This window comes from Schistocerca piceifrons, chromosome 8 (assembly GCF_021461385.2).
Source record: "Schistocerca piceifrons isolate TAMUIC-IGC-003096 chromosome 8, iqSchPice1.1, whole genome shotgun sequence".
NCBI classification, from domain to species: domain Eukaryota; kingdom Metazoa; phylum Arthropoda; class Insecta; order Orthoptera; family Acrididae; genus Schistocerca; species Schistocerca piceifrons.
In genome coordinates this window covers 47,096,409-47,168,497 of record NC_060145.1, presented here as the reverse complement: position 1 = coordinate 47,168,497, position 72,089 = coordinate 47,096,409, and positions in this window count along the sequence as shown.

Sequence of the window (72,089 nt, the reverse complement as noted above, 5' to 3'; positions counted from 1 at the left end):
TTGCCTTCAGTGAGGAGTCGAACTGAGCCCCAGTGACCGATGAAGACGAGTCTGAGGACACCCAGACAGTGGCGGGATACCAACCTATCGTCTGCCATAGGAGGCCCGACAACCAGGACTGATGGTCTGCGCTGCCATTCCTTGTCACAGCAGGACTCCTTTGGTTGTCATCAGCGGCACCCTTATAGCGCACCGGTGCGTCGACGACATTCTACGCGCCGATTTGTTGCCCTTCATGGCAAGTCAACCTGGGCTTACATTTCAGCAAAACAATGCCCTCCCTCACTTGGCTATAGTTTGTACTGCTTATCTTAGTGCTCACCAAATTTTGTTAGGCACCAAGGTCACTGGATCTCTCCCCAATTGAGAACGTTTGGAGCATTATGGGAACGGCCCTCCAACCGACTCAGGATTTTGACGAACTGACGTTCCAATTGGACACAATTTAGTTCTATATGCCAACAACGCTGTCAATCAACGCCAAACTGAATAACTGCTTGCATAATGGCCAGAGGTGGACCAACACATTAGTGACTTAGAAAAAAAAGTGTAGCCCTTTCTTTGAGTAAATTATTTTTTCTGAAATTCTAATCATTTTTTTTCTGTACAATGCGCAACTACATCACATCCACCGATTGCCGCCCCATTCGAACGATTCCTCCGTTGCGCTTCCTTTTTTTTCCATATTTCTCAGTGTCTATTTCGACAGCATCAAACACAACTGATAAAAATACTGTTAACCATAGCTATACAGGGTGGTCCATTGATAGTGACCGGGCCAAATATGTCATGAAATAAGGATCAAACGAAAAAACTACAGAGAAAGAAACTCGTCTATCTTGAAGGGGAAAACCAGATGGCGCTATGGTTGGCCCGCTAGATGGCGCTGCAATAGGTCAAACGGATATCAACTATGTTCTTTAAAATATGAAACCCCCATTTCATTACATATTGGTGTAGTACGTAAAGAAATATGAATGTTTTAGTTGGACCACTTTCATCGCTTTGTGATAGATGGCGCTGTAATAGTCACAAACGTATAAGTACGTGGCATCACGTAACATTCCGCCAGTGCGGACGGTATTTGCTTCGTGATACATTACCCGTGTTAAAATGGATCGTTTACCAATTGCGAAAAAGGTCGATATCGTGTTGATGTATGGCTATTGTGATCAAAATGCCCAACGGGCGTGTGCTATGTATGCTGCTCGGTATCCTGGACGATATCATCCAAGTGTCCGGACCGTTCGCCGGATAGTTACGTTATTTTAGGAAACAGGAAGTGTTCAGGCACATGCGAAACGTCAACCACGACCAGCAACAAATGATGATACCCAAGTAGGTGTTTTAGCTGCCGTCGCGGCTAATCCGCACATCAGTAGCAGACAAAGTGCTCGAGAATCGGGAATCTCAAAAACGTCGATCTTGAGAATGCTACATCAACATCTACTGCACTCGTCCCATATTTCTATGCACAAGGAATTGCATGGCGACGACTTTGAACGTCGTGTACAGTTCTGCCACTGGGCACAAGAGAAATTACGGGACGATGACAGATTTTTTGCACACGTTCTATTTAGCGACGAAGCGTCATTCACCAACAGCGGTAACGTAAACCGGCATAATATGCACTGTTGGGCAACGGAAAATCCACGATGGTTGCTACAAATGGAACATCAGCGACTTTGGAAGGTTAATGTAGTGTGCGCCATTATGAGAGGAAGGATAATTGGCTCCCATTTTATCGATGGCAATCTAAATGGTGCAATGTATGCTGATTTCCTACGTAATGTTCCACCGATGTTACTACAAGATGTTTCACTGCATGACAGAATGGCGATGTACTTCCAACATGATGGATGTCCGGCACATATCTCGCGTGCGGTTGAAGCGGTATTGAATAGCAAATTTCATGACAGGTGTATTGGTCGTCGAAGTACCATACCATGGCCCGCACGTTCATCGAATCTGACGTCTCCGGATTTCTTTCAGTGGGGAAAGCTGAAGGATATTTGCTATCGTGATCCACCGACAACGCTTGACAACATGCGTCAGCGCATTGTCAATGCATGTGCGAACATTACGGAATGCGAACTACTCGCTGTTGAAGGGAATGTCGTTACACGTATTGCCAAATATATTGAGGTTGACGGACATTATTTTGAGCATTTATTGTATTAATGTGGTATTTACAGGTAATCACGCTGTAACAGCATGCGTTCTCAGAAATGATAAGTTCACAAAGATACATGAATTACATTGGAACAACCGAAATAAAATGTTCAAACGTACCTAAGTTCTGTATTTTAATTTAAGAAACCTACCTGTTACCAACTGTTCGTCTAAAATTGTGAGCCATATGTTTGTGACTATTACAGCGCCATCTATCACAAAGCGAAAAAAGTGGTCCAACTAAAACATCGTATTTCTTTACGTACTACACGAATATGTAATAAAAAATGGGGGTTCGTATTTAAAAAAAACTAAGTTGATATCCGTTTGACCTATAGTAGCGCCATCTAGCGGGCCAACCGTAGCGTCATCTGGTTTCTCCCTTCAAGATAGACGAGTTTCGTTCTTGGTAGTTTTTTCGTTTGACGCTTATTTCGTGAGATATTTGGCCCGGTCACGATCAATGGACCAATATTATTCAAAAGGCAGTTACTGCCTATCTGGCCATTGATCTACGTGGTGATTGCTGTGTGAACTAATATTAGTTTCTACATATTTCTCTTTCGAAACGTAAACAAATAACAAAAAAATGTAGATAGATTATTAGAACGGTGGTGACATTAACAATTCATCAAATATTTAACAACATTTTACGATGTAACAAGTGTTGTACTCCGGATCTTGTGGGACTCTCGCAGTCAAAAGGCTGTATTTTGACGACGACATGTACTCATGTCAGTCTTATATTCTGACAGAATGTAACTTTTGCAGTGCCACCTGAAGATGGCCCTAAGGCCGAAATTGCAGTCGCAATATTAAATATTCCATACAGTCAACGGCGACTATGATGTCTTTTAAGAAGCATTATATGACTGTGAATCCCATCCATGAGAAGTCAATCAAAAAAACATAAATTTACTCTTGCCTACAGGAGAGCTATTCCTGTAACTTTATAGGGATAAAAGTGTATTGAACACTATTTATTAAAAAACAGTTGGCTTCCATATGGAATAAAACTTGCTTGTTTCTAGATCGAGCGAAGATTAAGTAGGGACTTCAGAAAGCAATATTAAAGATTAATAAACAAAATTTTTGTCTTAAAATGTGTTGTAGAACACTAATGAGTACTGTTGAATTCTACACAATCTGTACCAGTGTTTTACGAGTAATCCGCGACCATGTCGCAGACTTTGACAGTGTGTTAGCCCTGCCACTCATAATACAAGTTTTACTCAGTCTACTTAAATCTACGTCTACATATATACTCCGCTAGCCACCAAGTGGTGTTTGGCGGAGGGCAGAATTAGCGCCAAAGTCATATTCCCCCCTCCCCCCCCCCCCCTGTTCCACTCGCGGATCGCACGAGGGAAAAACGACTGTCTGAACGCCTCAGTACGAGCTCTTATTTACCTTATCTTTGAATGATGATCATTACGCTATTTGAAAGTTGGTGGTAATAATATATGCTCTACATCCTCGGTGAAGATTGGATTTCGGAATTTAGTGAGCAGCCCTTTCTGTTTAGCGCGTCGTCTATCTGCAAGTGTGTCCAACTTCAAACTTTCTATGAGATTTGTAACCCTCTCGCGATGGCTAAATGTATCAGTCAGGAATCTTGCCGCCCTTCTTTGGATCTTCTCAATTTCTTGAATCAGACCCAACTGGTAAGCGTCCCATACAGGCGAACAATACTCTAAGACTGGACGAACTAACGTATTGCAAGCTATTTCCTTTGTTGAAGGACTGTATCGCTTCAGGATTCTACCAGTAAACCGCAATATAGAGTTCGCCTTACCCGTTACTTGTGTAATCTGATCATTCCATTTGAGATCATTTCGAATAGTCACACCCAGATACTTGACTGATGTTACCGCTTCCAAAGACTGATCATTTATTTTGTAGTCATACATTTATGGGGATTTTCGCCTTGTTATACGCAGTAGGTTACACTTACTAATATTCAGAGATAACTGCCATTCATTACACCACGCATTTATTTTCTGCAAGTCCTCATTGATTTGTTCACAACTTTCGTGTGATGCTACTTTCCTGTAGACTACAGCATCATCAGAAAACAGTCTAGGTCCGCTGTCAATACCATCAACCAAATCGTTTATGTAAATCGTAAAAAGCAGAGGACCTATTACGCTGCCCTGGGGCACACCTGAAGTTACTCTTGTTTCTGTTGAAGTTACCCCGTTCAGGACGACATACTGCTCCCTGTCTGTCAGAAAACTTTCTATCCAACCGCATATGTCTTTGGATAGACCGTAAGCGCGCACTTTTTGTAGCAACCGACAGTGCGGAACTGAGTCGAACGCCTTTCGAAAGTCGAGAAATATGGCATCAACCTGGGAGTCGGTATCTAGAGGGTGTTGTATATCATGCACAAAGGGGGCCAGCTGTGTCTCGCATGACCACTGTTTTCCTAAAACCGTGCTGGTTTCTGCAGATGAGCTTCTCAGTGTCTAGAAAGGTCATTATGTCTGAACACAAAACATGTTCCTTGATGTCAGTGAAATTGGCCGGTAATTATGTGCATCCGATTTTCTACCCTTCATATAGACTGCTATGACCGGGGCCTTCTTCCAGTCCCGTGGAACTTTCCGCCGTTCCAGTGATCTCTGATATATGACGGATAAGAATGGTGCTATACTTGTAGCACAGTCAACATAAAATCTTACGGGGATACCGTCTGGGCCAGATGCCTTTCTGGCGTCTAAGGATGTTATCTGTCTTACAATCCCAGATACACTAAACACTATGTCAGCCATCCTTTCGTTTGTTCGATAATTGAAAGGGGGAATGGTGCTGCAGTCCTCTATCGTAAACGAGTTTTTGAAAGCTAGGTTTAGAATTTCGGCCTACTGTTCATCATTATCAGTTACATTACCCGTACTGTCAGCAAGAGGAGGTATTGAATTATTTGTAGCGTTCATAGATTTTACGTACGACCAAAATTTTTTGGTGTTATTTTTAGAATCTGCAGATAAAATATTGCTTTCAAATTCGTTAAAAGAGTCTCTCATTGTCCTTCTGACAGCGGCTTTCATTTCGCATAATTTCTGTTTGTCAGTGGGGCAGTGACTACGTTTAAAACGACTGTGCAAGATTCTCTCCTTACTCAGCAGCTTTGTTGTACCAAGGTGGGACCCTATACTTTCGCTAGGCACATATTTTTCTAGCACATGGTGAACAATACCTTTAAATTCAGACTAAAGATATTCAATACCTTTCTGTGCCGCGGTGAATGCTTGGAGCTACTTAAAGTCGGTCCAGACGCGTACTGCCGAGTGATTTACTGGTCTCCCTGTCCCAGTGACGGATCACCACTAGTATAATGAAACAGTATTGTATTGTATTGTTTGTTTATCGGGGGCCTAGAAACGACGGAAAGTCTCCGTCCCCGCCACAGCCTCAGTGGTCCACAACCCCACGACGACTACCGCAGTCCACTTCACCCCTCCGCCACCCCACACCGAACCACTCTTTCAGGATTATTGTGCGGTACGGCCCCCGGTGGACCCCCCCCCCCCCCCCCCTCCCCAAGGGAACATCTCACACCAGACGAGAGTAATCCCTATGTTTGCGTGGTAGACTAATGGTGGTGTACGCGTACGTGGAGAACTTGTTTGCGCAGCACTCGCCGACATAGTGTAGCTGAGCCGGAATAAGGGGAACCACCCCGCATTCGCTGAGGCAGATGGAAAACCGCCTAAAAACCATCCACAGTCTGGCCGGCTCACCGGACCCCGGCACAAGTCCGCCGGGCGGATTCGTACGGGGGACCAAGCGCAACTTCCCAATACGGAAAGTAGTTCGTTAGACCGCACGGCTAACCGGACGTGCAATGAAACAGTAGTGTGTCTTAAGGGGCTCCGGAACGCCCTATACTTGCAATGTTAAAATAACGCTTATAAATTACATCTTTCCTCACAAAGTATTTGAGGTAGGAAGTTGAACTTTCCACAGATTATTTATTGGAATATGGGCTACAACTTAACACAGGTATTTTACAAAATTTTAGTTCAGTTATTAAAGATGATTTTTTTCAATTGTAATGAAAATTCACAACATTTTTTTGCGATTTTTTATTTATATATTCAAAAATATACCGGTTTTTGGAAAAAGGCTGTGTTAAATTATGCAGAAGGTACTGTGTAACATTTACAAATATGTTTGGAAGATCCTTAGAAAACATGTAATTAGTATGAGAAAATAAAAGTTTTGGGAATCGAGCGACAAAGATTGGATTAACTTTTTAGTGCATTCCAAGTCCATAGGATGGATTATCTTCATCCTCTGCAAACTCCTCCTCCAGTTTCCTCTTGTTCCTCCTCCTGTTTACTCTTGCTTGTATTTCTAGACTCTTTACAGCCCTGTCTGCAGCCCGAAGGCGTTCCTTGTCTAATGCAAACATCGCTCGTTGTTGTGTTCGTAGATTTTGCTACCATTTTCTTCAGTTGCAGTTACTGCAACACTGTTCCAAAAGGTGGTCATGTATGAACACTTATCACATTTCAGTTGCATTTCACTAGCAAGTCCTACGTGCTTTATTATGGAGAGTTCCAGACCAACTTCACTACAATGAGTACATCTTACACAGTTTGAAAAAATTCCTTTGAGAACCGACATATCAAATATTTCATTCACACCCGATTCGCCCATAAAACATTCATAGTTTTCACTCATTGAACCAAGCTTCTTCTGTGAAGTATTTTCTTTCCCACTTTGTCTGCTATGGGCAGGTGTACTTGAGAGGTTAGGTTCACTCACTTGGTTATCGTCTTTATTGTTTACAGTAACAACACATACCTTTGGCTTTCCAAAATTTCTCCTTTTCTTAAAAGCCTTCAGAGGATTTCTAATAACTTTACTTTTACTCATTATTGTACTTCAACAAAACAGAGACTCAAGAAACAGAATTAATTACGAATATTTTCGAGATAACGACAGAGTAAATAAACATGAAACAATCGACAATCACACCAGCGATATATATTGAACCATCACAGGTTAGCCGCAACACATACTTTATCTCACATCACTAAAATGTACCTGATGAACACGGACGTTAATAATAACACCATTTGACAGCAGTTTAACAGCGCCACAGTGGGTCACGCCCATGTAGAACACATTTCAAAAAAAATTTAAAAATAGTTGTAGTCTTCGGAATTGAATAAATTATATATCTATTAAAAGGTAATAGTCTGCAGATTCAGAAAACGCAAAAAAGTAAAAATTGAACTTTTCATGATTTTGTGCCTTTCCGGAGCCCCTTAAGGACTAATACGATAATGGCAAAATATAATAAATACAAAGGCGGCATGGCCCTAAATGACATCTTCTTTGTGCTCTGCCACGCTTCTCGCTGTAAACTGCAGACGAGTAACCCCGAAAATTCCATTTTACTCCCACTTTCCGTGTGTTCTTGCTAGTAGAACCACCGTGAATACGTAATGCACAAGTACTGTACTTTACGATGCTATGAAACGGGAGAGTGCCCATAAACAGGAAACTACGTCCGCTGTACAGCCTTAGGCGGTACCAACCGTCTTGTACACGTCACCTGCGCAGTGTACTCCAACATACGGGAAGCTTCCAGCTTACTAACTTCGGAATTACCCTTCCCACGCAAGTCTGGTGAGCGATACATCACCATCTCCGCAGAGGAACAATATTCCCGCCAAGAACAGGTATGGTGTGACGCAGACGTTGAGAGACGAGACTGGGTGGGATCCTTTCATCTCCCTCACGCCGGAAATTAAGCTCCAGCATAACACGGGACAGGCGCTGCGGTTGGTAACGCAGTCACTTTGCAGTTCACAGCATCAACTCTCGAGTTTCCGAGCTGCTGCAAGGTGCCTACGACGAGACTCTGTTGCTGTGCGTCATACGTTTGACTGTTACTACTGTGTGTGTGAAGGTGCTGTCATTCACACGCATTGTATCTAATAATAAGGTTAATTAGGTAGGATCGTTTTCCAAATAATTTAATGGAATGCAGCCGGGTTACGTCGTTCACAACCCCCGATTACTTACTTTTTCTCCAATGACTAGTAGTACGAAGAGACAGATGGAGTTGCGACGGGAATACTACGGGAAACGTGCCTTTGAGTCGGCGGCTTTAACACAAGCGTTGTTTTCCAGATATGTAGACGATACTTTCGTTGTTTTTGCCGCGTGACAGTAAGAATTTGAACGACTTTTTAGAACTCGTGAGTTCAAACCACACGAATGAAGGTGGGAAAGAATGGCTGTCTTCCCTTCCTTGATGTTTTGGTCAGGAGGAAGGTTGATGGTAAGTTGGGAAATGGCGTTGATAGGAACCCTACTCACACTGACTTGTATCTGCAGGCTGATAGTTGGAACCATCCGGCTCAAGGCGAAGGGCACTTCGTATCTTGGTTCAAGGGCTTATGTCACCTCGGACCCTGGCAGCCCATCTCGAAGCCACGTTTCAGATGATGATCAGATGTGTGTGAAAGCTTATGGGACTTAACTGCTAAGGTCATCAGTCCCTAAGCTTACACACTACCTAACCTAAATTAGCCTAAAGACAAACACACACCCATGCCGAGGGAGGACTCGAACCGGGACCAGCCGTATAGTCCACGAATGCAGAAGCCACGTTTCGTCAGACTGGTTATAGTGAAAGACAAATGAGAGGTACGTTGCACTATCAACCAACTGTGCGCAGGATCAGTGATGGTAATACCAAGGTGGCCCTACCCAGGGAGCATTTCGAAAAGAATGTCAAGTCAAAACACCCTTGAGCCGTCTATCTTTCCAAATTGTTACTTTACTGAGCAACCAGTTTGAGCGGTATATTACGCCATCGTCAGGCCCCTGACCGACGTGTAGGAAGATTCCTACCTCTTGTATAATCAAAATAGGGACCAGCATTCAATGACTGGTGGCTACTTGGCGTAGCTACCACTTCGATCAGTATCTGTCGGCAGGTGACTGAAGTGGTCGCTGTGTCAAGCAACAATATAGAGATACCAGTATTGACTACTGGCTCCTATTTTGATTAGACAAGAGGTGGGAATCGTATTACAAGTCGATCAAAGGACCTGAAGATGGCTTAATACAACGCCGAAACCGGTTGCTCAATGAAGTAACAATTTGGAAATTTAGGTGGCTGGAAGGTGTTTTTATTTGACATTCTATTCAAATGCTCCCTGCGTAAGGCAAGAATGCCATAGGCTTAGGTGCCGCTTTGGCATTATCATAACTCAGCCGGTGCACAGTTGGTTGATAGCGCAACACACGTCCAGTCTTTCATTATAACCAGTCTGGCAAACGCTGGCTTCCATCACCACCTGTCGACAGGTGAGGATTGAAGAGATGGCAGTGTCAAGTAGCCATTTACGGATACTAGTCATCAAGTGCTAGTCCCTATTTTGACTAGACAAGAGGTGGCTACGTTCCTACTCGTCAGTGAGGAGACCTTAAGGTGGAGTAATATTTCGCGGAAAGTGGTTGCTCAGTAAAATATCAATTTGGAAATTTAGACGCCTGAAGTGTTTTAATCTGACATTCTGTTCTGAATAGCCGAGGTCCCTCTACCATCTGTGTAAAGATGGACATATAGAAATTTGAAACAGGATTGGTCTTACATTTTGGAAATATCATGCTAAACGTGTTTTTCGACCACCATCTAAGATCAGGGTCGTTTATGTTCCTTGCAGTTGTGGCATGCCATATATTGGTAAGACCATAAGGATTGTGGAGGACCGGTGTACTGAGCATAAGTGTCATTCACGTTCACAACAGCTGAGCAAATCCGCCATTGCAGGACACTGTCTTGGCACCCGTCGTCCTAAGGAATATAACAACACGTAGATTATGGCGAATTTCCAGCAATTGTGATAGTGTTATTAAGAAAGCAGTTAAAATACAATTAGCAAGTAACCTTATAAATGGAGATGATGGTTTATGTTTAAATTCTTTATGGAGTTAATTTTCACTGATCCCTTGATTATTAAGATCGCTATCGATAACTTCTGACGTCGCTCCCACTGGGAGCCGAACCGCACAGTAACCCTGGGCTCGGTGTGGGGCGGCGGTGAGGTGAGTGGACTGCTGTAGTCTGTTGTGGGGTTGTGTACCACGGGCTGCGGCGGGGACGAAGCCTCTCCGTCGTACTAAGTCCCCAGTTCAATACAATACAATACAATCCAGTGATAAATTAACATAATGATCTTGGCAAAAAAGTTAATCGTTTTCGTAAGAAGACTACAGTACGTTGTGTTTCTAATATATTTTATTTCTTACTTTCAGGCACCCCTATTCACAAAACATTTGACAGCTTCTTTTCAGTTCTTTTGTTTCACAACAGGACCATAGAATGAGGTGAAGTTACCTCATTCTACGCTCCCTGAACTCTAACACTTTCTTCATTTTCCGAAATAAACGTGACACTAGCGTTATCCTATTTACAACGAGTAGAAGACGTAAAGATCGATAAATGGACAAAGAAGACGCAAGAGGTGGGTCCGAAACCTGACGTACGTAATGATATTAAGGAGCAAACAGCACCAGCTCGACTTCATATTTTGAGGGAAAAACACACACGTCCCAGCAATCTATCGCGCCCGAAAATTTGGGTCATAGTTCTGACAGTACACAGTTATGACCTCACACCTTTTTAATTTCGCGTGCACCGGTTTCTTTTTTTGTTTATTTATTTTTTTATTTTTTTTCCCCACTCTCTCCGATCTGTTGCAGATGCTTAATACCAGAGAGCGAATGAGTAAGTGGTTTATGAATTACTATTTTGGCATTAGTAACATGCTTTTTCTTTACTTCAAAGTGTGTGGTTTCTAACCTGTCGCCTATGCCAGTGATCTTTTTACTTTGAATATTTTTATGTTGTGATTCACAAATGCAGAGTAAACGAATGAAACGAATGCATATGTCATTACAGTAACAGCGGAGATCTACTTCGTTATTAACACAACTGTTATGTGTCACTTTCTTTGGATTTTAAAGCTGACAATGTTATGTGAAGTACGAGTGCAGGAGACGCGCTATGCCACAACCTAATTGGCACTATGAAACTGTAAATCGAAAATGTTTAACGTCATTTCATTTGAAGTTCATACACAGCTCCATAAGGTCAATATGAGAATATTGTTACATAATAACTTTCGTATATGTTCGTGAGGTTGATATATTACGTACAGTATTCTCATTACTTACCTGTTTCTCGCTTAGAACACTACGTGTTCTTCAACAAAATTTTGTAACACATTTGGCAAATGCAGTCACCTCTGGCATTACGGAGCTGCAGTGGGGCGAACTGAGTGATTAACAGCCGCTGCGTGCAAAATTTAAAAGCTGTGCATTCAGGAGGTCGTGTAAGTAGGGTGTTTAGGTTTTTATGTTGGTAACGCCACGTAGCGCTCTGTATGAAAATCACTGACTGTGCTGTGTGCAGTCTGTGGCTGGTTGGCATTGTTGCAATATTCGCTATTGTAGTGTTTGGCAGTTGGATGTGAACAGCACTTAGGGTTGCGCAGTTGGAGGTGAGCCGCCAGCAGTGGTGGATGTAGGGAGAGAGATGGCAGAGTTTTGAGAGCGGACGATCTGGACGTGTGTCCGTCAGAAAAAGGAAATTTGTAAGACTGGATGGTATGAACTGATATATATATTATGACTTTTGAACACTATTGAGGTCAATACATTATTTGTTCTCCATCAAAATCTTTCATTTGCTAACTATGCCTATCAGTAGTTAGTGCCTCCAGTAGTTAGAATCTTTTATTTAGCTAACAGTAATGGCGCTCGCTGTATTGCAGTAGTTAGAGTAACAAAGATTTTTGTGAGGTAAGTGATTGATGAAAGGTATAGGTTATTGTTAGTCAGGGCCATTCTTTTGTAGGGATTATTGAAAGACAGATAGCGTTGCGCTAAAAATATTGTGTCAGTTTAGTGTTGATCAGAATAAGTAAAGAAAGAAATGTTTGGGTACGTTCAGTTTTGCTCAGCTGTTTGAAAATCAAATAACGTAGAGGTTTTCCAGCACTGTCATTCTTATAACTTTCTAAAGGAAAGTTTCAGTCGTAGGTGCGTACTGTCAGAATCATGGCTCAAATTTTCGAAAAGGATCGATTGCTGGTGCTGATATCCTGCAAGCGCACTTTTTTCTCCTTAAAATACACTATCAGACTAAAAAACGAACTACCACAGATGAATCACAAGATGTGATGTACATGTACAGTCAAACAAATGATTACAATTTCAGAAAATATGGATGATTTATTCAAGACAAAAACCTTCACGAGTCGAGCGAGTCAATAACGCGATGGTCCACCTCTCGCCCTTGTGCAAGCAGTCATTCGGCCTGACATTAATTGGTAGAGTTGCTGGACGTCCTTCTGAGGGATATCGTGTCAAATTGTGTCCAATTGTCACGATAGATCGTCAAAATCCCTAAATGACTGATGAGGTTTGCCCACAATGCTCCAAACGTTGTGAAATGAAGAGAAATCTGGCGACACTGCTGGCCAAGGTAGGTTTTGTCAAGAAGAAGACAAGCAATAAGACAAGTAGCAGAAACTCTCACCGTGTGCGGGCGGGCAATATCTTGTCGAAATGTAAGCCCAGGATGGCTGCCAAGAAGGGTAACAAAGAGAGAGTATAATAACGTATACCCAACGCTGTGCTGTAAGTGCATCGTGGATAACAACCAAAAGGGTACTGCAATCGAAAGAAGTGTTGCCCCAGACCATAATTTCTTGCCATCGGATCGTATGGTGGATGACGTCGGGTCGACAACCCACCGCTGTCCTGGTCGTCTCCAGATATGTCTTCGCTGGGCCGGCCGGAGTGGCGGAGCGGTTCTAGGCGCTACAGTCTGGAACCGCGCGACCGCTACGGTCGCAGGTTCGAATCCTGCCTCTGGCATGGATGTGTGTGATGTCATTAGGTTAGTTAGGTTTAAGTAGTTCTCAGTTTTAGGGGACTGATGACCTCAGAAGTTGAGACCCATAGTGCTCAGAGCCATTCGAACCATCTTCGCTGGTCGATGGGGCTCAGTTCGAAGCGGGACTCATCAATGAAGACAGTTCGACACCAGTCAAACAGATCACAGGCCGAAGAACTGTCTGGAGACACCGTGGACAGTGGTGGTATACCAACATACCAACCTGACTGTCGAGCGCCATACGGTTCGAAAACCAGGAGTGATGGTCTAGGATGCCATTTGTTTTCATGCCAGTACATTTCAGCAAGATAATAGCCGCTCCTACACTGCGAGAATTTCTACTGCTTGTCAAGTTCAAGAACGCCAGATCTCTCCCCAATTGTGAATATTTGCTGCATTATGGATAGGGTACTCCAACCATCTCAGGATTTTGACGACCTAACCTACCAATTGTACAGAATTTGACAAGATATTCCGGTATGGTACACCCAACAACTCTGTCAATTAATACACTAATGGCCATTAAAATTGCTACACCAAGAAGAAATGCAGATGATAAACGGGTAGTCATTGGACAAATATATTATACTAGAACTGACATGTGATTACATTTTCACGCAATTTGGGTGCATAGATTCTGAGTACCAAGAACGACCACCTCTGGCTGTAATAACGGCCTTGATACGCCTGGGAATTGAGTCAAACAGACCTTGGATGGCATGTACAGGTACAGCTGCCCATGCAGCTTCAACACGATACCACAGTTCATCAAGAGTAGTGACTGGCGTATTGTGACGAGCCTGTTGCTCGGCCACCATTGACCAGACGTCTTCAGTTGGTGAGAGATCTTGAGAATGTACTGGCCAGGGCAGCAGTCGAACAATTTCTGTATCCAGAAAGACCGGTACAGGACTTGCAATATGCGGTCGTGCATTATCCTGCTGAAATGTAGGGTTTCGCAGGGATCGAATGAAGGGTAGAGCCACGGGTCGTAACACATCTGAAATGTAACGTCCACTGTTCAAAGTGCCGTCAATGTGAACAAGAGGTGACCGAGACGTGTAGGCAATGGCACGCTTTACCATCACGCCGGATGGTACGCCAGTATGGCGAGGACGAATACACGCTTCCAACGTGCGGTCACCGCGATATCGCCAAACACGGATGCGACCATCATGATACTGTAAACAGAACCTGGATTCATCCGAAAAAATGACTTTTTGCCATTCGTGCATCCAGGTTCGTCGTTGAGTACACCATCGCAGGAGCTCCTGTCTGTGATGCAGCGGCAATGGTAACCGGAGCCATGGTCTCCGAGCTGATAGTCCTTGCTGCTGCAAACGACGTCGAACTGTTTGTGCAGATGGTTGCTGTCTTGCAAACGTCCCCATCTGTTGACTCAGGGATCGAGACGTGGCTGCACGATCCTTTAAGGCCATGCGGTTAAGATGCTTGTCATCTCGACTGCTAGTGATAAGAGGCCTTCGGGATCAAGCGGGGGGTTCCGTATTACCCTCCTGAACCCACCGATTACATACTCTGCCAACAGTCATTGGATCTCGACCAACGCGAGCAGCAATGTCGCGATACGATAAACCGCAATCGCGATAGGCTACAATCCGACCTTTGTCAAAGTCGGAAACGTGATGGTACGCATTTCCCCTCCTTACACGAGGCATCACAACAACGTTTCACCAGGCAACGCCGGTCAACTGCTGTTTTTGTATGAGAAATCGGTTGGAAACTTTCCTCATGTCAGCACGTTATAGGTGTCGCTACCGGCGCCAACCTTGTGTGAATGCTATGAAAAGCTCATCAATTGCATGTCATAGCATCTTCTTCCTGTCGGTTAAATTTCGCGTCTGTTGCACGTCATCTTCGTGGTGTAGCAATTTTAATGGCCAGTAGTGTACCAAACCGAATAATTGCTTGCATAAGGGCCAGAGGAGGACCAACGCGTTACAGACTTGCTCAGTTTGTGAAGCTCTTTCTCTTGATTAAATCATCCATTTTTTCAGAAATTTTAATCTTTTGTTTGTCTGTACATTTACAGCACATCTATGGAGTCGAGGTGGTGATGTTTTGTTTTAAAAGAAAGAAGGAAGTTAGTGTTTAACGTCCCATCGACATCGAGGTCATTAATGACGTAGCACAAGATCGGATTTTACCAAGGATGGGGGAAGAAATTGCCGTGCACCATCCGGGCGTTTGCAGGGGGGATTTAGGGAAATTGCGAGATTATATATGTGGATAGCCGTAAGCATATTTGAACCGTCGTCCTTCCGAATGCGAGTCCACTGTGTTAACAACTGATATAAGGACATATTATAGGTACGCGCTGGCGCGTTAGCGTTTAAATTCTTGAATGCAACTAAAATATTACTAAGTGCTTAAACTGGTTTTTTAAACTGTTACAAATCCTAGGACTGGAATCGCTAAAAGTGGCAGCTAAGTTTCCGTGTCCAAAAGGAATGCCTCCCTCCTTTCACATCCCTCCCACTTTCCGTCGTTACGTACTGCCCTCGGTCGCCGGGCTGCGCCTTCTCTCATTTTTCCTTTATCGCATGCTTGTTTGCAAGGAATACTCCAGAATGCACTTTGCATCTCAATTTCACTCCTTTCCTCCGTTCTTGTTAGGGCGATAGCTCCATAAATTTCCCGAAGGCATCTCGCAACTTTGTTCATAGTCCGCTGGTTGTCTTCGGTGCGAATATATATGCGCCGCTGTTTTTTTTATAGACTGCTTTTAAGTTTCCAGGTACGGCATTCTTTTTTCCCTGCAGAACAGAACTGAAACTTTATTCAGTTGTTGTCAATACGCACATAGCTGCACTTGAAATTACTTTGGCTCCAGTTTTGAGAGATTAAAAAATCGGAGGAAATAGTTTTATAAGAAAAACATCTTGGCTAGAGCGGTGTATAACACATATCGATGGTGCAGCAATACAGGTGATGTAATTGTTTATTGTAGCACAATTTTTTACTAACAACTGTAAGATCGCAGCGCTGTCGCAAGTGTACAGATTTCAACTGCTTTTTGGGTAAGTCACGCTACGTTATGTGATCCCCAGATAGTAATGTATTAATGAGATTTGTAACTGCCGAACGGTATTTGGCGGGGTGTATTTTAAGAACAGTATAATTTTTTGTAGGTCGTGCAGCGATCTTTGACATTGAGGGCGTAAATCGGGGCAAGATGTTTGAAAACCTCAGAAAAAGGCGGGTAAAACGTATTACGTATAACAAAATAGCGATACACTAAATAACTGAGGACGTCGGGTGTAAGTGTTGCTACTCAATAAAAAGTTGTCATTCGTTTATGAAGTTTGTTTTCAACAGTACATTGTTTTCCACCGGGTGGCAAATGCTTTAAAATTGGCACTTCATACGTCGTCGTATTAATGATACTGTCTACCTGCACATAGAATTCAAACATATAAGGCGGATATGGCGTGCTTACTGAGCAATGTAATATATCTTTCATGTGAAATGTGGTTATAATGTTAGTTGCACGCCAGATTTTATTCCAAAATTCACCAACACTTGTTCAGAATACATCAGGAAGAATGGAAACAAATTCCACCATCATTACAGCAGAAAGCGTAACTCGGATACTAAACGCTGTAACATTAACAAACTGAAGATTCGCGCCACCATCAATGACATGGTTGACGCTCCCAAACGATAAATGATACTCGTCTAGAAAAGTATGGCCACATAATACATTATATCTACCTCCAAGTACGTACTCCGTATGCCACCATAGAGGGTCTGGTGAAGGGTACCCTGCACCAATAATAGTTGTTTCCTTTCCTGTTATTCACAAATAGAGCGAGGGTAAAACGACTGTCTATAATCCTCCGTATGAGCCCTAATTTCTCGTATCTTATCTTCGTGGTCATTACGCGAAATGTATGCTGGCGTAGAAGAACCGTTCTTCAGTCACCTTCAAATGGTGGTTCTCTAAATTTTCTCAGAACTGTTCCTCGAAAAGAACGTCACCTTTCCTCCAGGGCCTCCTATTTCAGTTCCCGAAGCATCTACGTAATACCTGAGTGTTGTTCGACACTCCCGGTAACAAATGCAGCAGCCCGCTTCTGAATTACTTCGATGTCTTTCTTTAATCCGACTTGGTGCGGATCCAAACCAACCGAGCAGTACTCAAGAATAAGTCACACTAGTCTCCTACGTACGGTTGCCTTTACGGATGAACCACGCTTTTCCAAAACTCTCCCAATGAACCGAAGCTGTCGATTCGCCGTCCCTAGCACAGTCCTCACACACTTGTTCCATTTCATATCGCTTTGCAACGTTACGTCTAGATATTAAAACAATGTTACTGTATTCGAAGTCAGAATCAGCACTTATTCGCAGCCGGCCGAAGTGGCCGAGCGGTTCTGACGCTGCAGTCTGGAACCGCGAGACCGCTACGGTCGCAGGTTCGAATCCTGCCTCAGGCATGGATGTGTGTGATGTCCTTAGGTTAGTTAGGTTTAACTAGTCTAGGGGACTAATGACCTCAGCAGTTGAGTCCCATAGTGCTCAAAGCCATTTTTTGAACTTATTCGCAGTAAGAGAAAGTGTTTTGTGGCTGATACCTTCTATCAACTAATCCTGCATCTCGTGAATTGTGTACGCGCTCAGCTTAATTTAGAGACTTTTTTTAGAAAACACTTCTGATGTAATATGTGTTTTTCAGTCGAACTACGGCGTTAAAATTCCTCGATTTTGATATCTACGAAGGCTGATTAACAAAGAATGAGACTGATTTTTTCCTTGAGCTTCCGTTGATAGTTTCCTACCTGTACCATGGACATTAGGTAAGAACGAGTGTTTATGTACACACATCAAAAAAAGTTTTGCATCACCCCGGTCCTCAGAACCCCTGAAGATAGACGTTGACAGTGGATATTGTATCACAGACACAGACCCTTTGACTGTTCAGAGATGTCACTAAAGCCGCCGAAAGATGTAAACAACCATGCATGAGCAGCGCCTATTAGACGGAGGGGTCCGACAGCCGATCACTTCAGTCATTCCACCAGGAAGGAGGTACACGGCTCGTGTTGTCTGCAGTTCAGCCATGCCTAGACGGTCAGGGCCACGGTTCGGTAGTGTCCGGATTCTTTCTTTGTGCCAGGAAGGGCTCTCAACAAGGGAAATGTCCAGGCGTCTCGGAGTGAACCAAAGATGACATGCCTCGCTCAGGCCGCCCAAGGGCTACTACTGCAGTGGATGACCGTTACCTACGGATTATGGCTCGGAGAAACCCTGACAGCAACGCCACCACGTTGAATAATGTTTTTAGTGCAGACACAGGACGTGTGTTACGACTCAAACTGTGCGCAATAGTCTGCATGATGCGTAACTTCACTACCGACGTCCATGGCGAGGTCCATCTTTGCAACCACGACACCATGCAGCGCGGTACTGATGGACCCAACAACATGCCGAATGTACCGCTCAGGATTGGCATCACGTTCTCTTCACCGATGAGTGTGGCATATGCCTTCAGCCAGACAATCGTCGGAGACGGGTTTGGAGGTAACCCGGTCAGGCTGAACGCCGTAGACACACTGTACAGCGAGGGTAGCATGGTGGAGGTTCCCTGCTGTTTTTGGGTGGCATTATGTGGGGTCGACGTACGCCGCTGGTGGTCATGGAAAGCGCCGTAACGACTGTACGATACGTGAATGCCATCCTCCAATCATAGTGCAACCATGTCGGCAGCATATTGGCGAGGCAATCGCCTTCATGGACGACAATTCGCACCCCCATCGTGCACATCTTGTGAATGTCTTCCTTCAGGATAACGACATCGCTCGACTACAGTGGCCAGCATGTTCTCCAGACATGAACCCTATCGAACAGGCCTATGATAGATTGAAAACGGCTGTTTACGGACTACGTGACCCACCAACCACTCTGAGGGGTTTAGGCCGAATCGCCGTTGAGGAGTTGGACAATCTGGACCAACAGTGCCTTGATGAACTTGTGGATAGTGTGCCACGACGAATACAGGCATGCATCAATGTAAGCGGAGGTGCTACAGGGTATTAGAGGTGTATACAGCAATCCGGACCACCACCTCCGAAGGTGTCGCTGTATGGTGGTACAACATGCAATGTGTGGTTTTCAAGAGCAATAATAAGGGCGGAAATGATGTTTATGTCAATGTCTATTCTAATTTTCTGTACAGGTTCCGAAATCCTCGGAACCGTTGTGATGCAAAACTTTTTTGATGTGTGTATAATGTCCATAGGCGGAAGTACTGTCGTATCGGTAGGTTGGTAGTAATGCTCTACTTTGCAGACGCTCTTTGCACTTCTTGTACCGCAAGCCGTGAGGTGCTGCGTCTCTTTTCTGCTGGAGGGAATGCGTTTCTGGAATCGATTACCACCGGTGATGGCCGGCCGGAGTGGACGTGCGGTTCTAGGCGCTACAGTCTTGAACCGAGCGACCGCTACGGTGCCAGGTTCGAATCCTGCCTCGGGCATGGATGTGTGTGATGCCCTTAGGTTAGTTAGGTTTAATTAGTTCTAAGTTCTAGGCGACTGATGACCTCAGAAGTTAAGTCGCATAGTGCTCAGAGCCATTTGAACCATTTTTGAACCACCGGTGATGAATCATGGCTGCAGCATTATGAAGCTGAATGAAAACGACCTAGCACAGTGTCGAAATCGCCAGATTCTCCAACACCAAAAAAGGCGAAAATTGTTCCATCTGCAAGGAAAGTGATAGTGAACACATTTTTTGAGTGTCATGCAATGATTTACCAGCATGCAGTTCCCCCTGTTACTAATTTTACAGCAGCATACTACACGTCAGCATTGGCTAAACTGAGGAAGCACACTGCAAGGAAAGGCCCAGAACTTTCTCGTTCTGGGTGGCGATTTCATTATGACAATGCGTGGCCTCGCGCCGCAAATCAAATCACGCAATTTCTGTCTAATTCAACATCACCTGTGTAAAGCATCCGCTTTATAGACCAGACCTTTCACCTCGTTACATTTTTGTTCCCATCATTAAAGCCAAAGCTACGAGGTATTCGATTTAGGAACTCTGAAGCTGTGCTCAAGAAAAATGAGACAGTTCTCAAAGACCTGACAAAGAATGGATTGTACCACAAGTTCGAGGACTGGCAGAGATGCTATAAAAAGTGGATTTAAGTAGGATGGGTATCTTTTGAAAGAATCGTGCAATCATTGAAATGAAGCAATAAACATCTGTCAAAAATATCAATCCCAGTCTTTGTTGATCAGCCCTCGTGGTTACACTTTTATGTTACTACTGCTTACTTAAACCATATGTCACGTTTGTACCACTTTGCCTACATGAAATCCAGTTTCAGTTACAGATTCATCGCAATGAATGCATCACGATAACGTTCTGCGTGATCTTTGTTTTGATATTTTTCTAAATGTTTGAGCGGAGAGAAAACAAGACAACTTATGAATGATATAATGGCTTTTTTCTGAGTTTCCACCGCCACATGAAAAGTGGGAAATGGAGAAGTGTTCTTTGAACTTGGCAGGGGCGAGATTTGGTTAAAAAAGTTTAATTGCTCCAAACTAATCAGGACAGTTAAGAACAATGTAATTAATGATTTGACGGAGAATTTCCGTCCGAATTATCACAGGCAGACGAAGAGTTGCAGATGGGGTGTCAAGGTGACCAGCGTGAGACCTCCTGTTGTAGAAAAAATACTTCATTGCTTGAACGTAATCAGTGTCCATTAATTATTTGAGGGAAAATTTTTCTCCAAATTTTGATAGAGAGTGAAAAACAGGAAGATGGAATATTAAACTGAAGAGAGTCTGGTCTGCCGCTGGAAAAAATGATTTACTTGCTTTGGCTGAAATATTTGACCCGCTTCAAAAGGTGCACAGTATCAGATTCTGAAGAAAACGTAAAAATAAAAGTGTTCATATGTTTTGCTAAAAAATTGTCAAAAAAACTAAGAAATAAAATAGGTTAGGAAAACATTTCACGTATCTTCGAATGATGTCCCAAATCTAGTATAGCAAATAAGTGCCGCTGAGACTTTACAGATCTACATTTAAACATATTGCTGTCGTGCTTTCTGAATAAAATTTTAAAAAATTAAAAAAGTCTAATTTTTTTGTGAAATTATGTGTCTAAAAGGAAGTAATAAAACAAATCACAAAAACATCTGACGTACCTCTGAGTTACACTCGAAATCATGGATGTAGATGTAGATGTAGAAATCTTGTACAGTAAACGTGGTGCCGATCGAAAATTTAAAGTTCAGCTTTCGACTTGGGATTTTGAAGTGTAATATTTCATATTTCACCGCTCGAGTTTACATAGCAATAGTGCCTCAAAGCCACACAACAGCAGACTGGACGGTCTGGATAATCCACGAGGCATTGAACTTTGTATTTCCAGTCGATACTTCATTTGCTACGCATGATTTCGAGCGTAATTCGAAGACGCGTTATATGTTTCTTCAGTCTACACTGACGGAAAAAAAATAGATATGCCCTTCTAGAGGTTTCCAAGTCATTCAAGATTTATTGTTGCAACAGTGCACATGAAGTACATGAAATGATTACATTTACAGATCAACAGCGCAAGGAATTCTGAGGTACCAGGTATTGACCCATGCTGAAACACCCTTATTAGTACGTTGTGTAGCCCGCACAGGAGGCATTGCAGGCACTGATCTGGAATCCAGTCAATCGTGCAGATGACGAATACTGTCCTGGGATGCGTTATGTCCTACCAACTCGACTTGTTCGCGTAATTCTGTATAAGTTGTTTTGACGAATCGGACAAGCCACTTCTCATGCCATCATATCCCACATGTGTTCGATTGGAAAAGAGTCCAGAGATCGCGCTTGCCAGGGGAATTGCCGGCCGGCGTGGCCGAGCGGTTCTAGGCGCTACAGTCTGGAACCGCGCGACCGCTACGGTCGCAGATTCGAGTCCTGCCTCGGGCATGGATGTTTGTGCTGTCCTTAGGTTAGTTAGGTTTAAGTAGTTCTAAGTTCTAGGGGACTGATGACCTCAGAAGTTAACTCCCATATTGCTCAGAGCCATTTGGACCAGGGGAATTGCTGCACGCCTTGCAGAGTTTGTTGAGTTTCACGGGCAGTATAGGGGCGACGATGACCCTGTTGGAACAACACATTGCCTTCGCATTGCTAAACGGCAAAAGAAAGCGTCTAACAACATTCTGCACACGAGAGTTGTAGCCTATCGCACCCCGGACCATAAGGCTCGGGGTGGGACCAGTGTGGCCGGCCGCAGCGGCCGAGCGGTTCTAGGTTCTACAGTCTGGAACCGCACGACCGCTACAGTCGCAGGTTCGAATCCTGCCTCGGGCATGGGTGTGTGTGATGTCCTTAGGTTAGTTAGACTTAAGTAGTTCTAACTTCTAGGGGACTGATGACCTCAGAAGTGAAGTCCCATAGCGCTCAGAGCCATTTGGACCATTTTTTGGGACCAGTGTGTCTTGGACGAATACGCACTACGAGACAGCATTAGCCAGGTTTACATCCTACGCACAAACGACCATCACTCGTATGAAGGCAGTATCTGATTTCAGCGGGGAAGACCACGGGGCGCCATTCCATCTTCCAAGAGATTCTTCTGACGGCAGTGGTCTGGCCTTGCACGACGATGCTGTGGCGTGGGTGGAATACAGGCTAGAGGTGAGCGTTCCCCTACAAGCACAGCTGATAATGGTTTCGCAACTGTTCGTGTTGACACGTCTGATCTCACAAACCCTCTTATCTGTGCTGTGGTAGCTGTACGATCCGCCACTGCTGCCCTTACAATACGACGACTGTGGCGGGCGTCTGCGCTGCGTGGACGACCAGAACCTCGTCTACAGGTGTGAGAATGTTCACGTGACCACTGATGCCGGAATCGCTGTATAAATGACGCAGCACGTCCAGCTTGTGTGGAAAGTCTCCGGAAGAACCGTTCCGCCACTCGGAAGGCCACAGTGTGACCCTTTTCGAACTCGCTCAGTGGGTTGTAGGAAGGACGAGGGCGTCGCCGTGAGGTGGTTGCCGGCCTGCTTGCTTCACACTTTTTCACCACTCTGCGCTTTCTGGCTGTGAGCTTTCCCTGTCAAAAGTAAACACAGGTGGCGCACTGGTAACCACGCCTCTACGGCATCTGTTGGCGGACAACGTTGAAACCAATATCACACTGTTGTTCTTTTGTTATTTCAGAAAGCTTTTATAACTTAAAATCGCATTAAACTTGATTCATAAGAAACGTGGTAATTTTGATGTAGGGGTTGTTTGACCCCATTAGATTGACGACAGAAACCGCTAGAATAGGTGCAACAGTGTCAGCAGAAACTGGACGCTCTGGCACTTGTGGAGACAGTCTTGACACTAGCACACGCTTTGACTGCTACAGATGTGCGTTGTTGTTGTGGTCTTCAGTCCTGAGACTGGTTTGAAGCAGCACTCCATGTTACTCTATCCTGTGCAAGCTTCTTCATCTCCCAGTACCTACTGCAACCTACATCCTTCTGAATCTGCTTAGTGTATTCATCTCTTGGTCTCCCTCTACGATTTTTACCCTCCACGTTGCCCTCCAATACTAAATTTGTGATCTCTTGATGCCTCAGAACATGTCCTACCAACCGATCCCTTCTTCTAGTCAAGTTGTGCCACAAACTCCTCCCCATTCCTATTCAGTATCTCCTCATTCGTTATGTGATCTACCCATCTAATCTTCAGCATTCTTCTGTAGCACCACATTTCGAAAGCTTCTATTCTCTTCTTGTCCAAACTATTTATCGTCCATTTTTCCCTTCCATACATTGCTACACTCCATACAAATACTTTTAGAAACGACTTCTTGACACTTAAATCTATACTTGATGTTAACAAATTTTTCTTCTTCAGAAACGCTTTGCTTTCCATTTCCAGTCTACATTTTATATCCTCTCTACTTCAACCATCATCAGTTATTTTGCTCCCCAAATAGCGAAACTCATTTACTACTTTAAGTGTCTCATTTCCTAATCTAATTCCCTGCATCACCCTACTTAATTCGACTACATTCCATTATCCTCGTTTTGCTTTTGTTGATGTTCATCTTATACCCTCCTTTCAAAACACTGTCCATTCCGTTCAGCTGCTCTTCCAAGTCCTTTGCTGTTTCTGACAGAATTACAATGTCATCGGCGAACCTCAAAGTTTTTATTTCTTCTCCATGGATTTTAATACCTACTCCGAATTTTTCTTTTGTTTCCTTCACTGCTTGCGCAATATACAGATTGAATAACATCTGGGATAGGCTACAACCCTGTCTCACTCCCTTCCCAACCACAGCTTCCCTTTCATGTCCCTCGACTCTTATAACTGTTATCTGGTTTCTGTACAAATTGTAAATAGCCTTTCGCTCCCTGTATTTTACCCCTGCCACCTTCAGAATTTGAAAGAATATCTGGAAGAGAGTATTCCAGTCAAATATTGTAAAGTATCTTGATCAATTTCTGCTATTTTTTTATTTTTTAAAAAAGGAATATTTCTAAGCCTCCTGGGGCTCTGTATAATGATCTTGGACTTGTGTAATACTTAAAAATTTCAACACAATTTCCAAGTCTTCTGGTGCTTGGTGATTGATTTTGATCTTGTTACAATTTTTTGAGAGAGATAAATTTCAAAACAAAGTTTTAACACCCTCTGGAGCTCTGTGATTATTGGTTATTATGACCTGGCTTTTCGCTTCATTCCATTGTAAAGGAAATTTTTAAAAGTTTTGACAAAATAATCTAGATGTTGTCAGCCACAAGTGATGCTGAACCTGGGACATGGCCCTTCCATTTTCACTGTGAACCTGCAGCCCTGGACAACCAACAACCACAAGACATCCACAGGAGCTGTGTATTTGAGAATCTGCTGATGGGGCTTGTCTTATGTAAACTGAACGATAAATTATCAGTAGTGTCAAAACAGGAAGAGCCGGGTTCCGTGCTCCAGGTGTACAGCTTTAGCACTTCGGTCTGATATTGATTTTTATACCAATAGGACTGATTTGCTACAGAATTTTTTTCGCTTATATGCATCTACTTCTGATATCTTCCTTCCTTTTCCTTTCCTGTGTAATCTTGATTTTTTTATAGAACAATTCTTTCTCATCCAAAAAAAGCTTTCCATTCCATTTAACAAGTCAAAGGCATCATTACATTCGCCGGTACCACTACGACGTCTCCAACCAACCTTTGCATTGGAATCGTCGGGTACAGAGCGTTCGACCATTATCTTTCGCTGCCACGCTTGCCTACAGATTGAAGATTTGATTTCAGAAACCACTTCAGATGGCAGAAAGTAAAACAGAACAACAAAAACGACATAATCCTTTAATAATAAATCAACGCTAATAATACCATTACGTACCGCATATTTCATGAGGAAATTATACAAATAAGATGCCACTTATTAACTTTATTATACACTTTCTCTGTACATTAAGTGTGTATCCTGCACTACCAAACTGTGTCGATGACGCATTGCCTGAATATACGTTGTAACGGCTCCACATTCCGTATAACTGTGAACAGATGACAGCGCATTCATCTTAATAAAAATGCTGCAGGATTTGCCCATCTGCGTTGTTGTTCAAGTACATATACGATCATAGGGTTTAAAATAACTTTCTGCTCTTCTGTTAACAGATACATCGCGAAATTATTTAAAAAGAAAATTCATGTAATCCTTCGAGGACACTTAGCAGGTTTGCCATGAAAAATGTTCCAGTATCATAACTTTTTACTTTTCTCTCTCTTCTGTTGCAGGTAAGGACCAGTTCTTCACCGTGCGGGAAGAAGAAAATTCACCACTCTCGGTATTCTCCACTCCAGGTATTTAATATGACAACTGACAATTCTGTAGTACGTGTTTCCTAAATATGCAATTACAACTTACTATATTATACCTGTTTTATTACATGTATTAAATTATCGTTTCTTGTTGCCATACAAAACTCTGGTTCTATTCCTGGTATTTTCAAAAAAATTCCATTGCGAGAGGACTGTAACGACTTAGAGAAAGAATAAGCTGTTGTCTTACTTAACCTTTTATTCAACATTAACTTTTCTGACGTTTGTTTTGTTCCGCATGAAAAATCAGCTGACTATTTTCTAATTTCCTTAACATCGAAATAACATCGTTGTTTATTCACTAATAAATTAAAACTCTTCACATACATTGTAACTGTCATATACTTATGATTTTCCTTTCTCGCATGCCTCCATATCTATGGCTAAATAAAAGGATCTGGACACTACGTTAATAATTACAATGTGACCACCTATTATCTTTGGAATGTTTACGAAGGAAGAGTCGCGGTCTCACTAGTGGCGGTCTGTCCCTTACAATGAAATTTAAACTGACTGCCACAGATATACATAATCAGCAAAATCATCTGTTAGCTGGATTAAAAGTTGTGGCGTATAAATAATGTCAACCAACTATGTTATTGTGAATGATGTAATCCAAAAAAGTGATTAACGATCAAAGATTGAAACTATTTATTAATAAATTCCACACATTCATCCATGGACTGTTGAAGACCTCTACTTGCTGTCGTTATTTCGACTTAAAAGTGACTTCAGCAGCTATGTAGTGGTTATAAGATCGCTATAGATTTTAGTAAATAGTGGTTGTATTTTTTTGTAGCTATGACCATTTGTTCACAGAGGCGAAAGTTTCGTAAACTTCCATATCGTGTGGCTGAATCGCTGTGCAGAGTGACATATGTATTGCCTCTTGCAATACCGGGTGATCAAAATGTCAGTATAAATTTGAAAACTGAATAAATCACGGAATAATGTAGATAGAGAGGTACTAATTGACACACATGTTGGAATGACATGGGGTTTTATTAGAACCAAAAAAAAAAAAAATACAAAAGTTCAAAAAATGTCCAATGTCCGACAGATGGCGCTTCATCTGATCAGAATATCAATAATTAGCATAACAAAGTAAGACAAAGCAAAGGTGATGTTCTTTACAGGAAATGCTCGATATGTCCACCATCATTCCTCAACAATAGCTGTAGTCGAGGAGTAATGTTCTGAACAGCACTGTAAAGCATGTCCTGAGATATGGTGAGGCATTGGCGTCGGATGTTGACTTTCAGCATCCCTAGAGATGTCGGTCGATCACGATACACTTGCGACTTCAGGTAATCCCTAAGCCAATAATCGCACGGACTGAGGTCTGGGGACCTGGGAGGCCAAGGATGACGAAAGTGACGGCTGAGCACACGATCATCACCATATGACGTGCGCAAGAGATCTTTCACGCGTCTAGCCATATGGGGTGGATCGCCATCCTGCATAAACAACGTACGTTCCAGCAGGTGTTTATCAGCCAGGCTGGGGATGATGCGATTCTGTAACATATCGGCGTACCCCTCACCCGTCACGGTAGCAGTTACAAAATCAGAATCACGCATTTCCTCGAAGAAAAAAGGCCCGATAACGGTAGACGTGGTAAATCCAACCCATACCGTGACTTTCTCGTCGTGCAATGGAGTTTCCACGACGGTTCTAGGATTTTCGGTAGCCCAAATTCTGCAGTTGTGGGCGTTGACAGACCCTCGGAGCGTGAAATGAGCTTCGTCGGTCCACAGCACGTTACTCAACCAATCGTCATCTTCCGCCATCTTTTGAAACGCCTACACCGTAAATGCCCTCCGCTTCACTAAATCGCCAGGTAACAGTTCATGATGCCGATGGATTTTGTACGGATACCATCGGAGGGTACGCCTCAGTGCCTACCAAACAGTTGTGTATGGAATGCCGGTGCGAAGTGCGACTGCGCGGGCGCTGACTTCCCCGTGCATAGACGAATCCGCTAGTCTCCCTTTTTTCCTGAACTGTCTCAGCAGCATTACGCCTTGTGGTCGGTCGGCTACTACGGGGTCTATCGTCTAAACAACCCGTGGCTTCGAACTTCGAAGTCATTCTCGCCACAGCAGCATTTGACAACGGAGCTTTACCCGTTCGAATCCCCTTCCTATGGCGATAGGATCGTAACGCTGAACTAGCACATTCCCCATTCTGATAATACAACTTCACTAAAAGCGCCTTTTCAGGTAACGTCAACATGCTACGACTGCTGGCGCATCTGATTCTCTCTCTCATTACAGCTCCTTTTATACACGATTGTCATGCGCAGTCACTGACGTTTTGCTGTCCAGCGCCATCTGTCGGACATTTTGTGAACTTTGTTTTTTTTTGTTCTAATAAAACCCCATGTCATTCAAAGCATGTGTGTCAATTTTTACCTATCTATCTACATTATTGTTTATTAAGTTTTCAAATTTATACTGACTTTTTGATCACCCGGTACATCCAGCTGACTGACCAAAGACTGCCCCTTTGATACGCGACGGCGACGAGAAAATAGTAAGATCATTCACCAGTCCGAATTAAAACTTTTTATCCTTACATATTCGAACCGGAGGTAACAAATTCTTTGCACTGAAACGTTGATTAAAATGATATATCATGTTGTTGTTGTTGTGGTCTTCAGTCCTGAGACTGGTTTGAAGCACCACTCTATGTTACTCTATCCTGTGCAAGCTTCTTCATCTCCCAGTACCTACTGCAACCTACATCCTTCTGAATCTGCTTAGTGCATTCATCTCTTGGTCTCCCTCTACGATTTTTACCCTCCACGTTGCCCTCCAATACTAAATTTGTGATCCCTTGATGCCTCAACACATGTCCTACCAACCGATCCCTTCTTCTAGTCAAGTTGTGCCACAAATTCCTCCCCAATCCTATTCAGTATCTCTTCATTCGTTATGTGATCTACCCATCTAATCTTCAGCATTCTTCTGTAGCACCACATTTCGAAAGCTTCTATTCTCTTCTTGTCCAAACTATTTATCGTCCATTTTTCCCATCCATACATGGCTACACTCCATACATTTACTTTCAGAAACGACTTCCTGACACTTAAATCTATACTCGATGTTAACAAATTTCTCTTCTTCAGAAACGCTTTCCTTGCCATTGCCAATCTACATTTTATATCCTCTCTACTTCAACCATCATCAGTTATTTTGCTCCCCAAATAGCGAAACTCATTTACTACTTTAAGTGTCTCATTTCGTAATCTAATTCCATCAGTATCACCCGACTTAATTCGACTACATTCCATTATCCTCGTTTTGCTTTTGTTGATGTTCATCTTATATCCTCCTTTCAAGACAATGTCCATTCCATTCAACTACTCTTCCAAGTCCTTTGCTGTCTCTGACAGAATTACAATGTCATCGGCGAACCTCAAAGTTTTTATTTCTTCTCCATGGATTTTAATACCTACTCCAAATTTTTCTTTTGTTTCCTTTACTGCTTGCTCAGTATACAGATTGAATAACATCGGAGAGAGGGTACAATCCTGCCCCACTCCCTTCCCAACCACTGCTTCCCTTTCATGTCCCTCGACTCTTATAACTGCCATCTGGTTTCTGTACAAATTGTAAATAGCCTTTCGCTCCCTGTATTTTACTCCTGCCACCTTCAGAATTTGAAAGAGAGTATTCCAGTCAACATTGTCAAAAGCTTTAAGTCTACAAATGCTACTCGTAGAAACGTAGGTTTGCCTTTTCTTAATCTAGCTTCTAAAATAAGTCGTAGGGACAGTATTGCCTCACGTGTTCCCATATTTCTACGGAATCCAAACTGATCTTCCCCAAGGTCGGCTTCTACCAGTTTTTCCATTCGTCTGTAAAGAATTCGCGTTAGTATTTTGAAGCCGTTACTTATTAAACTGATAGTTCGGTAATTTTCACATCTGTCAACGCCTGCCTTCTTTGGGATTGGAATTATTATATTCTTCTTGAAATCTGAGGGTATTTCGCCTGTCTCATACATTTTGCTCACCAGATGGTAGACTTTTGTCAGGACTGGCTCTCCCAAGGCTGTCAGTAGTTCTAATGGAATATTGCTACTCCCAGGGCCTTGTTTCGACTCAGGTCTTTCAGTGCTCTGTCAAACTCTTCACGCAGTATCGTATCTCCCATTTCATCTTCATCTACATCCTCTTCCATTTCCATAATGTTGTCCTCAAGTACATCGCCCTTGTATAGACCCTCTATATTCTCTTTCCACCTTTCTGCTTTCCCTTCTTTGCTTTGAACTGGGTTTCCATCTGAGCTCTTGATATTCAAACAAGTCGTTCTCTTTTCTCCAAAGGTCTCTTTAATTTTCCTGTAGGCAATATCTATCTTACCTCTAGTGAGATAAGCCTCTACATCCTTACATTTGTCCTCTAGCCATCCCTGCTTAGCCATTTTGCACTTCCTGTCGATCTCATTTTTGAGACGTTTGTTTTCCTTTTTGCCTGCTTCATTTACTGCATTTTTATATTTTCTCCTTTCGTCAATTAAATTCAAGATTTGTTCTGTCACCCAAGGATTTCTACTAGCCCTCGTCGTTTTACCTACTTGATCCTCTGCTGCTTTCATTATTTCATCCCTCAAAGCTACCCATTCCTCTTTTACTGTATTACTTTCCCCCATTCTCGTCAATTGTTCCCTTATGTTCTCCCTGAAACTCTGTACAACCTCTGGTTCTTTCAGTTTATCCGGGTCCCATCTCCTTAAATTTTTGCAGTTTCTTCAGTTTTAATCTACACTTCATAACCAATAGATTGTGGTCAGAGTCCACATCTGCCCCTGGAAATGTCTTACAATTTAAAACCTGGTTCCTAAATCTCTTACCATTATATAATCTATCTGATATCTTTTAGTATCTCCAGGGTTCTGCCATGTATACAACCTTCTTTGATGATTCTTGAACCAAGTGTTAGCTATGATTAAGTTATGCTCTGCGCAAAATTCTACCAGGCGGCTTCCTCTTTCATTTCTTACCCCCAATCCATATTCACCTACTACGTTTTTCTCTCCCTTTTCCTACTACCGAATTCCACTCACCCATGACTATTAAATTTTCGTCTCCCTTCACTATCTGAATAATTTCTTTTATTTCATCATACATTTCTTCAATTTCTTCTTCATCTGCAGAGCTAGTTGGCATATAGACTTGTACTACTGTCGCAGGCGTGGGCTTCGTGTCTATCTTGGCCACAACAATGCGTTCGCTATGCTGTTTGTAGTAGCTTACCCGAATTCCTATTGTTTTATTCATTATTAAGCCTACTCCTGCATTATCCCTATTTGACTTTGTATTTATAACCCTGTATTCACCTGACCAAAAGTCTAGTTCCTCCTGCCACCGAACTTCACTATTTCCCACTATATCCAACTTTAACCTATCCATTTCCCATTTTAAATTTTCTAACCTACCTACCCGATTAAGGGATCTGACATCGCACGCTCCGATCCGTAGAACGCCAGTTTTCTTTCTCCTGATAACGACGTCCTCTTGAGTAGTCCCCGCCCGGAGATCCAAATGGGGGACTATTTTACTTCCGGAATATTTTACCCAAGAGGGCGCTATCATCATTTATCCATACAGTGACGCTGCATGCCCTCGCGAAAAATTACGGCCGTAGTTTCCCCTTGCTTTCAGCCGTTCGCAGTACCAGCACAGCAAGGCCGTTTTGGTTAGCGTTGCAAGGCCAGATCAGTCAATCATCCAGACTGTTGCCTGTGCAACTACTGAAAAGGCTGCTGCCCCTCTTCAGGAACCACACGTCTGTCTGGCCTCACAACAGATACCTCTCCGTTGTGGTTGCATCTACGGTACGGCTATCTGTATCGCTGAGGCACGCAAGCCTCCCCACCAACGGCAAGGTCTATGGTTCATAGGGGGGGGGGGGGGGATATATCATAATAACTGCTTATAAATATTTGGCCTGTGATCTTAACTAAATTGAAACAAGTTTTAACATTATAAGAACAATTTTTAGTCTTAGTTAATCGGCCCTTCAGCATTTACAGAATACATTTAAGTGACACATGAGTCTTACAGGAAATGAGCTGCTCTTTCTGCTGGTGTCATCCAGATTTACGTAGCTTTGAGAGGCTATGAAAGAATGCAATTAATTAATCAAAAATGGCAATTAAACATTGAAATCTTCCAATTTAAATGTTGTTCATAATGTCCAATTACATTTCCCAACAGTTGCTGAAATGCAATTTGTGTGACTGATTTGTATAATTAGTCGTCCTGACTTTGATTAATTAGTTATTTCAGACAGTTCCATATTGTTAATTAAGTGGGTGAATAAACATGTGAGTAACTTATTTGATCTGCCTCAATGAGCGCTTTCAGATGGTTTGTCGATCTTCTATATGGCTTAATTAGTATTAATGTTATTACAGCTAGTGTAAAAAGTCCTACATATTATTAGCCACTCAATAACTAATTAAATGCTTCTTTCCTACAGTCAGTTTGTACACACCAAAACAATCGTCTCACTGAGCTCTTTAAATCAATGTATCGTGCTCTGCTATACGTTTAGCCATTTACCCTTCATTTGCTCGAATATATATCTTGATACTTTCTTTGTGTAAACTGCCAACGATACTCGTGATTTCAGGTCCAGATACTGGTAGACCATCTTCCCACCCCCCCCCCCCCCCGGTCACCCCTACACACACACACACACACACACACACACACACACACACACACACACACACACACGCACGCACGCACGCCGGTCAATCGTTCGAGCACCGCGCAGATGGCCGGCTGTGTGCTAAACCCAAAACCTCAGACCTCTCTTTTGTCTTGTGTGTCACTGACCTTATGAAAGTTCGTACTGCGGGAATCGCTTTGTCGTTTTTCATCCTTAATGTTGAACATTCGTAATAGTTTTTTCCCCTCTAGGCTGCGCTGAATCTGTTTACGGTAGGTAGATACGGTTCATTTGTGTTGTGAGTTGTCCGTGGCAGTTATTAACGACAGTAGAAAAAGATCCTCCGCCACAGTATCATTTTATTTATAATGCTACCAATTTCAAAGGCTTAATTCTCTATATTTAGGTATTTTAACATATTCAGTTACGGTCATATGACAGAGGATAAGCTACTAGCCTAATTTCAGGCAGGTATAGTTATTGGGAAGCCGTACCGAGGTGATAGTGCATCTCTGGCGGAACTGCCATATTTATGCCCCACGGCCCTCCCTGCTATAAAACACAGACCTTGCAAATTTTATAAAATTTTAATAAAGTATAAGAATGACATATTACTGAAAAATATTACTTACATGAACTGGTTTGATGAAAAATATTGCACAGCAAGGAATCCTTGTAGTAATTAAATTACAAATTGTATAAACTTTCAGAAGTAAACTGAAAGCAGTACTAAATCCGTAGAACATTACAAACGACTATGTGGTCGGGGGATCCACAACTGCGGTAGTATATAGTGTAGCAAGAAATCTACAAACAGCTCTATTTTGGACCCATTTTGTTAAGAGGCTTACGGTTTCGTGGTTTGTTACCACATCGTTAGGTCCAAAAAGGTTGGGCCTTCTGCATTCTTCACCATATTATTTACCATGTTTTAATATTTATATGCACCTGATGACGCGACTACAAGACACGAAACTTGTAGCGCCTTAATAAAATTGGTCCAAAATGCTGCTATTTGCGGAGTTCTTGCTACAGAGAAAACTATATAGTATTGGTCATGGTGGCTACTGTGATTTGGTTTTAATATGACGCATTACAAATAACAGATTTTATTTTCACTTCATAGATTATTAATCGTACATAAATTATTAATTACAAATAAAACAAAAGGGAATATAATGAACCAGATCGCAAAATATGTATTTACAGGACTGTGTTTTATTTATAATTTTACTTCATATTCTCTACTTTTGAATGATTCAAACTCAATAATTACGGAGCTCAACTTCAGTAGCTGTTTCTTATTGTATTGTGAAGATAGCTAAATACTAGATCTGAAGTAGTTTTATATCTTTAATCTGCTGAATCTGCGTTCATATCATGGTGCTATCCCAGACATTGTCATAAATAAGCTCTAAGCTATTTGAATATACCTCTCTGAACCCATACCTTGAAGAAATATCCAAGTATCCAAATGGGAAACCCTGTCAGCGCTCGTCACTTGCTATTTCACACGTAACTGGATAGCAGCTATTTCGTTAACTACCTGCCACTGTGTCAATATCTCAGCTTCTTTGCGTCCTTCACCGTTGCGTCTCTCTCTAGTCCTCAGTCGGAAGAAATTGGCAAAATACGGAAACCTTCGGTTAACTAGCATACTTGCTTCAGTACCGCCCGTCGATGTTTAGGATACTACAATTCCACAGGGAATTAGCAGCAAGAACGACATTCTTGAAAATAAGCGGCAGCTGTGAGAATAAACCATGTTAGCACAGATATCTGTTCGGTAATACTCGATTCTTTGGTATGTTACTTGAGCGAAACAGTACTGCGGAAGTAACACGATGATGATACTGTGCATTTACAGGTGCGAGAGAGGCAGACGATCGGAAAATAGGGGTAGAAGAACTTATTTACCTCTCCCTTGAATTGTCTTTAACACTTTTCGGTCAGTTTTTACGCCCCATCCGTCATCGTGCACTTGGCAGGAACGTATCTCGGTACCCCCTCGGTAGTTCTGGGAAAGCTATAAATAGACATGTTTTGTAGCATGCTCGGAACACTGATGCAACCTTGTGGTTTCATAACCCAAATGAGAAGGATGGTGACTTATCCTATGCCAGCTGAATGGAATGACGCCGTTAAAATTCCTGCAGTGCCATTGACAAGTGATTTCGTGTGAACTGTAAGATTTTTTTTGTTATTATTTGGATGAAATACCAATGAATATAAAATGTCGGATTAATGTAGACGGTAAATGAAGCAGAGCAAACGTGGGCGAGTGGAAGAATATTAACTAGTAATGCAGACGGAAAGACGGTAATAAGCTGTTAGTAAAGTAGCAGTGTTGAGATTTAAAGTGGTCAACTAGTTAAAGCCATCAGTCGCTTGCGAATAATGAGAAACAGTAATTTTCATAGAGGGTGTTTAAAAAAGCGTCGCCTATTCCTACAGGAAGTAGTATGAGCCAAAACTGGAAGTAAAGTTCCTGTAATGGCATGTCCGGAAGTAAATATTTAATCTTCTCTCATGCCCACCTGTCTGTTACGTAGAGGTAGACACTACAGGCAGTGCTGAATGTGATTACCACGCATCAGGGCACAACCTTCAGCCCTTTTTCGCAGTGAATTACGCACTCTGTCAAATACACACGGCTCCATTCGGTGTGTGCCACATGAATTGTTCACACTCTCCAGGAGCGTCTTCGTATTTTCACTGCCAATGTATTTAAATGCCCCCATAGCCAGAAACCCCAAAGGCCATGCCGCAGTGGCTCCACCGGTTCCCGTGAGATCACCGAAGTTAAGCGCTGTCGGGCGTGGCCGGCACTTGGATGGGTGACCATCCGGGCCGCCATGCGCTGTTGCCATTTTTCGGGTTGCACTCAGTCTCGTGATGCCAATTGAGGAGCTACTCGATCGAATCGTAGGGGCTCCGGTCAAAGAAAACCATCGTAACGACCGGGAGAGCGGTGTGCTGACCACACGCTCCTCCTATCCACATCCTCTCCTGAGGGTGACACGGCGGTCGGATGGTCCCGATGGGCCACTTGTGGCCTGAAGAGGGAGTGTGCTACAGCCAGAAACCCAACGGATTCAGGTCCGATGAACGGAGAGGCCATGCTACCACACCTTCTCGACAAGTCCACTACTCATGGATCGTTGTGCTGAGGTACTGCCATACGGTGCTTAGAAAGCAGTGTGCCGCCCTGTAGTGCGTAGAGCACAATCGTCATCTTTCTTCGAGCGTAACGTTCTCCAGTAGCGCTGGAAATTCGCCGCACAGATATTGGTGATACACAGTACCTGTTAATCTGCTTTTATATGTATGGCCCTTTGGGCCTGTCACCGACAGTTCCTGCCCATACATTACTACCGAAGCAGTCCCGATGCCTCATCTCCATGACTGCTCGAAGATTTACATCTGCCTACACGCGTGCGTTGTGCTACTTTGCCATCTCTTGTAAATTCTGCCTCAGCTGTGAATAAACTGCGGCTGTGAACTGTAGACTTTCACCATTCTGTTGTGGAAGCCATTTGCAGAATTGTAATCAGACACGGTGGTCTGCTTGACGAAGAGCTTGTACACTTTGCCTACGGTGCTCGTGAGGAACTCCCCGCGGAAGAGTATAGCTGATACTTACAGCAACTTCTTCGCACACTTGCAGTTGCACTCACAACCATTTGACTTTCGCGTAGTCATAACACCTGCTCCATTCATCACCACAGCCTACCACATCGTATGAGGTCTTGAGATGGTCAAAAATTTACCGAAACTGATTACCACAAAATAATTCTTTCTGTTGTCGAGACTGCTTGTGTCTATTTTAAAGTAGTACAAAAACCGCTATTCTACACGAGAAATGTCAAAAATTTGAAAATTGAAACTTTTGGGGGCTATACAAAAAAAAGATTGAGAATTTATGCAAAATCTAGTTTACTGACATTTATCTTCCCAAAAACAAATACTGACATAATTTATGGAAAACACGGCACTGACTTCACCCCGTCTTGAGCCAATCCGAGGGTTTTAGAGGCGCTAAATCTCCCCTCCTAGACGACAGCACAACCTCATGTCGAACCAGCGCAGGGGTTAAGAAACCTGCATCTCTGGAAAAAAAAAACGCCAATTAACGGCCTTTTTAAGTTTTCGTAGAGGGAGAAGTTGATTGTCCCCGAAGTCGCGTCAGTTCCCACGGAAACAAGCGAACAGATACAATCTTAAATATTTTAGTACTTTCAGCACTGTATCCCAGTCAGCAATCGTGATAATCTAATATATAAGAAACTATCAGCCTCGATTGCGGTAATGAAACCAAACTTCACCTAGGTTTCAGCCCAAGTAATTGAGCCTTCTTCAGAAGATATACCTGATAATATGCCTACGAGGGCATGGTCTGGAAATAAAACTAAAACAGCCTGAATAGGCGTAGTCACATTTTAAAAATGTGTAGTACCTACGCACCGCATTTTTAAAATGTGACTATGCCTGTTCAGGCTGTGGTGTTTATAGACCACGCCCTCGTAGACATATTATAGAATCAGGTATATCTTCTGAAGAAGGCTCAATTACTTGGGCTGAAACCTAGGTAAAGGTTGGTTTCATTACCGCAATCGAGGCTGATATTATATATTAATCTTAAAGATCTTTAACTAATTCGCCAGTGCCTTGGAGCATGTTAGTCCTAGCTATGAGGTGTCAAAGATTCTATCTCTAAACGTTTCACAGATGCCAGAATTCCTTATATGACCGAGGCGGCCTATTTGCAGTATCGGCCAACACGAAAACGTGAATTTTTATTAGGTGTGGTGTTGCACACGATGCCCGGTTCACGACTCCACTGTGTAGACGCGTCCCTTCAGTGCATCACTCCCAGCCCAATCTTCGGCTGGCGCCAATGTGGCATTGCCCTGCTGTAGACCTGTCTCGACTAGATTGTGCTCTGTGTGCCCTGTGCAGCAGTGGGCCTGTCTGGCAAGATTTACTGAGGGTTGGACTCGCCGCCGCTTGCTTTCAACTTCCAACATGCCTTTTCTATGAACTAAGAACCATAAAAATACCTCATGCTTTTAGTTTCCTACCAGGCTCCATCAACACCTGCTCAGGCCGTTAACTTTCTAGAGTCTCGCTCAAGTTCCGTAACATTGTTACATAATCTCTATGAAAAAATAGGTGAGAGAGTAACTTGTCCTCTCTCAAATTACTATGCCATCGACTGGCCCATAACACAATACCACATCTGTCACTTCCATCGTGGAATAGCTGGCCTCTGCTTCACAGTTTCTTCACAGTGCTCGGAATGAGTAATAGTCTTCTGATAACATTGTATATAGGCAGCTCATCCTCAAATGACTGACATAGCAGATCATTGCGCTACTATGACTGGTATCAGAGTCCTCCATTCGTTTCCAGGTATATTGAACTGTGATTTATTTTCAAATAATATTTTTAAGAATTTATTTTATTTACTAGCAATTCACCAAGAACATTAACACATTTAATCTCGCTATATAAGCGTGGAAGCAGCTGCCAGGGAGTAACTGATGAAATCATAACCAGATTCCTTTTAACAAATGGGAATTTTATTCACTTAATAGTGCCTAAAAGCATTTTTAAAAAAAGAAACAGATTAAAATTATAATCATAAAGCACCCTCTAAATATCAAAGTTACAATTTATTCATAGGCAGAAAGAAACAAGTTTTGACTGTATGAGCTTTCGGCCAGAGAACCCTGCCGCTCCCTTTTGACACGGCCGTCGTTACGACCGCTCACAACAGCCTCTGCAAGACTACAACGGTGCAAATCTGCAACACACCAGGTAACTATAAAACTAGGAGTTGTAACAATTTACACAACCACACAAACTATGCACCCCCTGTAGGAGGGATGGAAATGGTACAAAACACTAACAATTAAAATATTAACCTTGGCACCGAAGGTGCAACTTGATTTTAACTTCCAAGAAAAGTCTTACGGTGAAAGGGTGGTAACTTTATACACTAAAATCATCATTTAAATAAAAGCTCATGAAATGGAATCTTATATCAAATTCTACAAGGTTGGCCAAACAGTAGTTAATATGCTCTACAGTACACAGATACCGCCTCTCAAGATCATAGGCAATAATACCAAAGTTTCCAAAGATCAAAACATATTTCAGGTATTAGGCCGTTACACTCCAAGCAATAAATTCGTTAACACACCAAATCCGACAAACATGACAGAGGCAGCTACTAACGTACAGTAGATTGATAGGGAGATTACCGATCAACCCGAACCGCAGATTGCTCTAACCCTACTACACAAGGGAAAAACGGACCACCGAATTTATAAACAACCACCTTCTCACGGGTGGGCCAACGGTTGGTGACCTCACCAAGAAAACAAGTAGAATTTAACAAGAGTAAATCAAACATATCACCAGTCACTTAACTTCTAATAAACTGCGATTTCTCGAGGAGACCTGGCGCAGCACCCCCAAATCGCTCTCCCGAACCGTCCGCTGCCAGCAGCTTCAACGGACGCAGGAAGGCGCGCCGATCTCCCATCTCACGGCGTCGCAGCTCGCACTGGCCAGACCGATGTCGTGGGTTGACTCCTGTTGCTCTCGTGTCGACCGCGAAGTCACTACGTCTCGCTATACGCCGCGGCCCAAAAAGGTTGATCCGAACGACAGACATACTAGACAGACACTAACTGCCTAACAAATGCGGACGAGAGACAGACTAGCAAGCTGGGGACGAGAGACTGACCCAGACTGACAGATTGGCGAGCTCATAGCACCCCTTAAATGCAAGTGAACAGGCAACCTTTCCCCTTTCCCACCAGCGGGAGACACCGAAGCTGCGATTGCCACAGCGGCGCCACCGCCAGAAACTGAGGGCGACTGCTTCAATCTACGCGCTGCGGCGCGCTCTTCAAAACGGTAATTTTTACCACGGCTCATACATAATAATGTGAACTTCCCTTCTAGATTATGCCGGCCGTGGTGGCCGAGTGGTTCTAGGCGCTTCAGTCCGGATCCGAGCGACTGCTGCGGTCGCAGATTCGAATCCTGCCTTGGGTATGGATGTGTGTGATGTCCTTAGGTTAGTTAGGTTTAAGTAGTTCTAAGTTCTAAGGGACTTATGACCTATGATGTTAAGTCCCATAGTGCTCAGTGCCATTTGAACCATTTCTTCTAGATTTGACTAGTACGACCTCCACTAGTAATATGTGATCAGTTCTTTTTAACAGTGTGTATAAGACACATCATCCAGGAGCTATGTGCAATGAGCACGTATTCAGTAACGGATGTGTGTTTCACTGTAGCAGAGATGAAAAAGTGCTCACAGCTCTTAAGGTATTCCCTTTAGAGCCCATATACACTGCACATGCTTTTTCTTCATAATGCGTCTTCCCAAAATATGTAAACCAGAGATCTTACAATGGAAGATGTCCAGCTGCAGAGGTATCAGAACGATTTTCGCTTATAAATTTCGACTCGGTCGTTCTCGGACCAGCGTCCCTTACCTCAAATGGATACATTTACCCTTCTTCATCGTCTCTGAAGGTTTGCACAACCACCACGGAATCGCCCGGTATTATTATTGTGAACCAAGCTCATACCGTACGGAGGTGACAAAACTCATGGGATGCCTCCTAAGATCGTATCGGAACTCCTTTTTCCCAGCTTAGTACAGCAACTCAACGTGGCATGGATTCAAGTCATTGGAAGCCCCGTGCGGAAATATTGAGCCGTGCTGCCTCTATAGACATGCATAACAGCGAAAGTGTTGCCGGTGCAGGATTCTGTGTACAAATTGGACTATGTCCCATAAATGTTAGACGGGAATCATGTCTGGCGACCTGGGTGGCCAAATCATTCGGTCGCACTGTCAAACGGTTCAAATGGCTCTGAGCACTATGGGACTAAACATCTGGTGTCATCAGTCCCCTAGAACTTAGAACTACTTAAACTTAACTAACCTAAGGACATCACACACATCCATGCTCGAGGCAGGATTCGAACCTGCGACCACAGTGGTCGCACGGTTCCAGACTGAAGCGTCTAGAACCGCTCGGCCACATCGGCCGGCTCGATAAGTTCCTTATGGTAGCGTATCGTCATGAGGTAAGAATTTTTCAGGGTGAAAGCTGAAATGTCAGCAAGCGGGATGCTGGTACAAGTAACTCTTTTAGGCTATTTCTGAGGTCACGTGACTGAATAGTTTGCAGGCACCTTGTTGCCTGGGTGGTAAAAGACTGTTTTAGATCTAGAAGTACAAACCGTGACATATCGTCAACTGGAATGACAGGGCGCATTGTCATCCATAAGATATAGTCCATGAATGAAAATGCTCTCAAATTAGCCGAATTTAACCGTTTCCAGTCAATGGTCGCTTCAGCTGGAACAGAGGACCCAGTCCTTTCCATGTAAACACAGCCCACAGAGCAACCACCAGCTTGCACAGTGCTTCGTGGAGTGTTCGCCACACTCGAACCCTGCTCAGTTCTTACCAGCTGTGTTAGGGACTCGTGTGCCCAGGTCATAGTGTTCGTCACCTGCGGACCAACCCATGTGGTCACGAGTCTAGGAGAGCCGCTGCAGTCGATGTGCTGTCAACAAAGGTACTCGTCGGTACTCTGCTGCCGTAGCTCATTAACGCCAAATTTCAGCTTGCTGTGATAAGCTAACGTGCAATGATTGCAAATTTAAAGTTATCAAACAAGATAGTATTTTCGATAAACTCGGGCCGCACAAGATAACTCAGTAAAATGGAGATCATACAGAAGCGTTAGAAACGAATTTTACAGATATATGAAAATAAAATACCTGATTGAAAAGCACCCAGCACTTCAACATACCAAATTAACAGAAGGCTAATAAACCTCATTGCTGTTAGGAGCATGGAAAAACACAGAAAACGGTTAAAGCACGATAAAGGTTTACAGACTTGCAGATGCTCACTCACGTCATAACGAAGCACAGCTGAATTCTGTTTAACCACACAGAATAGCTATTCATCAGCTCACCTCGCCTTCCCAGTGTGGCACCAACTAAACGTGCTTAGCTCTGATCGTATTCCACTTTTAGCGAGCCACCAAACGCTGCCGCCCATTACAGTTACAACGGCCAAATCGATCCGCTGCAACTTGGAACTTTCTACACGCCGAGCGCCGTCTCTCCATGTAAACCCGTACACGACGGCTTAATAACAATGCTCGGCTTCCACAGCTGTCTACATCAAGCTTTCGGGTATACTTCGGCACCACACCATCCCCTCCCAGCCGTGAGCTCAACTTCGTCAAAGCGCTGCAATCTTCTCCTTGCTAGCCGACCACATTCGATTGTCCGCCCACCACGACACTAACAGGTCGCGCTTTCCTCTTCTTACGCTCGGGTAAACAATACATCGCGGGCCGATAGTAAGACTCAGCAATCGACTACGCACCGTCTCACTGGTCTGATGACGTCGACCATAAATTCCTCCCCTATGCCACACTCTTCATCTCAGAGTAGCCCCTGCATGCAACGGTCTTTTTAAATTGTTGAATTTACTCCAACCCGATTCCTCCCACACACAGTATCACAGAAGCTATTCCCTGATGTAGTCACACACATCCAGTCATCCTGTCCGTTTTTCCGTGTCTTCCTTTCTACACCCATTTTGCAGAGGACTTTCTCATTCCTTATCAGTCAACCTAATTTTCAACAACCTTCTAATGTACCACATCTCAGACGCTTTGATTCTCTTCTTTTATGGTTACCCCACCGTATTTCACTTCTGTTGTGCTCCAGATGTACATTCTCGGAATTTTCTTCTTCACATTAAAGTCGATGTTTGATACAAGCAAACTTCTCTTGGCCCTGAATGCCTTCTTTGGCTGTGCTAGTCTGCTTTTTATATCCTCTTACTTAGTCTGTCGTAAACACCAAAAAAAGTTTTGCATTACCTCTGTTCCGAGAGTTCTGGAACAACCTGTACACAAAATTTGATTGAGATCAACATGAACATCATTTCCGCCCTTTTTATTGCTCATGAAAACCACACATTGCCTGTTGTACCACTATACAGCGAGACCTTCAGAGGTGGTGGTCCAGATTGCTCTACACACCGGTACCTCTAAAACCCAGTAGCGCGTCTTCTTGCATTGATGCATACCTGCATTCGTCGTGGCATACTATCCACAAGTTCATCAAGGCACTGTTGGTCCAGATTATCCCATTCCTCAACAGCGGTTCGGCTTAGATCCCTCAGAGAGGTTGGAGGTCACGTCGTCCATAAACAGCCCTTTTCAACTATCCCAGGCTTGTCGATAGGGTTCATGTCTGGAGAACATGCTGGCGACTTTAGTCGAGCGATGTCGTTATCCTGAAGGAAGTCATTCACAAGATGTTAACGATGGGGGCGCGAATTGCCGTCCATGAATACGAATGCTTGGCCACTATGCTGTCGAAATGGTTGCAGTATCGCTCGGAGGATGGCATTACGTATTGTACGGCCGTTATGGCGCCCTCCATGACCACCAGCGGCGTACGTCGGCCCCATATAATGCCACCCCAAAACAGCAGGGAACCTCCACCTTGCTGCACTCGCTGGACAGTGTGTCTACGGCGTTCAGCCTGATCGGGTTGTCTCCAAACAAGTCTCCGACGATTGTCTGGTCGAAGGCATAAGCGACATTCATCGGTGAAGACATGATGCCAATCCTGAGCGGTTCATTCGGCATGTTGTTGGGCCCATCCGTACCACACTGCATGGTGACGTGGTTGCATAATGGACCTCGCCGTGGATGTCGGGAGTGAAGTCGCGCATCATGCAGCCTATTGTTCACAGTTTGTCGTAACACGAAGTCCTGTGGCTGCACGAAGAGCATTATTCAAATTGGCGTTGCTGTCAGGGTTCCTCCGAGCCATAACACGTAGGTAGCGGTCATCCACTGCAGGAGTAGCCCTTTGGCGGCCTGAGCGAGGCATGTCGTTGACAGTTCCTGTCTTTCTGTATCTCCTCCATATCCGAACTACATCGATTTGGTTCACTCCGAGACGCCTGGACACTTCCCTTGCTCAGAGCCCTTCCTGGCACAAAGTAACAATGCTGACGCGATGGAACCGCGGTATTGACCGTCTAGGCATGGTTGAACTACAAGCAACACGAGCCGTGTACCTCCTTTCTGTTGAAATGACTGGAAATGACCGGCTGTTGAAACCCCTCCGTCTCATGCGTGGTTGTTTACATCTTTGGGCGGGTTTAGTGACACCTATGATCAGTCAAAGGGACTGTGTCTGTGATACAATCCAGTTAACGTCTGTCCTCCCGAGTTCTGGGAACCAGGGTGTTGCGAAACTATTTTTAATGTGTGTATTATACTTTCAAGGTAATAGAAGTACTTCGTCTATTCCTTGGTTCCCAATTCTAATGTTTATAGCTAATTCCATTTCTACTACTCCTGACTTCTTTCGTCTTTCTTCGGTTTATTCTCAGTCCACATTGTCTGCTCATTAGGCAGTTCGTTACTCCCAGCACGTCTTGCAGTTCTTCAGTATCACTGAGGCTAGCAGCATCATCGGATGTTATTATTTATATCTTTTCACAATGAATTTAAACCTGTCCCATCATTATTTTTTCGATGTAATACGAGGCGTGGTCAGTAAGTAATGCAACAAGCATTTTTTCTCATCCGGTTACGGTTAAAAGAATACGGAATTTGCTATGGGTCTTCGTGGAATATTCCCGCCATTTTTTTATTGTTTGCCGGGTATGTCACCTTAAATGATGTAATATAATTCTTGTATGATTCTGTTAAGTGGATTTATTACATGTTCACTTTTACTATTGGAATTACCTCTCGTATTTTGTTCCCTTGTTACATTGTTTTATACACTACGTTATTGTACAAAACTTTCTTGGTCTATTTCTCCCCTGTTTGTTTACATATCTGAAGATGGTTGTATAAAGCAATTAGAACTAGTTATCGCGCTTGAATTGTGTAAGAACACGAATATATACATAGTTTAGCATTAAAAAAGTTTAAAATTAAAAAAATCATAAGCTATATGTAGCTGTTTGTTTCGACTTTCTGTACATTACGAAATGGTTCTAGGTGCTTCAGTCCGGAACCGCGCTGCTGCTACGGCCGCAGTTTCGAATCCTGCCTCGGGCATGAATGTGTGTGATGTACTTAGGTTAGTTAGGTTTAAGTAGTTCTAAGTCTAGGGGACTGATGACCTCAGATGTTAAGCCCCATAGTGCTTAGAGCCATTTAACCAACACCGACTCAAAGGAAGGCCTCGGCGCTTGTTCGTGACGTCACTTCAGCTAGGCACGGCGAATGCCTGGTCTGTTGCAGGCATACTCATAATGGTGGTGTCTCCCTCTCTGACACAGGAAAATGTGAAACTATTGGCGGTAGTTGACCAACACACACTGTTCTGAGAGATTTCTGCAATCAATTAATTGTGCAATTCATTACACTTCGTAACAAACAGTGTACTCCTGAACTTCAATTTCCACCTGTTTTAAGGATTGACATAAAAAACAACTTCATGGTCCAGCAGCAACAGAATTCGTGCTTCTTTATCTTATTTGTAAATGTGAGGAAGTTACGTTTGTACTGAGTTACTTTTACGAGAAACTGTGAACATATTGATGCTCTTCTTCAGGTATCTTGGTTGACTATGGGGTGAGGAGCACTGATTGTTAATGAAATATCTTGCGATTGTACACGTTGGGGGAGGGGGTGGGCGACAGAAGAAGAGGCAAAAGAGAGATACTTGTTTTATCAAATAATTTTTTTTTTTATCTTATAAAGTTTCTCCTTTCAGTTTGCAAGAGGGGAATATTTATCTTTTCTAATGTGCATGTTTAAAAAAGTTTAAGCTCAGCAGTATTTTCGATGTATGAAGCTATTTTGTTTCCTGTTTAGAATTCCTTTCGTTGAAAACGACTGTAATCTAATGACTGGCAACAGTTGGATATTTACACACGTAAATTAGATCACATTTCCAGTGACGATCTCAAACGAAAATAAATAAATAAATAAAAGAAACGAGTTAATTGAAAGGGGGTTGGGGTAAGTTTCGATAGCAAAATGGATCAAGTAAATATAGTTTCTTGAATGTAAAATTTACGAAGCTTGCAATGGGGCAAAGCATCTTCTCATATTGATCTACGTTTGTTTCGACAGGATTCAGTAATACAAAACTATTATCTTCATTTGTAGCTTTACGATAGTAAGAAAATCTTCCATCTAAATAAAACTGCAGAATCCAAAACAATATCAAACAGTTTGTCCAAAAATAAGAGATTTATAGTGATAAGCACGCCCAGGAGTTTCTGCCTGCAACAGACCTGGCGTTCGCCGTGCCTACCTGACGTGACGTCACCAACAAGCGCCGAGGCCTTCCTTTGAGTCGGTGTTGACATTACTGTGGTGCATTGTAAACAATGAAAGTGTCTGAATAATAGAGAAAATAAGTAACAATGTACATTAAATGTGTTCTATACGGAAACAATTCGAAATAGGGCATATGTCAATATTAAGTATACTGTTCAGAATTATTAGTTCCATTTTGCCTCTAAACCATGTACCTTTCGTACTGGCTCATCCTGTATCAAGCATTAAGGTATTATACTGTATATAATTTAGATACTTATTACGTAACAGTTGTCCAAAATTAAAAGGAAAAAGGGAAGTATGTATTTAGTGTAGGAAAGAGGAAGGTGAGAGGGGATGCTTTACTTTGTTACCTCAAACTGAGCTATTGCACGGCCACTAATGACAGAGACGTTGACGACAGCCAGATTTGTACTTGGCGTCGCTCTTTGCCTTCGTCCCTAATGGATGTTACAGACGCGAAGGGCGAGATTACACCGCGGTAGATTGCTCTGCGCCGCAGTGAATGATCTCGCCACGGCTGACTGATGGAGGGCGCGGAAGGCCACGCTCTCGAGCTTCTGGCGGATGGTACGTTGGCCGCGGCGCACTTTTGCGTGGTAGAGTGCGGCGCGGCGATAATTATCGACTGCTCGCGGTCGCACGCGGTCCGCAGCTCGCTCCTGCCACGGGGCCCCACCCTGCCCTCCCTATCGATTGTCGATAGTCGCGCCGCGCTCCGGTAGGCCAGCCGCCTGTGGCTTCGCTGAATGTCGCGCTGCAAATGGGAGACCGCACACGGCCCGATGATCGACAGACGCGCGGGCCGTCTCGTCTGAGCCTACGACACACCGCCAGCAGCGGCGGGCGGACGGTCCAGGAACAAATACGCTCTGTCTGATCAAAAGACTACATTCATTAAAAAAAACTGACCAGGTGCGACTATGACTCGTGCACTAGGGGTTCCGCACAGACATAATTACGTACTGGGTGATCAAAAAGTCAGTATAAATTTGAAAACTTAATAAACCACGGAGTAATATAGATAGAGAGGTAGAAATTGACACACATGCTTGGAATGACATGGGGTTTTATTGGAACAAAAAAAAAATATTGCTAGACGCGTGAAAGATCTCTTGCGCGCGTCGTTTGGTGATGATCGTGTGCTCAGCCGCCACCTTCGTCATGCTTGGCCTCCCAGGTCCCAAGACCTCAGTCCGTGAGATTATTGGCTTTGGGGTTACCTGAAGTCGCAAGTGTATGTGATCGACCGACATCTCTGGGGTTGCTGAAACACAACATCCGACGCCAATGCCTCACCATAACTCCGGACATGCTTTACAGTGCTGTTCACAACATTATTCCTCGACTACAGCTATTGTTGAGGAATGATGGTGGACATATTGAGCATTTCCTGTAAAGAACATCATGTTTGCTTTGTCTTACTTTGTTATGCTAAATATTGCTATTCTGATCAGATGAAGTGACGTCTGTCAGACATTTTTTGAACGTTTGTATTTTTCTTTGTTCTAATAAAACCCCATGTCATTCTAAGCATGTGTGACAATTTGTACCTCTATATCTACATTATTCCGTGATTTATTCAGTTTTCAAATTTATACTGACTTTTTGATCATCCGGTAAATAGACACTTCATCCACTCTGTAAATCGACAATCTTGACCATTTTTGCCTGTTGTGGAGACATACTGGCAGGGTATCGGTCTCAGGGATTCAAACATTTTCCTAATGTTTCAATTTCAACAGTAAAAATGTGACGTAAAATTATGCAGGAGGATGGCTGACTATAATAATCAGTAGTTCTACATTCAGGCTGAATTGGGACTCAAGTTTTCGAACATCACCATCAAAATTTTCATCAAGATTATCCCGCCCATCTCTAATAATCCAAGACTACTACAATATAAGAGTTGCACATTTGTACTCCTGACGAAGATGATACTGAATAACTTCCAGAGCTGAAGTTGTACACCTCCTAACAAGGTGGAAGAAAATGAAAAGCCATAAAAAAGCGAATGAAGAAGTGATTACAATGTACCTACTACAAAAAGAGAGTACAAAAACTTTATATCAAAGAAGGTTATCAGCGTACCCACAAGAAAAAGAAATAAACCAAGATATTGATGACGAGTGTGGTGACATTACAGAAACTGAAAGAACTTTAGGTAATGACGGGTTAGCGTAAAAAGGAAAGTACTCGAAGAAAAGAGGATTGAGGATAAGGAATGAAGAAATTAGAAAGGCGATAAGAAATTAGTTCATCTATATGCGTTATAACAAACCGACGGAGTAAGAGAGATATGCAGGGAAAGGCGAAATGAAGCGAAAAATATTGTAACGAATGCTGACCAAGACACTTCGAAAAACAATTTATAAGCACCGTTGAAGACAACATAGTTGGAGAAAAAATGGCTTTTAAAGTGTTTAAGCATCTAGACAGTGAGGAAAATATAAATGTAATCGAAGAAGAACAACAGACGCAACATTAAAGTTTCTAGTTTAATAACGCCCTGAAAAAAGGAGGAAAGGATGACTGTTTTAATGGAAATGTAGATCTCATTACTTTATAGGAATTAGATGGTGCAATAAAAGAAATGAAGCCTAGGAAGACTACAGAAGAATATGGAATAAATGCAGAATTATGCACACAAGGGGGGCCCGAATCTAAATCTGAGGTCTGTGAATCTAATAATGGGTGCTGCCTATGTTAAATTTGTTATGAGCTCCGTTTAAATTAGTTCAAGTAGATGAATTGATATTTATTTCACGTCAGTTGAGCAGCTTATATCAATGACCTCAAAAGAAGAATCGATTTATTCGTATACATTTTTTTTTTTTTATTTTCCCTAAGGAACGTGATATCACGCAGAATGAAAAATGTTCCTTATTTACATTATCTTCTCTTTTTACGGAATAAAAGTGCATAATGCTTCTTTTCACCTAAATCCAATTATTTTAAGCAGAAGAATTTATTTTAATTACGTAATTTACTTAAATGAAGAAGCAACTGTATTTTTTATCGAGAAGTAATCACGGTTTTATTAAGGGATAAATGTTTATTACGTTTATTGCAATATGTCCACCTTGATGGACCAATTTGTTTTCTTGAACAAGAAATGAAAAGTGGCGAAGTTCTAGAGTATGGATAAAAATGTCTCGAAATCGATACCCGATTAGTGCTCAGATTCTTACGTCACTTATCATTTGTTTGTGTGTTTGCTTGTGGATTTCAGAGTACTCGTGAAATTGAAGCTACTCGTTTAACGGATTGGTTATGTCAATCCAAATATCGAAAGAAGACAACGTCATACCACTTACAACAGGAACATGCCTACTAAAGCTCTTTGCTGTTTAAAACAATCTTCGGATTGACGATAGCTTTACTTTCTTTAGTCAATCTATTATGCACACACTGATCGCGGATTTTTTTCCAAGGAAAGACAATATTTCAACTTAGGACAATGGCAGTGCATTTTATCAAAGATTACGATGTAAGCTGTAACTTGCGCTGATATAGTGAAGATGGCCATCACGCTATTCTATATAGGCTGTTAAATCAAAAGCAAAAAGGATCCCATATTCTTACACAAGGTAGTAATAGTGTAAACTAGAAAAACAATAGTCTGTAAATCCAGGCACATAAATATGACCACCACCTACAATGTGCGGTTGCCAATTACAGACGGAAAGCGGCAGAACTAGCAGTGGAGGGTGTATAAAGCTTGTCGGGGGACGCGGAAAACAGTGCAGGTGGAAGCAGAGCGATTTATCTGATAATCAGAAGGCCATGATCATTGGCTTCGGTCCAAGCGTGGAATCATTTCCGTAACGGCTAAGTTTGTAAACAGTTCGCGTGCAGCCGTGATCAAAGTATACACTGAAAGGCAAAATGGCACCATCCAAAACCGGCGCCATGGTAACGGGTGCATCTTTGGCATTAGATGAAAGGGAACGGCAACGGCTGCGGAGATGTGTACGGGCGAATAGACGCGCAAGTGTTGAGCAGCTGATCTCTCAGATGTACCAGTTGGGTACCAAGTGTCTCGTCAACGATTGAGTGGTGACAGGTGGCATTGTCCGATGAATCACGTCTTAAGCTCCATGGGGCAGATAGTCGTAGATGCGTACGGCGTGAAACGTCTGAAAGCAAACACCTTGCAACAATCGTAGGTAGGGTCCAGGCTGGAGGAGGGAGCGATGTGTCTGGGGAATGTTTTCATGGCATTCGTTGGGTGATCTAGACATTCTGGAAGCCACAGTGGGTCAACACTAGCATGCACCTATCCTTACGGACCATGTCGACGCCTACATGCAGTTTCTATCCTCAGCAGGATATCTACCAGCAGGACAATGCCACATACCATACAGGTCAGAGTGCACGTATGCGGTCGGAAGAGCAACAGGATGAGCTTACCCTACTCCTCTGTCCACCAAAATCCCCGAATTTAGTCCACCTGGATCGGGCTGCTCGTGACGTGAATCCTCAGCAGAGAAACCTAGAGCAGCACCGGCAACGGCTTTTCTCCACATCCCTATCGGTTCCTTCCAGAACTTGACTGACTCTCTCCCTGCATTTCCACGTTTCAATAGGTAGCTATTCAGACTGTGACTGAACGGTGTGTATGTGCGAAAACGAATTCCTGTTGACACATGGGCCACCTTCTTGACGCTTTTGTTTATCTCTGTGCTCAATTATGTATTTGAGATGCTGGCTTCAAACAAAACACTTACCACCATCTCCTACGTTAACCATCCTGTAAGTATCGTTTTGAGGTAGTAACGGCATGAGAATAGATAAGTGATTCCGAGGAGTGTGACCATTCAAATTAAATTCTGTTGTTGCACTCAAAAGTGGCAGCACGGTTTTCCCTGCTGTGGTTTAGCCAACAGCGTTAATCGACAAGCATGTTGCATCCTCAACGCCACGTCCCAACTGAAAAAATATTCGGCAGGTCCTCCGGGACCATCCACGACGCTTACTTCCCAAAATTGCTGCCAATAAGCGAGCGTTGCGAGCATAATACGTGTACAAGGAATTGGGACCACTGAAAGCATAAATGACGCTTTGGCGTGATCCATTTTGTATGATCGATTACTTTAACAATATCAGAACGTGTGTGAGCTCTAAGGCCACAAGACCACCTTGCTAGATTGTAGTTCTGCCCATGGATTGTACTACAGGGCGCTCAATGTTCGCAGTTCAAAATGGTTCAAATGGCTCTAAGCACTATGGGACTTAACATCTGAGGTCATCAGTCCCCTAGAACTTAGAACTACTTAAACCTAATTAACCTAAGGACATCACACACATCCAAGCCCGAGGCAGGATTCGAACCTGCGACCGTAGCAGCAGCGCGGTTCCGGACTGAAGCGCCTATAACCGCTCAGCCACCGCGGCCGGCTCTTCGCAGTTCGCGGACTGAATTTTATTTAGAGACGAGATGGGTTTCTTATTGAGAACGGTAATAAATCAGTGCTTTTACCACGTGTGGTCAGAAGTAAATATTCGAGCTATTATTGTAGCACTGCATTACGGTTTTTTTTAGCATCTGTTTGAGAGCAGGAGTTGTGGATAAATATTCATAGTCCTTGTACTGTACTTGACCGAACAGATGGACAGGTGCTATTCATCACTGGTTTCCGTGCGACAAATTATGTGCAGAACTTCAGATTGGCAGTAAGACCACGAAAGTGTCTTATGCACGACGGGACACCACCCCACTTTCGCGGCTCAGATACTAGCGTAATTCTTAGTGGACAGTGGTTGGTTCAGTATCATGGCCTTCCATTCACCTAACTGTAGTTCCTTGAATTTCTGGCTATGGGCAAACTGAAAGGCGTCGGTATATTGCGCATCCACAGACGACGTGCCCAACTTATAAGACTTTGTACTCTGAGGGTTCAACTGAGACTCCGACGTACGCCTGTGGATGTCAGACTGATCCGCATCGGTTGGACTGGCTGACGGTCTGAATGCAATCCGTGGACCCACACACGTAAGAAAATACTGAGCCGTGGCGCTATTGACTTAGTAGACAGTTTTGTCTGGCGCCACTGGCTCAGGTGTGGTATCGACTATTCCTCTTGAAGCCCCATTGCCAATATCTATGGAGAAGAGTTGGTATCTGTGGGTTGTGCCCTTATAAGGACTGTGCTTGACGATATATATACGGGGTTCGCTGTCCCGAAGGGGGAGAGGTACGGAGTTTGGTGATTGGCGGTAGTGTCGCGACAAGAGGTGGTTACGAGGTCCGAGCGACCGAAGCCACGAGCTGCGCAAGGAGGGTCTGCGCAGAGCGAAGATACCGGAGTACTTCACCGGGGTCAGCGTTGACTACAAGAACAGGCCGACATCCCGTCGGCTGGTTGGCAACATTCGTATCGCACGACTGCTCGTGGCTTGGGTGCCCCCTTCTACCTGGCTTTCATCTGCACCACTCAGTAACGGCTGCGACGCACCGTAGACCCATGGAACTGCTTGCTGATAAAGGGGAGTAACATTCCGTAATCCTCGTCGTGATTTGTGCCATTGTCTACCTGCCCTCACTATTTTCTGGTTTGTACGTGACCCACAGAGTTTTACTCGATCGGCTTTTTGGTCGTAAATATAGGTCGTAGTGTTGTACTAAGACGCTAGTTGTCATTTGAAAATTTGTCACGCTGTTATATTGCCTTTCCTGTCTCGATTGTACCCGATCGTTAATGTTCTAATGAATCAGTTGCTGATCGTGAATACAGCCACAACAATTCTACTAAGGCACAGGATGCCGTTAAACAAAAGAGGGACCCTGTGATTAGATTTTGATGTTAACCGGTTCCATTCTTTTACTGTAATTTCATTTCTCACTCATTAGTTATAATCTGGACAACCTGTTGTAGAAAGCTGTTCGTTGCTGCGTTTGAAAGACCGAGTGTATTGGTGTATTTTAGCTGGAACCGGTGGTCTTGCCGAGTGAGTTCTCTTGTAATAAGTGATCCCAAGTAATTTTTAAGACGTTTGTTCAGAGCGGTCTTAATAGCTGACCATCAGTTAAACTTTGAAAATATTAACAGCCAACTGTCACCAGGGCTTTAATCAAAGTAAAATTGTCATAAGGGACGGGTTGGGATCCAGTCGCACCTTGGTTGCCGATTGAAATTAAGAGGTTGGTTACTTTCAAGTAAGCCTCATCATTGTCATATTGTTTCCCAATGTGTTTAACCTTTAAGCACAGGTACGCATGTTAACCCCGAACCTTTCGACATACACGTTTCAAATTATAAGTTATGTCATGTGTTCTGAGTAACTGAATCACTCTTGTCATCAGTGGAGCTTACATAGTTTTCGTGTGTTGCAGAAGGGCATTTAATAAGGCAGACTGAGTCCAGCGCGGTAGTAAAACCGCTGTTAAACCCGATAGTGGGCGGGCTGCAGGTCCGGCCGTCTTGTAGTCATTGTCATATTGTTTGCTGTTTTGCAATACAGCACTTCAGATTTCTTTTGCAAAAGATTATTCAACTTAAGGTTTATGTTCAAAAGAACTCTGCAGATTTGCTCATTTTGTTAAAGAAAATTTTATGGTTATATATTGTTCAGATGGTTCAAATGGCTCTGAGCACTATCGGACGTACCTGCTGAGGTCATCAGTCCCCTAGAACTTAGAACTACTTAGACCTAAGTAACCTAAGGACATCACATACATCCATGCCCGAGGCAGGATTCGAACCTGCGACCGTATCGGTGGCGCGGTTCCAGGCTGTAGCGCCTAGAACCTCTCGGCTACTCCGGCCGGCTATATATTGTTAAATAAACAGTTTGCGTGAAAAGAACATTATATTGGTGGATCCTCCCTTCAATGTTTTCCTTAATTCCAGTAAGTACCACGCATCGGGTAACTAATAAGGACAGCAGTGGCCCTGAGACAAGGGTGTTGTTCTTCACATAAGATAACAGTCCGGGCGTTCAGCTAACTACGAAATGAAGCAGTGATCGACATTAATCCCTGTTTCTAAATTCCCTACTAGCACATACCAGTAACAAATTATACATGGTCTGTTCGATCGCACGAAATGCACAGAACAAGAAAACTCTAGATTACTAAAATTGGTCAGTACTAATCCTACACGCGTTAAGTCTCAGCAAAGGGGAATAAGACAGGACCGTAACCTACGTATCTATTAATAGAAGCTAAAACCCACGGTGGTAGCATGCCTCGGGCATGGATGTGTGTGATGTCCTTAGGTTTAAGTAGTTTTAAGTTCTAGAGGACTGATGACCTCAGCAGTTAAGTCCCTTAGTGCTCAGAGCCATTTGAACCATTTCTCCCTGCTCACTGTAGTCAGCACTCAATGCTAGGAGAATAGCATGCGTCGCGATCTGCCACGTGGCGACATATCAGCTTCCCATCGGATCTCCAGAGGAAATGCTTTCTTCCTTATCCCGAGCCTAAGTCTCTTCCATCGCGTCCAAGCCTAACTTCGTTCTCCATCGGCTCGTAGTGCCTCGTCGAACCTATCATTACACTGTCGGGCATGGAGTTACCCTCCCACTCCTCAACTAGGTTTGATATTGCAGCCAACTCGGTAGCCTCCACGTCCGCACTTCTCAGAAATTGGCGTCTTGACTTCTTCTACTCTATTTGTTTGGATCAGCTAATGGAGAGCCCTCCACAGATGCGAATTATGTGAAGCACGTGTATTTTAAATGTAAATACAAAATACCTTTCTTTTATTTCGCATTTGATATACTTTTTCTGAAAAGCATAGTCTATTTTATTTTTAATACTTAAAATATAGCCATTTTGTATTTATAGAATGCAAAATGCTTCCTTGAATTTTTATTATTTCATACTTCGTAATTTTCCTTCGTTTGAGAAGCCATTTGTTTAAACAAAAGTAGTTCCACGTCGAATACAGACGGCGCAAGTGAATACGACCTGTTCGTAATTGCTAGGAAAGGCAGTAAGAATATAGTACGCATATGTTTAACATTATTGTTTGTATAATGTAAAAGTACGGAAATCATCTGATAATGCCTAGTGATCTGAAAAGAAAAGAATCAAGCAGGGAGCGAGGTCTATATCTCATTTTTCTGAGGTGGCAGATTCACTCCCAAAGAGGCCTCATTTAATGTGATAGTGACAGCCGTACCTTTGTAAACAGTGTCTGCACCTACTTGGAGTACTTGAAAAACACGTTTTCTTGTCGGTCAAATTAGTATCGATAGTTACTTTATCTAAATATCAACTTTAAATTCCATAATGTCGTTATTTCCAGCAAATAATCTTCAACCGTTACCGCTTGGAAAAGTGTAAGATTCTATTCAAAATTTTAATTTAACTATCTTGAGTACTCAGCATTGCTCGGGAGTCTACACTTGATGGACTTCGTAATGTACCCTAAGAGTTTCTAAAGCTCGACATTACAGCACCGCCGGCTGGAGTGGCCGAGCGGTTCTAGGCGCTACAGTCTGGAACCACGCGACCGCTACGGTCGCAGGTTCGAATCCTGCCTCGGGTATGGATTTGTGTGATGTCCTTAGGTTAGTTAGGTTTAAGTAGTTCTAAGTTCTAGGGGACTGATGAGTACGTGACAAGAAATCGCCTTGCCTCCTAGTTCTTTTCGTGGCACGTTGGCACAATTCAGAACATTGCTTGCAGAATGTTATCAAGTTCTACTCATGCTGAACGGCTGTTTCTCTTTGGTGGAATGATAATGGGGCCACATAGGTGGCAGGGGTGGCCGAGAGCGCTAATGCGCTGCTTCCTGGACTCGGGTAGGCGCGCCGACCCGGGATCGAATCCGCCCGGCGGATTAACGAGGAGGGCCGGTATGCCGGCCAGCCTGGATGTGGTTTTTAGGCGGTTTTCCACATCCCGCTAGGTGAATACCGGGCTGGTCCCCAAGTTCCGCCTCAGTTACACGACTCACAGACATGTGAAAACGTTAGCACCATTTCATGACTTACAGCTGGGGTACACTGCTTCCCTCCCGGGGGATTCGGGGTGGCGTCAGGAAGGGCATCTGGCCACCCTCTGCAGTTAACACTGCCAAACCCGCAATAACAAAGCCGACCCCGCGTTGGAGTGGGACAAAGGCCCCGAGAAAGAAAGAAAGAAATAGGTGGAACACGATAGATGAAATATTTCGACACTTATTTGTGCCAAAATCAGTTAAATAAAGGGCATACATCATGTTCTCTTTCTGGAGTTATTTTATTTAAATAAAAGTACTTCGAAAATACGTGTTTCGTATTTCGTATTTAAATACTTTTATGTAAAACCACTTTGTACTTACATTTGAAATAAAAAAATAACAAAATATTTGCATTTTGAATTAAAATACATTTAATAAATTATTTTCGACACCTCTGGGACCTCCTCATAACTTCGTATCGTAGAGGATATTCTCCTCACGTGAAGCAGCGACAGCATGTTGGCCAGTGTTTTACAAACAAAAAATAATTCCAGTTAACGAAGCAGCACTGCCCCTTCTCAAAGACCGCCAAGATCTTTATCTGCTACTGGCGGCCCTTTGCGGACCATTCCCAGAAGGCGACACTTCCGTAAACAAACAAATTCCTTGGAAGCGTGTTTCTGCCCGTCATGGAGGTGCTCGTCACATTGTGTCAGCTATTTCTCTGAATGCAGTCCCGGGCACTATATCGCACAGAGCACATTACACTGTGCGAAAACTGCAGGAAGGCGTCTCGCAGACGCAGGCCCTGACAATGGCCGGGTTGCTGCCCGGTGCCTGCTGTTAGTGGTCACCCCGCATTGTGCGTTCCTCTGAAAAGGCTGCCCTCAATCTCAATCAGCGGGAGGGGAAGAGGGGGGAGGGGGGGAGCGGTGGTCCAAACGTCTTGTCACCGGTCTGCCCACTGTGTCTGGCCTGGCTCTTCGCTTACCCAACTGAACTGTGGAGAATATTACATACAAAACGGCCACTAGGAGAAAGAAGGAATTAATACAGAAGTTGACGGCTAATTTCTGGCAATCACTGTCGTTGTTAATTACAAGCATTAGCTATTTCATTACTTGAGTCAATTATGAATAGAACACGACACCTGCTAGCCCGGCAAAGGGTTGTCTTGTGTCAGTGCGGTACATGTGAGTGAGCAGATGTGTTAGCACGAAATCGTGCTGCTTTGAGAAGGAAGGCTGAAGGGTGGAGTGGTAACCATGCGGAACAACTCACTTAGTGTAAACAAAATAGCCATGATAGAACAGAGAAGCCCACATCTCAACAAGCATTTTTTGCCGAACAGAAATTTACAGGATTTTTTCTTCTGTCTAACCAGTACTATCCCCTGAAAGAATACAGAGCATTTTATTAAAAGTCTGTCAATTTACAACATTATAATAACTGTTTTGCTACAGAAGGAAACTGAAGGATAAATGGGTGGGTCAGATAACTTAGGTACTGAATCGAATTGGGGAAAATGGAAGTTTGTGGGTCAGCTTGATTAAAAAAATGGTTCAAATGGCTCTGAGCACTATGGGACTTAACTGCAGAGGTCATCAGTCCCCTAGAACTTAAAACTACTTAAACCTAACTAACCTAATGACATCACACACATCCATGCCCGAGGCAGGATTCGAACCTGCGACCGTCGTGGTCGCGCCGTTCCAGACTGTAGAGCCTAGAACAGCTCGGTCAGTCCCGCCGGCGCTTGATTAAAACAAGGTAATGGTTAATAGGACACGTACTGTGGCATCAACTTGGTAATCGAGGGAAGTGTGGGGAGCAAAAGTGTAGAGTGAGACCTAGCCGTCGAAACGCTAAGCAGGTTCAAGTAGATGAAAAGTGCAGTAGTTATTCAGAGCTGAAGAGGTTTGCACAGAATAGACTTCCATAGAGAGCTACAACTAATTATGTATGAATGCATGGTTTCGCGGCGATATGAATTAATAAAATTTTCTCGGTCTTCCAGCCGCGTCAGGTGGTTAAAATCCCACGAGCTTTCGATCGAGCTCTCCCCGGTCATTGTCAAGTGGTAAGACTGACTGCTGTGTCGCCGTGGCCGCGTCGTTACATAGTCGCACTGCTGGCGGTGACGTCACTGGTGCTCTCTTCCTCGCCATATATGGTAATGTTTTCATCCCGCGTCCGTCGCGCCCGTTTTAACATCGCAATAGCCGGTTCCCAGGCTGTGCTGAGCTGCAAACCGCCGTCCTTGTTGTTGGTGTTTTGAGAGGATTTTATTTCAATAGCTTCTTTTATGACGCCATCCCAAAATCCCTTCGTCTTCATAACGACAGATGTTTCGCTGAATAGAATTCGGTGTCTATTTTCGTAGTCGTGTTCTGCCACGGCTGATTTTTCTGGATAGCGTAGGCGTAACCACCTCTCGTGTTCTGTCTGGCGTTGCTCCACAGGGCGTACTGTTTGGCCGACGTAGTAACAGCCACACTGACATGGTATCTTGTACACTCCAGGCGTTCTAAGCCCTAGATCGTCCTTCACTGACCTCATGAGCTTGTGTGACACGCAAGAATCCGAAAGAAGTAGATCGATAAACGATTACATTTTTATTGATCAGAAAGAAGTGATTTTATAAGGCCAGATGTGTACCCAAACCTAAAAGATTCAGATTCACAACAAGCAAACTCATCTCACGGTCTTGAACAAAACGAAAGGTGTTTCATACTTCAGGAGAAAGTAACGTGTCTGAATTTAGAGTACAGCGAAGTGAGAAGATAATGTACAGCGCTGTAATTAACTTCCATTCCGCCAAGTATGAGCTATCTATAAGATTCTGCTCGCAGGATAATACCGCCAAGCGATGCCAATACACCCTCACCACTTTAATTAAGTCACCCTAGCAAGAACTGATATGAATCACGTAATTCCTTATTTATTATAGAACCTCCACAGTGGCATAGAGTTTCAGCAGACGAAGGCAGTTTCCCTTCCACAGCCCAGACCACCTCCAAACACAGCAGCAGAAACTAGCATGTAACCAAACCTAGAAAAGATTATAGTGACGAATACTCTTTTAAGCCAGAACGATCTCGTGGTCTGCAACATGCAAACGATTCTCGTTGCTCTAAAACCAACTGACTCCCTAAAGATGTACAATGCCTTCAGCGGCCATGCAAAGAGGTTGCTGGGAAGAAATGAAAGAATGGAATGAAAAGGCACTCTTCACTTTCAACAAGATAACGTGTAACCACATGTTATCGATACAAATATAACCTACTTCCATTCAGAATGTATCCAACTGTTTTCCTGGTCAATACATTCTCTGAATTTGTCGTCCTTTGAAATATCTGCTCATGGGTTGCCAATGGACTGGCACACCGTGACACAATGCCCTCTACAATTGATTAACTCTGACATATAGTTGAGACAGCACAGAATAAAGTACTTGGATTTAACAGCCTCATTCAGAGTCGATGTCCAGCCGGATTAGATAGTTTGTCGCAGTTTCGCTCTCTAAATTTCGCTGTGAGATACTCCTAGGTGCCTGGAGGTAGGCGACTGATCTCAGAGGTGAGTCCACTGGTTGCCTACCTGCAGGCGCCTCGAGGTACTTCGGGCTGTAGGACTAGCGCTACTGAACGAAAAGATATTGCGAAGATCGGCTTGGCCACTGCCTGACTGATGTTCCATGAATGAAATTTTCACTTTACAGCGGAGTGTGCGTTGATTTGATACTTTCTGGCAGAGTCTCGGTCCGGCACACGGTTTTCACCTGCAAGGAAGTTTAATATCAGCCCACACGCCGCTGCAGATAGAAAGTTTCACTCTCGAAACGTCCCCCAGGCTGTGGCTAAGCCATATCTCCGCAATATCCTTTGTTTGAGGAGTGCTATGCCTGCAAGTTTGGCAGGAGATCATCTGTTAAGTTTGGAAGATAGGAGAAGAGGTACTGACGCAATTAAGGCTATGAGGATGGAGCGTGAGTTATTCTTGTGTAGCTCAGCTGCCTCCGGCATGGTAGATCAACGTGTTTGGTCAGAGGGCTGGCTACTCTTTGTAGTAAAAAAACTGAGCTAAATATTCAACGATGAACTTGAACGGGTGTCATGTAACGTCCGTTCGGACCAAATGGTGAGAACGACAACGAACAAAATGAAGAAAGATTTTTTGGTAGAGCACGTACCCACAAAGGCATAGGTCCTGGGTTCGAGCATTGATCTGGCACAAAGTTTTAATCTGCCAGTAATTTTCACATTTACTTTACTGCTCCGTCCCATCCTCAACGGTTCTTTGACTTGTACATCTCTTTCCTGCTCAGCTCTTCAGCTGCCCTCGTAGTCAGATCAACTGCCATGTCACGGAAGTAAAACCTTCTTTTAATGTGTAAGCCTGCACTATACGTTTCAAATTCATGAATGTACTAGCGGAGAAACTGGGCGTTGTACAGGCATTTATTTATAGCTGTGCACCCGCTTCCATACCACCTGGTCTTGCGCTTAATGCTTGTATATCTCCTGAACTATGATATACGTTTGTAGGCACCTTCAGCGACGTATATCTATGCCGTCTGCAAAATATGGTGAGAATGCAGTTAGTAGCAGTGAGTAATAAATTTAAACATCAGGCACTATGCGGAGGTTTTTCACGTCTCTCTCTTTTTACGACGTCATACCTTCTGAAACTTGTCTCTTATAATCACATAATATGGTAGGTACATTCAGCGGCATAAGTGGATAATGTCTGCGAAATTTATTGAGAATAGAGTTAGTGCCAAGGAAGTAATACATTTAAACGTCATGCATGGAGCAGCAGTTTTCGACGCATCTGAATGTTTATGAAGTCAAATCATCTGAATTGTGTGTCGTACAATGATACAATTTTGCACTACATTCAGTGGTATGTACGCATACTGGCTGCAAAATGTGTCGCGAAAACAATTAGAAGTAATACGTTATAACGCAACGCCTTATGTGGCACTTTTACCGCAGTAAAAGCGGATAATCAGTAAACGATAAACATCTTTCTTTTCATAATTTTGTAGGGTTGTCACCCAGAAAAAGGGTTTGAAATTATATGTAACTATTGTTCAAGTCGCTACGTGCACTCATTTCCATTTACTGGATAACTAAAGTCTGGTAATTCACGTGTTACAGGTTGCGTTTCGTTTTTACTTTTACCCTCCCCCCCCCCCCTTTGGTAGGTAGCGGTTCCTTATTCCCACAGCGATCGTTGCCTGACAGCAAGGTATATGTGATGTGTACCAAGTTTGGCTGAAACTGGTCAAGTGAGTTAGGAGGAGATGTGGAACGAACACATACACACACACACACACACACACACACACACACACACAAACACAAACACTTCCTTGTCATATTTGTGGAGTATACATTTGTTGTATTTTAAGATTTTTTTTGTTTCTATTTTCTTTTTACATTCTTCTTGACCAACTGGAAATATTTAATAACTTAGATTTTTCCAGTATTTTATTTCTTCATATTGTCTTCACCTTTCTCCCATCCACGTTATTCCTGTTTGTGCGTTAAAAGCGTTTATAATGTTACTATTATTTTCTTTTACCTCCGATCTTCTGATATTGTTCATATTTTGTTTTACTTTTAATTCTATAATCCATGTGCTCTTTAATTTCTTTTACAAGAAATATTTGTTTTGTAAGCCTGTTCTCATTCTTTTCTGTGTTTTTTTATAGATCCATTCATTATTTCTCATTTTCCAGTCCTCTCTACGGTTTCCCCAGGTGTTCCTATTTGGCACGATGTTTTTTCCTCCTGAAATTCTCAGAGCCATTCTATTTGCCATTGCTTCCAAGACGTTTATTTGAGAAAGTGCCCTCTCAGAATTATTAAAACTATTTGCAAAGTTGTTTGCAAAATACAGTAAGTTTAACCATAATACCATGGTACTTAATACCTGAAATGTTTGGTTCAACTTTCCGATATCTTGGCCCCACGTTTCAGATCATTATTTTTTTTCCAATACATAGTTCATCGGTAAAGGTGATAAACCGTGTATATCAGAGATTCACGGATTATGTTTGTTTAGTTTTCTTTAACGCCAAATTTTCAAGTGGCCTTTTCCATTATTTCTTTGTCTACTGAGTAAAATTATTTCGTGAAATCGATATAACATACTACCATAGCTTTAGTGATACACATTTTATTTTTACTTTTACTCTTTCTTGTGACTATCTATTGCCACCTTTTCTTTAGCAGTGAGCTATTAAAGCTGTTGTCACACACGGAGGTTGTGTCAGTGAGGAGTTGCTCTGGTAACCGTTATGTTTATGCTGCACAACAGTTGTGGTCGCAATAATTGGTCCTGCGTTGTGGTACTGATTGCTGAGGACCATATACGTAACATCTTTATAGGCACGATTTTTCCAGGGCACACTTAGATATTAACTGATGATGTCTTTGCACAAAAAATGATGAAAATGAATCCTGAGGCAGCCCCTTAAAAAATTCGTGGTCTCTTAGTCCCCATTCTCTTCAGTCTTAGCTAGTTCTTCAGCAACGTTAATTTTTTCTATTCTACTATGTAACCTGGGATGACAGAAGTGTTGGATTGCTTGTAGACAACCCATAGCTAACTCCCAAGTAATGGCGGCATAATATTTCACAGTTGATCACGTAGTAACTATGCATGAATTCATGCTTACATGAATGAACTGGATTTCCACTAGCTTAGGTACAGCACTCTCGTATACTATTAGGAAGCATTATTTCACTGGAAGACGGATCCTCACAACCTGTGTGGAACATAATGAGTCCCAATTAAAACGGCTCCAGTCTTCAAGGCAACAGAATAATTTCACTTCCTGGAAAATACAACGTTATTCGAAATTTTCATACATTTGCTGGACGTTTTATGAATTTCTCGTTCATCCGGCTGCTCGCACTGAAAGAGGACGGATTATTTATATTGTTTTTGCCTTCCGACTCTGTGGCCCGTTTCCTCACTTCTTGTCGATTTCATTCCAGCTCTCTTCGAAGCCTTTCCGCCTTCTGTTGCCTCAGGCGCTATGCTAATTCGCAAATATTGTTTGTCGATTAAGGCAATTCACTCATTACCATACTGCCGACCTTTAAAACTAGATACAGTAAAAACAAACCATTTGCCTGATGCAGCAGCCCAACTTGAGTGACCAGAATGTATCCACGCGAGAAGTACTTTTTTCCTAGTTCATCTGGTCGCGTTGGGGGAATATAGTGCAACTTTTCTCATAAAATCGACAGTAACAGGTACAGGGAAAATATTAGTTTAATGTAACACTCATTCAGTGACTCACCAATCGCTTCGAAATATTGGCCGATTGTTATAAATGTCAGTTTAAATACAGAAAACTGCAACAAGTTACTGTTTTTAAATAGTTTATTCCTAAAAACTAATTTTCGAAACGCTTTTGGCTCATCTATAGATGAAGCACATGGTAGTTGCACGTTTATTAGGATACCGTAAGGTTGTGTATTGGCTCTGTGATAAGAAAATAGATAAAATTACTTTAATGTATCGCCTTGATTAATGGTTATACGACGAGGTGAGTCGGAAACCAGATTCTGTTACATACAGTGACAGTATGCGTGGATTTGTAGTTGGTATTCACCTGGCAGCTTCCAGCGTGATGGCCAGTTCTCCACAGATTACACGGTTTCCAGCATCCAATATGTCCTTTATAAAAGGTGCATGTTATAAAGGTTTGCATTCAAAGATTTTACACATTTGGCTCAGACACAATTACTTAATTTTTTGCACATAATACATCGATTTGTGGGCGAATGTTTTGATCTAAAATTGTGTGAAAATGAAAGCTAAAAAATAATGTTACAGGAATAGGGAATTTCAGCTATTTTTAAACATATATGCTTTAATTCTCCTCGTGTTCTGGAATGATTGGCTGAAAGTAGACATAAATTCCCTTCATTGCAGATAACGTGGGTATTAGGTGCACCACTACACCCATGGTCTAGGAGTGGCGTGTTTGTTTAGCAGTCAAAACGTCCTCTTGTTCAAACCCCGCAATCGCATAAAATTTGAATAAAAATCATCAGCAACGGCGGCCGAAGACTTCCGGCATAAGAGGTCACCTTCGTTCAGCAGACGGCCTTGTCAAGGAGGCAAAGGAGCGGACAGAGTTTCAGGGCACTCTCTTGACCTTGGTGTGGGAAACTGACCCTAAAGGCGGGAGAATCAGCGATTATCAACGGCATGCGGATGCAGAAGGCAATGGAAACCACTGCATTAAAGGCACATAATGTGTAACCACAGGACATGAGGCGCGTAACTGAAAAAGTGTCACGACCTCTCCATTGATGAAAGATTCCGGTCTAGCCATCATTCTGATCTCCTGGACGGAACTGCCGAGGGAGAGATGACCATGAGAAAAAGATTTAATCAGCAACGAAAGCACAACGTTCTGCGAGTCGGGCCATGTAATGTTAGTAGTTCTAACGTTGTGATGTAGCTATAAATTCTAATGCTGAGGCTCATTGTAGATATATTAGTGTCAGTGAAATGAAACTGAAAGAAGACAACGATTTATTGTTGGATGAGTATAGGATAATATCAACAGAAGCAGAAAATGGTGTTGCGCAAATAGGATTCCTTACGAATAGGAATGTAGGCAGAGAGTGAGTTGCTGTGAACAGTTCCGTGATAGGGCTATTCTCGTCAGAATCGACAGCAAATCAACACTTACAACTATAGTTCAGGTATAGATGTCGACGTCGCCAGCAGAACATGAAGAGATAGAGAAAGAATATGAGGATTTTGAACAGATAATTCCGTATGTGAAAATCTAATAAACATTGGTTTTCTAATATGGTTGTAGTGGAAGGAGTAGAAGTAAGAGTTATGGGAGAATATGAGTTTGGGGCAAGAAATGAGAGAGGAGAAAGACTAATTGAGTTCTGTAATAAATGTCAGCTAGTAATAGCGAATACTCTGTTTAAGAATCACAAGAGGGGAAGGTACACTTCAAAAACGTTGGGAGATACAGGAAGATTTCAGTTAGTTGTAAGGAATACCCAGAGGCAGATACAGACTCAGATCACAATGTGGTAATGATGAAGAGTATGCTGAAGTTTAACAGACTAGTCAGAAAAAATCAGTACACAAAGATGTGGGATACACTTGAGGTTCTCTACGGCTATAGATAACGCGACAAGGAATAGCTCAGTAGGCAATTCAGTTGAAGAAAACTGGACTTCTAAAAAAGACAGTCACAGAAGTAGGAAAGAAAAGCAAGATTTCAAAGAAGGTACTGCGAAGAAACCATTTGTAACACAAGATATACTTCAGTAGATCGATGAATGGAGGACGTACAAAAATGTTTCGAGAATTTCAGGCATGCAGAAATGGAAGGCACGAATAAAATAAATAGAGAGTGTCGAGCGCTAGGCCGAAATGGCAACATGAAAAATGTGAAGAAGATGGAAAGAATGTGACTGTCGAAAGGACTGACTCAGCGTACTTCACGCTGGAACGATTATTCTCGTTGTTCTGTAGAGCGTATGAGGCTGGCGCCATACCATCTGACTTTCGAAAAAATTTCATGCACACAAGTCCGAAGAGGACAACAGGTGACAATCTGAGAATCATTGCTCAATTAGCTTATCAGCTCATGCATCCAAACTGCTGACAAAATAATACGCAGAAGAATGGAAAAGAAAACTGAGGATGTGTTACATGACGATGAATTTGGCTTTAGGAATGGTAAAGGCACCAGAGAGGCAGTTCTGACATTGTGTTCGATAATAGAAGCAAGACTAAAAAAAATCGGGACGCATAGATATGATTTGTCGACCTGGAAAAAACGTTCGATGATGCCAAATGGTGTAATATGTTAGAAATTCAGGGAGAAGTAGGATTAAGCTACAGGGAAAGACGCGTAATTTACAATATTCACTAGAGCCAATGGGGACCAGTGAGACAGGAAGACCAAGATCGAAGTGTTCGGATTAAAAAGGGTGTAAGACGGGCATGTAGTCTTTCGCCCTATAAGTCGAGAAAGCAATGACGGAAACAAAAGAAATGTTCAAGAGTGGAATTAAAATTCAAGGTGAAAGGATATCAATGACGAGATTGGTTGATGATTGCTGTCTTCAGTGAAAGCGAAGAAAGATTCAGGATCTGCTGTATGGAATGAACAGTCTAATGAATCTTTAAAGTCAGTAACGCCATTAGACTGTGGGCACTGTATATCATTAAACACTTGATAATGGCAATTTAAAGCCAAAAGCATAATCGCGTAAATGTCACACTGCAAATAAAAAACAGTCTAATGGCGGTACTGACTTTAAAGAAATATGTTATGACTGTGGCCCCACATTATGAAAAAATTATTAAAAGTCTAATGAATACCGAATGTGGATTGGGAGTAAAGCTAAGACGGACGAAAATAATGAGAAGTAGCAGAAATGAGAACAGCGGAAAACTTAACGTCATAACTGGTGATCACGAAGTAGATGAAGTTAAGGAATACTGCTACTTAGGCAGCAAAATAACTAGCTATGGTTGGTGCAAGGAGGACATCAAAAGCAGACTAGCATTGGCAGAGACGACATTTTTGGCCAAAGTCTACCAGTATCAGATAAAGACCTTAATTTCAGGAAGAAATTTCTGAGAATATATGTTTGGAACACAGCATTGTATGGTAGTGAAACATGGACTGTGGGAAAACTGGGAGAGAAGAGAAGCATTTGCGACGTGGTACTGTAGAAGAATGTTGAAAATTAGGTGGACTGAAAAGATAAGCAATGAGGAGATCTCCGCAGAATCCGTGAAGAAAGGAATATATGGAAAACAACAAGAGACAGGATGGTAGGACATCTGTTAAGACATCACGGAATAACTTCCATGGCACTAGAGGGAGCTGCGGAAGAACAACACTGTAAAGGAAGACAGAGATTGGAAACATAAAGAAAATAATGGAGGTAATAGGTTGCAAGTGTTATTCGTAGATGAGGAGGGTGGCACAGGAGAAAAATGTGTGGCTGGCCGCAACAAACCAGTCAAAAGACTGATGACTCAAAAAAACTGCATTTTTGTAACAGTAGAAGGGCTAGTTATTTAGGAACGTAGTACAAGAATAATTCTGATAGTAATGCAGTTATGAAGTAAGGGGAAGGAAAGAGGGCGTTAGTGGATATGTCGGCCGATAAGCTGTTCCAAGTCTCTAAACTTGTGTGGGAAGAATTTGTTTTCCTGTTCAGTCTAGACAATGAAAAAGTGTTCTGGTGTTATATGTGTGCTTAAGAAGATGTCACTCTCCTCAAGAAGGTCAACCTCTATGCCTTCGTCAGTGAGATAACGTATGTGAATGTTCTGTACACGCTGTTAGCAGAATGACTGTGTTGGGCAATATGAGTGGCAAAGCTGGATTTACGCGGGATCCATGTGTTCTTTGAAATGTGTTGTGAAGCCTCTACCAGTTTGTTCAATGTACAAGCGACTACCGTAATACAACGACAGGCTTGTGCAGTTTGACTGCCGAAGTGGTTCCGATTTACGTACGAGAACAGCATATGAACGACATAGTCCTGTGAAAGTATAATTTTCAGAATGCAGTTAATATTACCAGAACTGTGTTACTTTAATTGGTATAATAGCGCCCATTCCGTCCACGTTGAACTTTAGTACTCATTTTTCGTGTTCCCTTAGCGAATAACGTATGAGAAGGCCGGCAATGAGCAAGACTCGGTATTAATTAGAATTTCTCTGACGGTCAATGTGCAAAATGTTGCCTGACTCATTGAAGCCTACGTGCTGTAAGTTTTAATTACAACTCTCCCAGTGATGCACGTCTTTCCTCTAGAATCTGCCACTGGAGTTGGATGAGCAACTTCAACGATCACAGACCTACTAGGCGAACCTGTGACGAGATGTGGGTTAAAACAAATTTACTCTGTAACTATTAACTTCATTTTTATCTTTGCTTGGGGGAAACGACTGAAAAACTAAATATGACGAGCGGATTTCGAATCCATCTTCTTCAAAATAAGGTTCTTTTTTCTCAAACGCTTCAACGCAGTCGTTACAGTTTATCTATATTAGCTTTGTCCAGCTGATCGGGTTTTCCACCTCTAAAGAGACTAATACCGACTGGCATTCACCTAATGGCTTCTTCCCTTCTTTGTGATCCCTTCCCTAGACCCTGATAATATATAGACGCCGATCTGACCGCTGGGAACAATTTTAACACCGATGTCATTTCTCAATCACTTTAACAAAGTTCTTATTATATTGACTATAAAAAGAGGAAACATTTTAAGCCGTCTTCAGTTAAGGCCTAAATTTGGTCTAATAAGACAAAACTATGTACCCTTTAAATGAATAATACTTGCAGAATATCCTCGAAAGTGCTTCCATTTTTGTATTATTATCTTAAGCTGTCAAGGACAGAGTATTCAGTTTGTCCTTGTAGATTATCCGCATCATCTATGTGCAGCTGAGTTAGTTCATCTCTAAAGAACCTGATATCGACTGACGTTGAACTAACAGCTTCTTCCTTTGTTTGCGTTGCCTTAAGGACTCCATGGCAATGTGGCTGCTAGAAATAACTGTGTTAGTAAGGAGAATAACGAACTATCTTCCACGTACGTGCACAAGTTTCCGTGGCTGGAGACAGTTTCAGTAAAATTATTCAGTTTCCTTGTCCGCGAAGAGTTGTAAAATACTGCAAAGCATCGGTCAATGTTAAAGATGATTTTCGTCGAAATGTGGAATACTCTTCGTTGTATTTAGTGTATAACACTCTCCGGTGGAGTCTGGAAGCAGTGCCTGAAACATTGGTTTATAGTGCCACACAATGGTTTGATTTTATTTAACTTATATATCAAGTCTAGAGTTTTTTCCAAATAGCTTCCGTAAACTACAATCAGTTACACTCCTATATTCTTATTACTTGTTTCCTATGTATTGCTCCGTTTACTGAAAATGCAGATGCTGGGAGAATAAAGAAAAGTTCAATTGTTAGGCAATATACGAGAGTCATCTCAGTGATCACTTTTACAGAAACGTTTCGGGGTTGTGTTCATTTGGCCTGTCGGGCAACACAGGGGAGCCCATGATCACGCATGTCTTGACGTGTGTATATCTCACCGTGTAACAACCCGCTTCTCCGCTTCTTAACTGTGCAAAATCACGAAAGCACGTCCTTGCTGCAGAACACACGCGCCAGCCGTTTTGTGACACACGCGATTCCGCTACATGACGGTATTGTACCACTGTTACCGATGTCACCGTTTATCATGAGACGCGAATCAATTCAATGCACTGCCATACTTACGAAATAGTTTATGAAAGAGTCGCCAGAAACGCTTCCACCGGCGAGGTAGATCTAAAAAATCATAACTCAGACGCAGCCGATTGCTACCCCGTAGGAATCCTACTGCCGTCGAAGATCTGTTTACGGGACTGAAACTATGCGACGGTAACAATTCCATCCAGCCAACTGGCTTTTTGTACGACCTTGGTATCTGAGCAAACAAACCAAAAAGAATAAAGTAGACATTGTATCGTGGTACCATTTCCCAAAGATATGAAGGTTAGTAAACTACACTAAGACTTTGCCAAAAAGGAGTGTTATTCCGGCTATTAGGTTGGTGCATGAGCCCGTAGCCTTATTGTTTCGCGTATTGATATCCCGGTTGCTATGGATTTGTTTATCGATTTCCATTTTGTTATTTGATCCTCACAATTGTTATTTGAGTTTGGATATTCTCATTTAGAGATAGTGAGTGCAGCTGTGGACGCTAGAAAAAGGAGTGCCAAGTGGAGAAATCGGAACATTTCCGACATATTCTTCTGTTTGAGTTCAATAAATCGGTGACAGAAGTGGATGCAGCCAAAGTCATTCGTGCCATGTATGGGTATAATGCGACTGGACACAGCAAGGAAAGAAAATGCTTTTCTTGTTTTAAGGAGGATCGTTTTGACATTAGTGGCTCTCCATGTTCTGGAAGAGCTTTGGAGTTTGATGAAGTCCGTTTAAAAGCATTAATCCACAACGACCCGCTTCAGTGTACTCGAGAGCTGACAAATTTGATAGTGTGATGATTCCACCATCGTGTGACACTAGTATGCAGTGGCGGGAGGCTCAGAATTCAGGTGTTAGGATACCGCTACTCTAAACCAAAATCACAGAAATCAGTGGCTGCCCACATGTGCATCTCTGCTTGTTCGTCATCAACTGGCTCGTGGACAACGCCGGCAACTCCTACCGATTATCATTACTAGTTAAGAGAAATAGTGTCTTTATACTAATATAAGGGAAAGGAAGGAAAGATTGAGTCCAAACAAGCAGCAACTCCCTGCTAAAAGAACTGCGCGGATCCACAAATGATAAGATTATTATTGATACACTACTTGCCATTAAAATTGTTACACCAAGAAGAAGTGCATATGATATACGTGTATTCATTGGACAAATATATTGTACTAGAAACGACATGTGATTACATTTTCACCCAGTTTGGGTGCATACATCCTGAGAAATCAGTACCCATGCAGCTTCAACACGATACCACAGTTCCTCAACAGTAGTGACTGGCGTAATGTGACGAGCCAGTTGCTCGGCCACCATTGACCAGACTTTTTCAGTTGGTGAGAGATCTGGAGAATGTGCTGGCCACGGCAGCAGTCAAACATTTTCTGTATCCAGAAAGGCCCGTACAGGACCTGCAACATGCGGTCGTGCATTATCCTGCTGAAATGTAGGGTTGCGCAGGGATCGAATGAAGGGTAGAGCCACGGGTCGTAACACATCTGAAATGTAACGTCCACTGTTCAAAGTGCCCTCAATGCCAACAAGAGATGACCGAGACGTGTAACCAATGGCTCCCCGTACCATCACGCCGAGTGACTCGCCAGTATGGCGATGACGAATACGCGCTTCCAATGTGGGTTCACCACGATGTCGCCAAACACGGATGCGACCATCATGATGCTGTAAACGGAACCTGGATTCATCCGAAGAAATGACGTTTTGCCATTTGTGCACCCAGGTTCGTCGTTGAGTACACCATCACAGGCGCTGCTGTCTGTGATGCAGCGTCAAGGGTAACCGTAGCCATGGTCTCCGAGCTGACAGTCCATGCTGCTGCAAACGTCGTCGAACTGTTCATGCAGATGGTTCTTGTCTTGCAAACGTCCCTATCTGTTGACTCAGGGATCAAGACGTGGCTGCACGATCCGTTACAGCCATGCGGATAAGATGCCTGTCATCTCGACTGCTAGTGATACGTCGCCGTTGGGATCCTCCTGAACCCACCGATTCCATATTCTGCTAACAGTCATTGGATCTCTACCAACGCGAGCAGCAATGTCGCGATACGATAAACCGCAATCGCGATAGGTTACAATCCGACGTTTATCAAAGTCGGAAACGTGATGGCACGCATTTCTCCTCCCTACACGAGGCATCACGACAACGTTTCAGCAGGCAATGCCGGTCAACTGCTGTTTGTGAATGAGGAATCGGTTGGAAACTTTCCTCATGTCAGCTCGTTGTAGGTATCGCCACCGGCGCCAACCTTGTGTGAATGCTATGAAAAGCTAATCATTTGCATATCACTGCATCTTCTTCCTGTCGGTTAAATTTCGCGTCTGTAGCATGTCATCTCCGTGGTGTAGCAATTTTAATGGCCAGTAGTGTAACTAAAGTTTCTGTTACGAGTTTCTGTTGTGTTTATAATAGACTTATGGAAAAACGCTACGAACGTAAGCATCAGTCAGATATAACGGTACACGTGCTAACTCTACGTCTAATTAAGAACGTGCTTCACACTGATGTTCAGCTGTGTGTGAATTCCTAAGGGACCAAACTTCTGAGGTCATCGGTCCCTAGAGTAACTCATTACGTTAACTAACTTAAACTGACTTATGCTAAGAACAACACACACAGACACCCATGCCCTAAGGAGGACTCGAACCTCCGGCGGGAAGAGCTGTGCAATCCGTGACATGGCGCCTCTAACTGCGCGGCCACTCCGCGCGGCTCTTCACGCTGACTTTTGCGAATGCAGAAGGTAAAAACTGGTCATTGTAACAATCTCGACATGTATAAAGATCAAAACCTGAAAAGTAAGTAGTGTGGCCGTTTTGCCGAAATCTAAAGCGTGGA